Genomic DNA, 72089 nt, shown 5'->3' with positions numbered 1-72089 from the left:
TCTAAGCAATTCATACAACATTTCCAACAATCCAAAAATTTTCCCTTCCTTTCCACATAATGTAACTCTTCCATTCTAAATTCACACCACCCAACTAATATCAACATTTTTCCATATTCATTAACTAACTCAAGATTACCCAAACATATTTCAATAACATTTTAAACAATATCCAAGGATTCAAACCATTCCGCCCATTTCCATATTCCATTCGAAACTTCTACAATTGCAACGAAACTACCAAATCGCATTGTTTTCTTCCAAATTCATTAATAACAACCATAGTTCACATTTAGCATCTTACTTTCATAATTGCATAAAAATTATATAAAAATCACATAATTTCTCATAACAACATACAACCAATTTCAACACCAACTCAACTCGTTAACCCTTTATCTACGTCATCAATGTCATAACGACACCTCTAACAAGCTAAATAAATTTTAATTCACCATTCTCTTTCATTACTATGGCTCACGGCCACACTCCTCTTCACACATCCACACGATCTCTATAAAGTTTCTAACCATTAATTTCCTTCATTCTCATCACATAACCCATGATAACAACAACAATAATCATATGAACATAATCATACCCTCAATCCTTTCAATTTAGCAAGGATAACAATATGTCCATAACACAACTTTAAATTTAACCATTTAATTCCTACATAATGCTACTAAAATCAATTCGTCATTCTTACTCAAAACACCCCCCTTACACGGCTCAATTTATAATTCAACATCAACATACATAACCCGTTTGTATTCAACACACATCTACCAAGCTATACAAGTCTAAACTACCTCCAAAACATGTAGAAAAGAATTAAATCTTACCTTAGAGACAAGCTCTAATTTTTCACCATGAAATGTCTTCAAGAAAGCCATGGCCGTGAGTTGCCATGGCTACCATGAGCTCCATCTTTTTCCTCCTCTTGATCTTCAAATCTCTCCAATTAATTGTGTAGAAGGGGGCAAAAATGGGCTGGCCGTGAACAGTGCCCGTGAAAATTAAAAGCTCTTATTTCATGTCCGAAAATAATTCCGCCTTTAACTTGAGTCGATTTGCTTGCGGATAATTCGTCGCATAAATGTACGGGGTATAACACCGCTGTTCACCCGGGGCCCGCTATTCACCCAGGGCCCGCTGATAGATCAGTATTGTCTTTGCAAGACAACCATAGGTCAGAGTTATTATGGGCTGGTACTATAGGGATATCTACTAGGCTCCGTCCCCGTAGGCTGCAAAGAGCGTTGACTCTTTTACGCGAGCACCCCCCACACCCTCGCGTGTTGGAGATATTGTTTCGGGGCGACATCTACCGTTGCGTGTCCGTTGGTCGGGTACAACATGATTGGGCGCTCATCACGGCCATGGTTGAGCGGTGGAGGCCAGAGACACATACCTTCCATCTTCGCACTGGTGAGGCCACGATTACACTTGAGGATGTAGAGGTCCTCTTTGGATTGCGGGTTGATGGAGAGCCACTGTACACTCGGTACGAGCCTCCTCCTGGTCGGACGTGGGTGACAGAGTTGACTAGGCTCACCCACTTCGTGCCTGATGCCGCGGCCCAGATATCCGGACAGAGTCGGGTTCAGCTTAGTGCACTCTGCACTTATTTGGAGGGTCTGGATCCGGTTAGCGACTGCACCCCGCAGGACAATGTTGATCGTTATGCCCGTTTGTACCTGCTTATTATATTCGGGGGCATCTTGTTCCCGAATTCATCGGGTGCCTTTGTCAGTTTACGTTACTTGGTTTTTTTGGAGCATCTGGACCGCTTGGGAGACTACAGCTGGGTGTTGACACCCAATTTTGTCCCGTCTCTCTGCCGAAATACCTATTTTTGCGCTTCTAATATTTTTTGGAAAAAATAAAAATATATATATATATATATTATGTGTTTACTATAATTATTAGCCTCTTATCAATACCGCTATTGCATTATTCTATTAATTATTCTTATTACTATTACCGCATTTTATTATTATTATTATTATTATTATTATTATTATTATTATTATTATTATTATTATTATTATCATTATTATATATTACCATTATTATAATTCATAATTTTTTATCATTTCGGCATTTTACCAGCTTACGCACACACATCACATTTATCTTTGCATAATTAAATAATAGTATTTATCTTACTGCGGATTTTCGAAATATTATTGCACGGCCATTACAACGCCATTTTTTACCCGAGCATTGATGATTGCGTATTTTGTATTGAGCAATATTTAACACAAGTTGTTTAAACAGGTCTTTTATTTAAATTTAGAAGCCAAACTATTTCTTGCACTCAGTCCGTATTTTGATTTATCGGATCCCAAATCAAATCCTAATCAACTCATAAATATTTCCTGACTAGCCCATATTTTGATCTCAATTTTTTGGAATAGTCCGTGTTTTAATTCGCTAGCTCATTCTTTTAATACCCGGTCCAAAAATTGACCCGGTCCATTTTATGGACCGGGTCCAGCCCATTTTTGTTTAGGATAAGGGAAACCCTTTAGGGTTTCCTTATCATTTTTTTCCTCCACCGCCGCACCTCCTCTCCCTTCCCTCTCTCCTTCTCCACCTCTACCATCCTCCGCCTCTCCACCTCTCCACCTTCCCGTCAATTATCACCACCATCACCACCATCGTCACCTCTACACCACCATCTCCCCATCGTTCTCTTCCTCCCCTTCATCCTAAAACCTAGCCGCCGCACACCCTTCCCACTGATTCTCTCTCCCACGCCTCCACTACACCCCTGACACCCCACTTCCCTCTGCTCCCTTCGTCTCCCATCTCCCCCACGTTACCTTCTGTCACCCCACCTCGTTTTGTCCCTCACGCTCCTCTCTCTTCTTCACGCAAAAATACTGACCATCTCCTATAAATAATCGTTTTCCAGTCTATCTAGAGGATGTGATTTTGGATCTGAAAAACCCCCCGTAAAGAAATCGAGACAGTCCTGGAAAAAGGGCCTTTTTCGGATTCACAAAGCTTTCCAAAGAATAAATTTCGTTTCGCTGTGAAAAAAAACCCCAAAAAGTTTCGAGCTTCTTTTAATCGCTTCAAATTCCCGTCTAAAATTATCAAATCTTCATCAGTTTTTAATATTTGGGATATTCGTTCGAAAACAAAGGATTATTCTGATTCTTTTGTTTCCCGCAATTGATTCGAGTCCGTATAAATTTAAAAACCGGAGTCTCAAATCGTCGAGGTAAATCTGAAAAACCTTCACCTTGTTCGCTGCGCTCGAAGAAGGTAAAAATATTCCTTCTTATTTATGTATCTGTATTTTATCTCGATTTTATTATGTTTTAGTGTGTGTATTAAGCAGATATGTGTTTGTTTAATTTATGTTTAAAATCATGTTTATTTAACTAAGCATATCCATATGCATGTTTAGCTTGGTTCAAATGCTGGTATTAGTTGTTTATTGTCACTGTTTTGATCAGCCTAATGTTAGCACGTGTTTATGCATAGTTGGTTGTTGGATTAGTTAGATAGGTTAACATATTAGCAATTTCAAATCATATTGAAGACCCCGCTTGCTTTAGTTTAAATATGGAGTTCATACATTAGCTAAATGGCTAATTAGTTTAAGTTGGTTTGCTGGCTGTTGGTATTATTAAAAGTTGTCTTGTTTGATTTGCTTCCAAATATATTCCCATCCTGTTCAAATATGTTTGTCCAGATAGCTTTAGACTATTAATATTTTCATATATGTTTCTTTGCCTTATTAGTTTTTGATTCCTGTTCGTCAGGGCATCAACATTTGTGTAGTTCGACTGCTGCTTAATGAAGTAGCTTGACTTAATAATCATTTTTTCTGGGATTTCTAATAGACTATAGAGTTTAGTTCGGCCATGTTCCATGTGTAGGAGATGTTCTTCCAGCTCAGTACTTAAGATGGGGCAAAACATGTTTTAAAACTAGTTCCTTCCTTTTCCTTAAACTAGAATCCTCCTCTTCTCCCTCATATCTTGGGTGATTTCTTTCGAGACTTTGTCTGAACATTATGAACTTGTATAGATGCTTTGTTTTCTGGTTGTCCAAAGATGAGTGAAAGGTGAACTTGCAGGTATATTGACCAATCTAGTTTGTTTATGTCATTAAAAACTGCCTATGTTCATTTAGCTTTTGTAAAGTAGCATGAGTGGTTTTTTGCTGGATCTGTCCAGGTGCAGTGCTTATCTTAACTTAGGCTTGTTTGTATATTGCCTATACCTGTGCCTTGTCATTTTATTGAATTTGTGAAAGTGTAATTTTTGAGATGGGTTACAAAGCTTCTGCAAAAGGCATGCTGTAGTATTAGACTCAATTTCTTCTTGACTGGATTTGAGATTCAAAAACTCACATCAATGTTGATATTGAAAAGCTTATTAGAAAAACTTGAATTCGACTTCTGTTAGAAACTAAGAGGCTTCTTAATTTAGTTTTAATGATGTTCTTCTCATGCTTGTGACCAATAAAATATCTTGTTCGTAGTAAAATGTGCTTTTGATATAAAAGATGAATATAAGGAAAATGAATATCTAGCAGAACACTTCGAGAACGAGTTTGGTTCAGAAGTGTATATTTGTTATCTTTGACGATGTGATGCTTACTTTATCTTCTTTTACTTATTCTGTTCTAGATGAGGGTTCCTTATTCTAATCCCCCTTTTGGTTTCTTTGTTTTTGCATGTCGTGGAGTTACAACGGGTCTCAAATGAGACTCAGCATCACCTATAGTCATGAAAATCTGCATTTTACGTTCCATCCATCTGCGTTGTCCCCTTGCCGCACCATCAAGCAGAACAAGAGGCGATGAAGCCTCTATCCCTCATTACTCGTTTCTTCTCTCTCTCCTATCTGAATAAAAAATGAAATGAGAGCAAGGAAGCTACATCCATCATAGTTTTCCTTTATATAGTTCTGTTACAATCTTACTATTTTTACTTGTGATTGTCCCTTGAATATGTTGATTCTCTTAGAAGGATATAGCCTAGAATACTATCAACTTAGAAAGGGTAGATTATGAGGCCTATAACGTTGATGTTCTGGAACTGAAATATTTGTAATCTTTTTTCTTCCTTTCTCTTAAAAAAAAAACAACACAAAAAAAAACCACTAATTGTTAAACGAGTACAGGCTGATGTTTTCCTCAAACGTGAATATATAGCCTCTGTTTAGAATTGGGGCTTTAAGGAAAGCTAACTAGAGGAAGTATCCGGTACCTTTTTGCATCACTGGAGTATTTTAGACTTTACACCCCTCTTACCATGTTTTGAAATAACTTCAGGTTTTAAGATCATGGAACATTTGCATACGATATATTCCAATCAAAAGATTAGTTGTCCAGTTCCATTTTGAAAAAAATAAAGGATGCCAACACATTTGGTTTACAAAAATGAATTTTAAAAGCAATCCCACGTGTTGGGGAGCCTTTGCATCTCTGTTATTTTATTTTATTTAAAAAAAGAAAAAAGAAAATCATCACGTCATTTGTTTGCAAAAAAAAAAATTGTTTACTTCTCATACAATATTAAATACTATAGTTTTGTCATTATTTCTTATAATTAACCTACGTTTGGTCGGATAACCGTAAATTAACGGATTCTAAAGGATGCCTAACCCCTTCCCTTTAGGATAATATAGAGCCCTTACCTAGAATCACACTGGTTAAGCAGACTATTAATTGAGGTTTAGTTTTAACTTTGCCTTAGTTAACATTTAGGTGTCCTAATTCACCGTTAAATTAATTAGGTGGCGACTCCTTAAAACAAATAAATAGGAATCACCAATACGTCATACCCCTAAATCCAACCCGGTTAAAATGGGGTGTGACAGCTTGGCGACTCTGCTGGGGACTTTAGGCTCTTAACCATAACAACTTAGGTTAATAAATCATTTGTTGGATGCTTTGTTTATTTTGCTTTATTTTGTCTATATTGTTGCTTTATATGGTTTTAAGTATTTTTATTCCTTATATGTATTTTCTGTGTAATATGTTATTACTGCTTTCCTTAAACTGGCATTCCGTTCATATTTCCTCCACTTTTGGAAAATTCACACTATCACACGTACACGCGAGGTGTGCTTAGCGCACCCGCAAATTTCTTCATAGAATCCAAATTTTAAGGGAGTTGGCGCATGCGCGGGGGTGCCCGAATAACGGGGACCGCGTAGCCTTCTCACTCGAGCAGTCCGCTCGGGAACCTTGTGTCTAGCAAACCCATTCTTAGTCTACTTAGGGTAGAGCGAAGCCAAAACCTTGTAAGAACATGCATCATTTTAAACCTAGGAGGCTTAATACCCTTGGTGTATTAAGTTCATTAGTCAACCTTACCAAATGTCCAAAAGAGTCCATGACTCTAAATGACACTACTCACTATCTATGTGCATTATTTGAAGGACAAATATGTGGAATATGTAGACCTAGTACTCTATAGATAAGTATTTCAAGAAAAACTGACCTTTTGTTGCAGGTTGACGTGGAGCATCTAAAATTAATGTCGGAGGTTGAAGACAATTAAAAGAAATTAGTGGAGATAAAGCGTTAGATATCCTAGATCAACTTTAAATTGTATTATTAAACTGGCATGTAATAAATTTTATTTTCTTGTAAATTAGTTGTAAGAAGAGTTATGGAATGATACATAAAAGACATGTTTGTCCTTCAATGTTCGTTAGGCCTACCTCTGGCATAAAGAGGCCCCTTGCATTATAAAACGCGATGTATTATTGCAATAATGTGTTTATATGCAATAATATTATCCTTACCGTATACTGACTCATTTTCCTTTTCTTTTTCTTGTTTTTATCTTTTTTCTTTTTAAACTTATTTTCAAAACGAAAAAGGTTGACTTGTGCTAAAAGGGAACTGGCGGAGCATCCATATTTCACACGGTCTAAAGCCAAGAAATCAGATTCTGACTCATCACTAATCACCTGGTTAACTAAAAGGACTCGTTCTAAAATGGAGCAAAGTTTGATCAATGCAACCACTTCATCTGAGCCATCTCTTAGTTTACCAATCACGAGTGATCCCACATCCTCTAATGAACCAGAAACACATTTGGAGACCATTGCTCGTCTGGAGCGACGAGTTGCCGAACTAAGTCATATGGTACTTCATAACCGGTCATTTTCTCAAACACCGCCACATATGACTCCGTCCCAGGGAGTTCGTCAAACTTTGCCTGTGCCACATCCATTCCCAAATTTGGACGAATTTAACCAAGCAAATTATTTCACCACTTCTCAGCCAGTTCGTTCCGAACACCTCACTCAAAATGCTCCCTTTTTATTTACAACCACCTCTTCAAAAGCTCAATTCATACCGCCAGCACATGACACACATCAAGTTCCGCCGGTGTATACTTATACCACAGCTCCACCCATGACACAGATTCAAGGACAATGTCGCACAGATGTTGATCATTATGTCGAAGTTGAAAATGAGGCACGGTCAGTTAATGATGAAATGATAAATAGAAAGCTCAAAAGTTTGGAAGATGCCATGAGAAGTTTGCGTGGACTTGGTAGTAACCAAAGCGTGAGATATGAAGAATTATGTGCATTTCCTGAGGTAGAATTGCCACCAGGTTACAAGATCCCAAAATTTGAGAAGTTTGATGGGTCGGGGAACCCTTTCTTCCATTTGAAGGTCTATTGTGAAAAGTTGATTGGTGTGGGGAAGAATGAAGGGATAAGAGTCAAACTATTCAATCAGAGTTTGAGTGGAAAAGCCTTGGAGTGGTATTCTAAGCAAGATACAACCAAATGGCGTACTTGGGATGATTTGGCAAATGCTTTTGTGGATCACTACAAGTTTCATGTTGAGATCGCTCCTGACAGAATCTCAATTACAAAGTTGAAGAAGAAGTTCACCGAATCATTTCGAGAATATGCTATACGGTGGAGGGAAGAAGCATCTAGGGTACACCCACCCATGGAGGAGACAGAAATGGTTACTTTCTTCATTCAAGCACTAGAACCGGAATACTATGAACGTTTGGTGACAATGAGTGGAAAAACTTTTGCAGAAGTGATCAAAGCTGGGGACATGATCGAAGATGGCATTAAGACAGGGAGAATAACAAGTCTAGCAGCTTTGCAGTCTACCAGTAGGGCTATACAAACTGGTACTCTCGGAAATGGAAAGAAAAAAGAGAAAGAAGCAGCATCGGTGATGGCCTTGGGAAACACATCATACCGCCATCAACGACCACCGCGATACCAGCCTAACGCTCACCACTCACAATATTTCCAATATTCTCCACATCCCTACGACCAAGCTTTGTCATCTTACCAACCTCAATCACCACAAATATCCTACCCTGTTTACAACACACAACCAGCATATCGAGCTCCACGACCACCAACATATCCAGCTCCACCATCACAAACTCATCATCCAAACAATGCATCCGCACCTCGCCCAAATAAACCGTTCCGCAATTTCACACCATTAGGAGAGCCACTGAGCGTTGTTTTTGAAAGGCTGCAAGCTTCAGGCTTAGTATATCCTGTGGAAGGTAGAATTCCAGATCCATTACCCAGAAGCTTTGATCCCACTAAAACATGTGCATATCATTCGGGGGTAAAAGGCCATTCCACTGATCGTTGTTACGCATTGAAGCATAAGGTTGAGGATCTTATTGAAGCAAAACAGATCACGGTCAAACCACCAACACCAAATGTGGTTAACAATCCACTCCCGACCCATGATGGGGCCACGATAAATATGATTGGAATAGATGAAAATGTTGACGACCCAGCGGAATTTATAGTGCCTGTGGATCGTGTGGAGGATCATGATTTTGTAGCCGTTGCTTCTCCGGCTGTAGTGATAAGGGGTTGTGTGCCTGTCGAGATATTAGGAGCTTCATCAACGCCTGTGGAAGTAGTTCAAGCACCAAATCAGTTACCAGTGCTCGATACAAAAGCCGTACCATGGAATTATCAACAAACTGTGATGGAATGTCGAGGAAAGGACACGATCACTGACAAGGTTAAGACATCAGGAATGACAAGGTCTGGAAGATGCTATTCTCCAGAAGAGCTAGTTAGATTGGGGCAAGTTAAGGAAGCCAATGTACCTCCCAAAAGGGTCGTGACTGAAACCGAAGCAGAAGAATTTTTGAGGAAGATCAAGGCTAGTGAGTACTCAGTTGTGGATCAGTTGAAAAAGACCAATGCTCAAATTCCTATTCTCTCTTTGCTTTTGAGTTCAGATATGCACAGGAATGCATTGTTGAAGATCTTGAATGAAGCGTATGTTCCAAGCGAAACAACTAGTGAGGCGTTAGCTGGGATGATTGAGCGCGTACTTGACAGCCATCGAATCAGCTTCGATAATGAAGAACTGCCGCCAGAAGGATGTATGCATAACAAAGCACTCTATATAACTGTCAAGTGTCGTAACATGTTTGTGGCTAAAGTATTGATTGATGGGGGTTCTGGACTCAATATCTGTCCATTAGCAAGTCTGAAGAAGATCGGATATAATGTTAGTGAGCTCAAGACCAGTGATATGAATATTCGAGCATTTGATGGGGCTCAAAGGCGCCCTATTGGGGAAATAGAGTTGAAAGTGTTGATTGGCCCTGTTGAATTCATTATGGATTTTCAAGTACTTGATATTTCCACGACATACAACATGCTGTTAGGTAGACCGTGGATCCATTTGGCTGGGGCCGTACCATCTACTTTGCACCAAACTGTCAAATTCGAGTGGGATCAGCAACAAATATGTATACACGGAGAAGGAGACACGTCTTTCTATCTAGAGCAATCCACCCCATTCGTCGAGGCAGAAGGAGGGTTCGACGGAGCAGCTTACCACGCTTGGGAGGTTGTGAATGTCACTAAGGAGAGTGAAGTATGTCAAACTCAAGAGTTCAAAAGATCATGTGCCGCAATTATGGTTGCAAAAGAAATGGTGAGAAATGGGTACCAACCTGGATTTGGGCTAGGGAAAACACTAAATGGGCGGGTTGAGCCAGTCGTTCTCCCTACGCAACAGTTTACATTCGGTTTGGGATATGAGCCAACTGAGGAAGAAGTGAAGAAAGCACGAAAAAATAAAATGAAGGAGATTGCATTGCCAAAACCTATTCCTACCATTGATCAAACTTTCTCAAAACCTTCAGATCTGATTGTTGAAGTTGCCTATGATGATATCGTGGAAGGAGTCAAAAACCTGTTCGTGGAAGATGAAGATGATCATGCTATGATAATCAAAGACTTTGCTGAAATATTGACTTTATAGGCTGGTGAGCCAGGACCTGAGTTGCAAAATTGGACTTCTATCTTAGCCCCGGTTCGCCGGGAGTTTCAGTATTTTAAGTTTAAATTTCCTTTTGTAGTAGGCCGGAGGCATCAACTAGAACATTTAGTTCTTTTTGTCATGTTGCCTCTATGTTTTGTTACGGCCTTTTTTAAATTAAGATTCTGTCATTTTGTTTGTAACGAACTACGTTTGGCCTGACTTCCTGTTGGATACGTAGGCAGCCCATATCGGGTTCGGCCACTCTTTTCAAATCATTCCAGTATCTTTGTTTGTGGTTGGAACTACGTTTGGCCTGACTTCCTGTTGGATACGTAGGCAGCCCACATCGGGTTCGGCCACTTTTTCAAAATATTTCAGTGTTTTGTTGTATGAACGAACTACGTTTGGCCTGACTTCCTGTTGGATACGTAGGCAGCCCACATCGGGTTCGGCCACTTTTTCAAAATATTTCAGTGTTTTGTTGTATGGGTGGAACTACGTGTGGCCTGATTTCCCTTTGGATACGTAGGCAACCCATATCGGGTTCGGCCCCCCCTTTATTAAAAAACAAAACAAACTCAAAAATCTTTATGTTCATCACGAACTACGTCTGGCCTGATTCCTTTGGGATACGTAGGCAACCCGAGGCGGGTTCGGCCCTTCTATTTTGAAATTTTTATCTTCGGTTTGGCCAAACATTTTTGGTTCGTATAAAATACATAAGGATTTTTAACAAGATTTTGGTCTTCCCACCGTTTAAATTCATGTGTTTTAGTATCTTGAAACCGGGACAAATTTTTGGAATCGGTCAAATCACTTTCAAAATTTTTTTTCATTACAACTTTCTCACTTTTCGATCGTTTAGAACCAAGCGTTTCCAGGACTTGAAACTGGGACAAATTTCGAAGTCGGTCAAATCACTTTCGAAAACTTTCATTATAAGTTCTTATTTTTCAATTGTCCAGAATCAAGCATCTCTAAGACTGAAACTGGGACAAATTTTTAGAAGTAGCATAAAAGTGGTCTTAAACAAAAGTCCATCCATATTTCTAAAATGTGAGTAAATTCAAAAATCGAGTCTTCTTAATCATGTTACATATTAGAGCCACTAAGTATTTCCTTTCAAAGTCATCCAAATCTCATTACTTTTATTTTCAAAATACATTTTTTTTTATAACTGAAACTCCCCGGCAAAGCAAGATATGTGGTGAGACATCGAAGAACGTGGACGCGACCGAGACAAGATCAATTCAAGGGCCAAGTTCCCCGACACGCACAAGTCAACTAATTTTTCTTTTAAACTCACGATTTTTCTTTGATGAGGCAGGTCCAATTAACATGAACATGGTGCATATATTAAATCATGAGCGTGATCAAAGAGTTAACTTTCTTCAAAATGTAAATATTCTTCAACGTGGATGCAAAGGTGCTTATGCCGAACGGCGGACGTCGTTCCACTCATCACGAAATTTCAATTGCAACAGTGGACACAAGTTCATCTTCTCAACCAAGGGCTGTAAGTATAATTCTTTCAGACCCAACTATTTATTCTTATCACTAACAATTGTTTTAGCTCGTGACATTCATCGATGGATCGAATACATATAATCATGGACACTGACCTTGATCACCTGTTATCGGTTACAATTCCTCAATTTCGACATCATTTCATACATATTCAAATCATTATCAAATTCTTTTAAAATGAGGTATTTTAATAAGATAGCAAGATCTAAATATTGCATCGTATATCAAATTGTGGGGTTAATTATAGATTTAATTTCCGTCACAACGGGACAGGGATTAAGATGTGGATATCTTTTTACAATACTATTTGTAAAGTGGACGTGGATTTACATTTACATTGTGGATGCGAGCATGGAAGTGAAAATAGAATTATATTACGGAAAATATACCTACAATTGTAGAAAGTGGATACAGATTTACGTTTTCGAAAGTAAAGTGGATTTATTTTGCGCCGTATAATACGGATGTGAAAGTAGATATAGGTTTGTTTTGCACCGTATAATACAGGCGTGAAAGTCGACGTGGATTTATATTTTGTACCGTGAAAAATGGGCATGGAAGTGGACATGATTAGGCGCCCACCTTAGAATGCGGGTATGTCAATTTTCAATATAGGCGCCCACCTTAGAATGCGGGTATTTCGATTTTTAATTTAGGCGCCCACCTTAGAATGCGGGTATGTCAATTTTCAATATAGGCGCCCACCTTAGAATGCGGGTATTTCGATTTTTAATTTAGGCGCCCACCTTAGAATGCGGGTATTTCGATTTTTAATTTAGGCACCCACCTTAGAATGCGGGTATTTCAAAATTTAATTTAGGCACCCACCTTAGAATGCGGGTATGTCAATGTTCAATTCAGGCACCCACCTTAGAATGCGGGTATTTCAATGTTCAATTCAGGCACCCACCTTAGAATGCGGGTATTTCAATGTTCAAATTAGGCACCCACCTTAGAATGCGGGTATGTCAATTTCAATCCAGGCACCCACCTTAGAATGCGGGTATTTCAATGTTCAATTTAGGCACCCACCTTAGAATGCGGGTATTTCAAAATTTAATTTGGGCACCCACCTTAGAATGCGGGTATGTCAATTTTCAATTTAGGCACCCACCTTAGAATGCGGGTATTCCAAAATTTAATTTAGGCACCCACCTTAGAATGCGGGTATGTCAATTTCAATCCAGGCACCCACCTTAGAATGCGGGTATTTCAATGTTCAATTCAGGCACCCACCTTAGAATGCGGGTATGTCAATTTTCAATTTAGGCGCCCACCTTAGAATGCGGGTATTTCAATGTTCAGTTCAGGCACCCACCTCCGAATGCGGGTATCTTATATTTCAAGTTCAGGCACCCACCTCCGAATGCGGGAATTTTATATTTCAGTTCAGGCGCCCACCTCCGAATGCGGATATCTTATATTTCAGTTCAGGCACCCACCTCCGAATGCGGGTATTTTATATTCAAGTTCAGGCACCCACCTCCGAATGCGGGAATCTTATATTTCAGTTCAGGCGCCACCTCCGAATGCGGGTATCTTATATTTCAAGTTCAGGCACCCACCTCCGAATGCGGGTATTTTATATTCAAGTTCAGGCACCCACCTCCGAATGCGGGAATCTTATATTTCAGTTCCGGCATCCACCTCCGAATGTGGATTCAACTTTCGAAGCAGGGGTTGCAAGTGTAACTTCTCCAACCCTGCCTTATTTACATATATTTCTTTATTGCTAACATTTGTTTTTAGCTGATGGCTTTTGGCAATATCAAAGTTGGCATCACACATCAAATCGTGGAACTATTTCTTCGGCAGCGAACTGGGGCAATTTGTCAGGAAGGATAGTCAAACTTCCCGACACGGGTCAAAGATCTACCTCGAACACTCGTCTCTAATTGCAAGTATTCTCTTGCGTTCCAGCAATTCAATTTTCAGAATTCTAAAGTTTCTATCACAATACCCAGTGTTATCATAATTCAGCACTGGGACAATATTTTGCAAGTTTTGCGCCAATTGGGGTTCAAGTGTCGTAATTGTCCCAGAACTACACTCGACCTGATTCTCGTATAGCCCGAGATATGTAGGCAACTCAGAGACCGGAGTCCAGTCATAATCCTCTCAAGTTTCCTTTAGCCGGGACAAAATAGGCTACTAAGTCAACGTCTTTGCCCGACAACTCTTTTCATCATTACCGGGCAAAGAGGGACAAGTTGTTGACACCCAATTTTGTCCCGTCTCTCTGCCGAAATACCTATTTTTGCGCTTCTAATATTTTTTGGAAAAAATAAAAATATATATATATATTATGTGTTTACTATAATTATTAGCCTCTTATCAATACCGCTATTGCATTATTCTATTAATTATTCTTATTACTATTACCGCATTTTTTTTTTATTATTATTATTATTATTATTATTATTATTATTATTATTATTATCATTATTATATATTACCATTATTATAATTCATAATTTTTTATCATTTCGGCATTTTACCAGCTTACGCACACACATCACATTTATCTTTGCATAATTAAATAATAGTATTTATCTTACTGCGGATTTTCGAAATATTATTGCACGGCCATTACAACGCCATTTTTTACCCGAGCATTGATGATTGCGTATTTTGTATTGAGCAATATTTAACACAAGTTGTTTAAACAGGTCTTTTATTTAAATTTAGAAGCCAAACTATTTCTTGCACTCAGTCCGTATTTTGATTTATCGGATCCCAAATCAAATCCTAATCAACTCATAAATATTTCCTGACTAGCCCATATTTTGATCTCAATTTTTTGGAATAGTCCGTGTTTTAATTCGCTAGCTCATTCTTTTAATACCCGGTCCAAAAATTGACCCGGTCCATTTTATGGACCGGGTCCAGCCCATTTTTGTTTAGGATAAGGGAAACCCTTTAGGGTTTCCTTATCATTTTTTTCCTCCACCGCCGCACCTCCTCTCCCTTCCCTCTCTCCTTCTCCACCTCTACCATCCTCCGCCTCTCCACCTCTCCACCTTCCCGTCAATTATCACCACCATCACCACCATCGTCACCTCTACACCACCATCTCCCCATCGTTCTCTTCCTCCCCTTCATCCTAAAACCTAGCCGCCGCACACCCTTCCCACTGATTCTCTCTCCCACGCCTCCACTACACCCCTGACACCCCACTTCCCTCTGCTCCCTTCGTCTCCCATCTCCCCCACGTTACCTTCTGTCACCCCACCTCGTTTTGTCCCTCACGCTCCTCTCTCTTCTTCACGCAAAAATACTGACCATCTCCTATAAATAATCGTTTTCCAGTCTATCTAGAGGATGTGATTTTGGATCTGAAAAACCCCCCGTAAAGAAATCGAGACAGTCCTGGAAAAAGGGCCTTTTTCGGATTCACAAAGCTTTCCAAAGAATAAATTTCGTTTCGCTGTGAAAAAAAACCCCAAAAAGTTTCGAGCTTCTTTTAATCGCTTCAAATTCCCGTCTAAAATTATCAAATCTTCATCAGTTTTTAATATTTGGGATATTCGTTCGAAAACAAAGGATTATTCTGATTCTTTTGTTTCCCGCAATTGATTCGAGTCCGTATAAATTTAAAAACCGGAGTCTCAAATCGTCGAGGTAAATCTGAAAAACCTTCACCTTGTTCGCTGCGCTCGAAGAAGGTAAAAATATTCCTTCTTATTTATGTATCTGTATTTTATCTCGATTTTATTATGTTTTAGTGTGTGTATTAAGCAGATATGTGTTTGTTTAATTTATGTTTAAAATCATGTTTATTTAACTAAGCATATCCATATGCATGTTTAGCTTGGTTCAAATGCTGGTATTAGTTGTTTATTGTCACTGTTTTGATCAGCCTAATGTTAGCACGTGTTTATGCATAGTTGGTTGTTGGATTAGTTAGATAGGTTAACATATTAGCAATTTCAAATCATATTGAAGACCCCGCTTGCTTTAGTTTAAATATGGAGTTCATACATTAGCTAAATGGCTAATTAGTTTAAGTTGGTTTGCTGGCTGTTGGTATTATTAAAAGTTGTCTTGTTTGATTTGCTTCCAAATATATTCCCATCCTGTTCAAATATGTTTGTCCAGATAGCTTTAGACTATTAATATTTTCATATATGTTTCTTTGCCTTATTAGTTTTTGATTCCTGTTCGTCAGGGCATCAACATTTGTGTAGTTCGACTGCTGCTTAATGAAGTAGCTTGACTTAATAATCATTTTTTCTGGGATTTCTAATAGACTATAGAGTTTAGTTCGGCCATGTTCCATGTGTAGGAGATGTTCTTCCAGCTCAGTACTTAAGATGGGGCAAAACATGTTTTAAAACTAGTTCCTTCCTTTTCCTTAAACTAGAATCCTCCTCTTCTCCCTCATATCTTGGGTGATTTCTTTCGAGACTTTGTCTGAACATTATGAACTTGTATAGATGCTTTGTTTTCTGGTTGTCCAAAGATGAGTGAAAGGTGAACTTGCAGGTATATTGACCAATCTAGTTTGTTTATGTCATTAAAAACTGCCTATGTTCATTTAGCTTTTGTAAAGTAGCATGAGTGGTTTTTTGCTGGATCTGTCCAGGTGCAGTGCTTATCTTAACTTAGGCTTGTTTGTATATTGCCTATACCTGTGCCTTGTCATTTTATTGAATTTGTGAAAGTGTAATTTTTGAGATGGGTTACAAAGCTTCTGCAAAAGGCATGCTGTAGTATTAGACTCAATTTCTTCTTGACTGGATTTGAGATTAAAAAACTCACATCAATGTTGATATTGAAAAGCTTATTAGAAAAACTTGAATTCGACTTCTGTTAGAAACTAAGAGGCTTCTTAATTTAGTTTTAATGATGTTCTTCTCATGCTTGTGACCAATAAAATATCTTGTTCGTAGTAAAATGTGCTTTTGATATAAAAGATGAATATAAGGAAAATGAATATCTAGCAGAACACTTCGAGAACGAGTTTGGTTCAGAAGTGTATATTTGTTATCTTTGACGATGTGATGCTTACTTTATCTTCTTTTACTTATTCTGTTCTAGATGAGGGTTCCTTATTCTAATCCCCCTTTTGGTTTCTTTGTTTTTGCATGTCGTGGAGTTACAACGGGTCTCAAATGAGACTCAGCATCACCTATAGTCATGAAAATCTGCATTTTACGTTCCATCCATCTGCGTTGTCCCCTTGCCGCACCATCAAGCAGAACAAGAGGCGATGAAGCCTCTATCCCTCATTACTCGTTTCTTCTCTCTCTCCTATCTGAATAAAAAATGAAATGAGAGCAAGGAAGCTACATCCATCATAGTTTTCCTTTATATAGTTCTGTTACAATCTTACTATTTTTACTTGTGATTGTCCCTTGAATATGTTGATTCTCTTAGAAGGATATAGCCTAGAATACTATCAACTTAGAAAGGGTAGATTATGAGGCCTATAACGTTGATGTTCTGGAACTGAAATATTTGTAATCTTTTTTCTTCCTTTCTCTTAAAAAAAAACAACACAAAAAAAAACCACTAATTGTTAAACGAGTACAGGCTGATGTTTTCCTCAAACGTGAATATATAGCCTCTGTTTAGAATTGGGGCTTTAAGGAAAGCTAACTAGAGGAAGTATCCGGTACCTTTTTGCATCACTGGAGTATTTTAGACTTTACACCCCTCTTACCATGTTTTGAAATAACTTCAGGTTTTAAGATCATGGAACATTTGCATACGATATATTCCAATCAAAAGATTAGTTGTCCAGTTCCATTTTGAAAAAAATAAAGGATGCCAACACATTTGGTTTACAAAAATGAATTTTAAAAGCAATCCCACGTGTTGGGGAGCCTTTGCATCTCTGTTATTTTATTTTATTTAAAAAAAAAAAAAAGAAAATCATCACGTCATTTGTTTGCAAAAAAAAAAATTGTTTACTTCTCATACAATATTAAATACTATAGTTTTGTCACTATTTCTTATAATTAACCTACGTTTGGTCGGATAACCGTAAATTAACGGATTCTAAAGGATGCCTAACCCCTTCCCTTTAGGATAATATAGAGCCCTTACCTAGAATCACACTGGTTAAGCAGACTATTAATTGAGGTTTAGTTTTAACTTTGCCTTAGTTAACATTTAGGTGTCCTAATTCACCGTTAAATTAATTAGGTGGCGACTCCTTAAAACAAATAAATAGGAATCACCAATACGTCATACCCCTAAATCCAACCCGGTTAAAATGGGGTGTGACACTGGGGCGGTGCTGTTTTGGCGTATCTTTACAGATGCCTGTGCCTAGCGTCTATTGGTGCTGTCAGAGATGTTTGTGGATTTTTTGCTCTTCTCCAGGTAATATTTAAGTGTGCGTTCCTGTAATGTCAACAAACCTCTTGAAAGGGCGACTAAAAAAATCGTATTTTCTAATATCGCTTACAGTTATGGGCGTGGGAGAGGATGATGCCTTTTCAACCCGTACCTAGGCATCACCTCGAGATTGACTTGCCTTATGCGAGGAGGTGGACATCGGGTTTTGACCGGGATGTCGATACGCACCACAGTATTCTTGCATTCCGGGACCAGCTTGATCACATGACGGATGATGCGGTAAAACTATTTAAATTTACATTAATAATTTAATTAAACGTCTTTTCTACATGGTGATCACTGATTTGTATTTATATGTTATGCAGCTATTTATATGGACGCCGTACGCTACTATATTAGATGGTTTGCCCCTCTTCTGTAGGGCAGGTCAGGGGGTTTGGAGGTCGCGGTGTCCATTGATACACCTGGACATCGTAGAGGATCACATGCCCGAGCGTGTCTTACGACAGTTTGGGCATACACAGAGTATACCCCCTGATGTCCGTCATGAGCTCCGACACTACCAGCGGGACGATCGGGCTGCCATTGATGATAATTTTTTGGCTTTCATGGATGTCCAACTTCACCATTGGGAGAACAGGTTGGGCACTTTAGCGGTGGTCGGCCATTTGACTCCCATTGAGCATTACATGCGCTGGTATCATCAGATCACAGGCCGATTGATCGGCAACCCATCTTTGCGTTCCCCTAGGGATGTAGGATATTCAGCACTCGCGGGGCAGTACGAGACATTGGTAAGTTTATCGTATTTAGATTTATCTAATTTCATTAATTGTTACGCTTTAAAAATAAACTTTTTTTGTTTCTGTTAAACACAAATGCAGCTGGTGGCCGTACAACGTTTACGCATCTTGGGGTTAGAGCATATGCCTTACCCTGGGCTTGCGGGGCTTGCCGCGGAGATGGTTAGGATTTCCGAGGATGGTATCCGCCAGGCAGACGAGATTAGGCGCATGGCGGAGCCTGTTCCGGAGGATGAGTACCAGGCAGCACCGGGGGCTCCCAGAGGAGGAGGTCGTGCTGGCAGAGGACGCCGTGCGCGTGGAGCACGCGGCGCTGCTGCTAGAGCACCTGGTGGTGGAGGACTAGTAGATGAGGCGGATGAGGCCGATCCCATTCCAGAGGGCGTTCAGGGTCTAGTTCATCCGCAGCCCTTCCAGGCCGGTGGCAGCTCACCTGGAGACTCACCTACGTTAACGCCGGCGCTCTTACTTGCTGAGATACCCGGGTCTTCATCACAGCCGAGCCATAATGCATACATGGAGGAGCGTGATAACGTTGATTGGGCGGTGTTACGCGCTTCATTAGCTGATGAGCGGCCTGTGAGGAATTTACAGGGAGCCCGGATTCTTGACTTTGATGAGTTTTTGATCCCGGTTAGTATTTAAAATACTTATTTGTTCATTTAAATTATTTATTTTAAATATATATATATATATATATGTTATTCATTATTTAGTAATATTTTATATTTTAGGATTCGGCGCCAGCGGGTCCATCAGAGCCACCCACTCAGCCTGCCGAGGCAGATGTGTCTTCTCATGAGACTACCGAGGCGCATGTAAGTTTTTTTACTTAAAACTAATTTTATTCAATATAAGGTCAATATTTAATATACATATTTGATCATTTAAAGTACTTATTATTTCATTTTTTTTTTTTTCATATTTTAGGATTCGGCGCCAGCGGGTCCATCAGAACCACCCACTCAGGCATTTTCTCATGGGTCTTCCGAGCCAGTAGTGTCTTCCCATATGACTACCGAGCCACATGTAAGCTTTTTATTAAAATTTATTTTATTCAATATAAGTTCAATATTTAATATACATATTTGATCATTTAAAGTACTTATTATTTTTTTTTCATATTTTAGGATTCGGCGCCAGTGGGTCCACAGGAGCTGCCCATTCCGGAGCATTCTCATCAGCCTGCCAAGGCAGATGTGTCTTCTCATGAGACTACCAAGGCGCATGTAAGTTTTTTACTTAAAACTAATTTTATTCAATATAAGGTAAATGATTATTTAATTTTTATAACCTTTACTTGGACTTCGAGCAGCATCTCGTCCAGGAGACTACCTCATATTCACCATCATACTCATTTCAGGAGGCTACAGACCCATCTCAGGAGCCTTCTCAGGCGCCCGTTGACACACAAATTTGATTAAATAAATAACGTTAATGTATTCAACATAAATAAGAAATGTTACTAATATTTATATATTTTTCAGGTTCATCCTTCGGCGCCATGCGGTGGCGACTCCCGACGAGGAAGAGGTTGAGTTTCCAGACCCAGCTCAGCCTGAGGTTCTGAGCGTGCCAGCGGGACAAGATCCCAAGAAGAAGCACGTTCTAGTTAAGGGCGCAAGGGCTAGGGAAAGAGGAGATGATCATGACTTGGAGCGCCCGGTTATTAAGAGGAAAAAGGGCGACGGAGACGATGGCGTGGGCGGTGGGGATGGTATGAGCCTTAGGCCTAGGGATAGTCTCCGGCATACTACATGTGGGACCCATCCTCGATAGTGTGTATACATTAGTATTGTACAAGTTATCGTAAATATTATATATTTTTTGCATGTTTATAAATATTATCATTAGTCTTTATTATTGATAATAAAAAAAACGTGACACATTCGAAATAACGTTAAGCATTAATTTAAAAATAAGACGAAACCCTAAAAGATAAATAACTTAAAGCTAATGACTACAAGTCTTCAAACAAAAAAGGACTTCGAGCACTTTTCAACTATTAAAACGACAATTCAAAGTATCACGTATTCTTGATGTGTTGAGCCTATTTTATTAATTGTACAAATATAACTAGAGTTCTATATAAAATATTGAAGTTTCGGAGTCTTAAAGCATGATTAATATACGGCTAAACTACGTAAAAAAGATGAATTAGGTAGGTATGGAAATGGGAACTCCTATAACGCATGATTTTACTGCGTTATAGGAGAGAGACAAACTCCTATAACGCAGTAAAATCATGCGTTATAGGCCAGACCGTATTTCGTATAGCGCAGTATTTTACTGCGTTATAGGACTTAATGGGGCCGTCTCCGTTAGTGCTATAGCGCAGTAAAATACTGCGCTATAGGTACTTTAGTAACTTTTTTGTTTGTTTGTTGGGGTATTTTGGTTCAAAATATTTTTTTTGGAGCCATTTTGGTTCCGGACTCGGGATGAGGGATTGTGGTGGTATAGAAAACCAAAAAAAGAAAATTTAAAACTTCAAAAAAAAAAATGAGGGGTGGGGGGTGGAGCAGTGGAAGGGATGTGGTGGTTTAGAAAATTCAGAACAAAATAAAAAACTTCCAAAAATAAAATAAAATTGGGGGTGGGGGTAAGGGTGTCAAGTGGGCCAGGACAGTCAGAACCCGACCCACCACCGGCCCTGTCCAGACCCACTAAGAGGTGTAAGGGGCTGGGCTAGGTGGGTTTTATTAGGGGGATGGGCCGGACAAGGTGGAAAGACCACCAGCCCAGCCCACCAGTAGCCCGGGTGATGGCCCACCTAGGCACCGGCCCGGCCCGACCCACTTCAAATTAAAAAAAAAAATCAAGATAAGTACTACATTTATTACTAATAATAAGTATTTTAAAAACATTGTATCCCAATAAATTAGGAGTCTCTTTTTACGGAGCACTTTAGTTTTCTTTAAAATTGTATTTTAAAGCTAGACAATCTTGTTTTCTCAACAAATATACCTTTGATACATTTTCAGTATATAGTATATATTAGATTGTGATAGTACTTATCTCAACAAATATACCTTTGATAAATCATTCAGTTCAATTTCATGCCTTTTTACAAGTGTCTACGCAACACACCGGTACCCCCCTCCACCCCCACCCCCCTAATAGGCTAATACCCGACGCTCCGGACTTGTGGAGATATATGTCACCACAATGTTGACATTTAACATGTTCCTCATTTACTCGTTCAAAATGCATCCACACCGCACTTGAAGTTGATCTTCGAACTCGAGGAGAAGGTGGAGCTGAAGTAATGCACACTAGTTGAATAACAAATTTAGATAAAGAGAGAATTGTGGAAGAATTGTGTGAAAATGAAGAAGAATGGAGGGGTATTTATAGTTTGAAAATATGACCAAAGTGAAGTTATTCATAAATTTAGGAGTTCAAATAAAATTAGCAACGACTAGTTTTTTAAATTTACAACGTTTAGCTTTTTGAATTTGACGACGACTAAACTTTTTTTAATTTAGCAATTTTATCATTATATGTAAATGTTAATTTTATTATTATTAATAAATGTAAATGTCTATTTGTGTATTAGAATTTTTTTTTTTTTTAAAAAAAAACCCGACCCACTAACTATAACCCGACCCGACCCGATTAGCCCAAGGTGTAGCCCTATCCTGGATGGGCTGGGCCGGACACCCTTTTCCTTCTCCAAGCCCGGCCCGGCCCGACCCCTTGTGTCCCACGTTTAAATGGCCCGGCCCGACCCACTTGACACCCTTAGGTGGGGGTGGCGGGTTGGTGTGGTATGGGGTGGTGGGGTTGGGGTGGAGCTGTGGGGGTTGGATGGGTATTTTCCTGAAAATGTTTTCTACCAACCAAACGAACATGAGAAAATAAATAAGAAATTCACTTCTTTTCCGCTATCCAAACGAACATGAGAAAATAATTAGAAATTCACTTATTTTTCAAAAACACATTTTCCTCCCTACCGAACACACCCTATGTCGTTTTCCGCAACAGATTGTTAATTAGTAGTACACATTAGTTTTTATAGGTATTTGGTGACGAGGTGCTAACCGGCTCATTAAAAGTGTCTTAGAGCCTGTTTGGATGGACTTAAAAAAAGCAGCTTATGAGCTGTTTTCAGCTTATAAGCTGCTTTAGATAGGTTAAGCCAAACAAACCCAATTAATTTTTTGGGCTTATTTTAAGCACAAAATGACTTTAAGCTGGCCAGCCAAACACTCAAAAAAGCTGAAAACAGCTTATAGGCAACTTATAAGGCAATCCAAACGGGCTCTTAAATGCTAATCTATGGAAAATGTGAACACAATCAGGTTACCCATTGATAAACACCTGATTTACTATCAAATATTCAAACTAACTAATGTTAAAGCCACTTAATTGTGAAGATAGAAACATATGAATTCAGCATATGCCAATGCCAAGAAGAAGAGTCCATGCTTTATTTTCCTCTTACTAGCTAAAGGCTTGAGAATGACAAGAAATTGGGCTTTTTCTTTTTTAATGGGTGGGGTTTCACATTTTCTTGCGCGGATTGCCCTTCTTTTGGGGTGGTCTTTAAATTTTGCCCCTCATATTTGTGGTCTTTAAATTTTGCCCCCCATATTGCTGGTCTTTAATTTTTTCCATTCGCATTGCAATCCTGAGCTTCGCACAGAAATCATGAGGTTTTGGGTTCGAACCCCCGCTGAAGCATAAATTAAAAAAAAAATCGCAAGGTAAGGTTTGGATCGCATGTATACCGGACCTGACATACACTTGTTAAGGAATAACCAAAGTTATGCCGGACCCATCATACTCATGCCTTATGGGCAGACTTGGCATAAGTATGCCGGGTTCGGCATAACTTTGGTTATTCCTTAACAAGTGTATGCCGGGTCCGGCATACTTATGGGCAGACTTTTAGTTAAGCTTTGACTAAAAGTCTCTTCCTAGTTATGCCTTATGGGGCAGACTTTTAGTTAAGGCATAACTAAAAGTATGCCCCATAAGGCATAACTTTTCCTTAAGACATAGACTTTGCCTTATAAGACAAATTTTTAGTTATGCCTTAAGGTAAAGTTCCGCCTTATGGGGCAAACTTTTAGTTAAAGCATAACTAAAAGTATGCCCCTAAGGCAGAACTTTTCCTTAAGGCATAAACTTTATCTTATAAGGCGAAACTTATAGTTATGCCGGGTCCGGCATAACTTTAGTTATTCCTTAAGGAAAAGTTCCGCTTTATGGGTCATACTTTTAGTTATGTCTTATGGGGCATACTTATAGTTAAGGCATAACTAAAAGTTTACCTTGAAAAGTAAAAATAAAATAAAATATATATGGCTCAAGGCAAAGTCTGCCCCCATCAACGGACTTTTGGTTAAACATAACTAAAATTCTGCAGGTAGGTGCATAGCGAAATTCAAACTCTGTCTTGCGATTTTCTTTTTTAATTTTTGACTGAGTGGGGGTTCGAACCTGTAACCCATGAATTTTAGCCGAAGGGCAAAATTTAAAGATTACAAATATGAGGGGTAAAATTTAAATACCACCCAAAAAATGGGCGATTCGCAGAATTGCACGGGATTTCATGATCTAAGAATATAGATGTTCGATTAAGATGCATCTTTTGATCTCAATTCTCAAATTTTAATCTTCTTTTTTACATGAAACGAAAATGCGCAGACATTGTATTATTATACTAAGATATTAAAGCAAGAACGTTCAAAGTGACAACAAGCGTTATTGTAATATCAACCTTTGAATCAGATTAACATCAAAGCAAAGTGCACTATTTCCTGACTAGGATGTAGGCTGCGTCCGGTTTGCAGCAAAACGTTTCTGGAAAATATTATTCGATATTTTCACGCTGGATTAGTAAAAATATTTTGAAAAATATTTTTTCTAGGAAAATAAATTTTTGAAAATTAAGATAATTACATCGCTGATGGAAGTACAAGTTTCATAAGTAGTAATCTACCGTAATTGTCCCCTACCATTCCCAAAACATCCAACCCCACTCGACCACAATCCCTACTATTTGCCCTATATATATATATATATATATAAGTACTCTTTAGTCAATATATTCTACTTACCACCAAACAACAGAAAACAAGTAAGAAAATCACTTGCTCGCCAAAAACAACCATAATTATATTCAACACATTCCCAAAAGAGTAATTATAAAGCAAGAGGGAGAAGATGGTGTGTGAAATGTTCCAATCATTGATGGAGAAAAGCATATACTCCTAATTCATGCATGAGATATGTAGTGGTTGTTGAAGTTGGGAGAACACTATCCATAAAACCTTAAACTTTAATTCGTCGTTGTCTACCATGCACGATTATTGTTTTCTGGGACAAAGAAAATGTATCTCATCCAATAAAAAACAAGAAAAAAGGAAACGTCAAGGTATATGGAAAAGTTGCTGTTCCGGTTATATCGATAAACTCTTGTTAAACGTGTCACCGGCAATTGCAGATAAACAGAGAAACTGGAATCCATCTTTTTTTTTTTTTAATTGGAATCCATCTAATTTCATCATATATACAGTTTACAGATAAATGACAAGTCACCAGGACAAGACAAGTCTAATAAAGCAATGCAAAGCAAAGCATATCCTGCTTTTCATCAGCCATTGCAGCAAGTTGATCTCCTCAATAGCCACAACTACATGTAACTCTATTATTGATGCCAAATGGCAAGCAATAATTGGTTCCTTCGTCATTTCTGTTTTTAAAGCTGATTAATAGTTCGTTTTGTACACTAATAAAATAGAACAAAGCCCCTCCATAAATTTAAAGCATGAGTTCTAATCCTTACTCCTTAGTAGTGTTCCTAAGGATTGTGTAATGACATAATAAAAGGGAGTCAGGGGACCCTTGAAATTGATATTGCCATTGAATCTTTACTACTCAGTGTGCTTTTTTGCACTTTCTTTAATAGAATATTTGTCCAAATACAATAGAGAACAAAAGAGAAAATAACAATAATCATCCCCTATTTTTTAGATTCAACATACGCAGTCCCTTGATTATACACTACAAGAAAGTATAAATATAGCAACAAAAAGTTTTATATTTGGCAACAATTTAGTTTTATTGTTGGCAAATGATTTTTTTGTTGCCAAAGAATTTAATTTTGTTGCCATAGTATTGATTATTGTTGGAAAAGTACTTTTAGCAAAAAAAAAAAAAAGTTATTGAACCCCCTTATCATTCAGTCCCTTTTTTCTTGAATCCCTTATCAAATATTCTGGCTCCGCCCCTGATCTTTAGTAGTGTTCCTAAGGATTGTGTAATGACATAATAAAAGGGAGTCAGGGGACCCTTGAAATTGATATTGCCATTGAATCTTTACTACTCAGTGTGCTTTTTTGCACTTTCTTTAATAGAATATTTGTCCAAATACAATAGAGAACAAAAGAGAAAATAACAATAATCATCCCCTATTTTTTAGATTCAACATACGCAGTCCCTTGATTATATATATTCCTGGACAGTTTTGATTCTTTAAGTTGGTAAAAACCGAACATTTTTACTCTTCGTCAGATAGTTAACACACTCTGTCTATTAAATTTGGAGGAAGTGTAGAAAAAAAAATCATTACGTTTATCCAAGTAAAAATGAAAATTGACTTCAAAATTTTGAACCAAAACACTTAAAAGTTCACGAAGTACGATATACGCTGAAACTGTTTTTCCTTTTTTTTTGAACCGAAGAGTCATGCATATATACATCATATTTAAGAAAAAACATATATTTGAGAAAATCATACTTCAAAGTTCTAACAGTAAACAATTTCAACCACTCAAGTGTCAAACTGAATTAAAATAATATAACATTCAGTTTATTTCATTTAATGACTTAGATTTGCCTCTTCCCTTGGTTATATTGTCATTATTTTGTTTTGCATTTAACTTATATATATACTACACTAATGCTGAAAATAAAAAAATATTTTGTTGATTCTAAAATATATTCTGACAAAGTATATAAAAGAAGTAATGAGAAAAAAAAAAAAAAAAGATAATCTAGCCAAGAGCTAATTGGTGAATCTCTATTTGTCTTTCTCTTTTATGGTCATTTGATTAAAAGAAATAAGTAAAAAGATGGGAAAAACACATTGGAGGTTATATTTTCCGACTGCTGTGACCAAATATCTGTTAGAAAAATATTATTTTCTATTTAACATCTCAAAAATAAATTACCATATTCTTTATTATTTACTAGCCACCATTAATCACCTCACTTTTATTAGACATTATTAAGGATATAATTATTCTTGGATTCCTTTCCTAACGCTGCAAAACGGTTTTATAAATTAAATCTGATCATTTGACCAATTGCCTTTATGATCTTTTTATGGCATTTATTATTCTTAAATCTTTGTACAGCAGAAGATTATTATTCTTAAATCTTTGTACAACAAGAAGATTAGAAGTTAGCTCTCTGTATATATATAACATTATGGGTTCATCTTTGGTAGAAGGAAAAAATATAGAAAGATATACTTCTTATAATTTTGTATTGCTGGGTTTATATAAGATAAATCTTTGTTAGATTCTGGCTCCTAGTTTTGTACTAGAAGAGCTTGTTGAATCCTGGGGGATACACCCATACCGGGTGAAATATCCTTAAGGACAGTGCCATTGGCATGCCTCAAGCTACGAAGAATTCTCTACAATTGTTCGTGATCAAGTATTTTTCGTAAGATTTCCAACAATATCAAGGTGATAAAACTTTTAAGTGACAAATTCTCACCTATAGTTAAGTGAGAATTTGTAAAATTTACCCATGTTTAATGGCAGGCATTTAAAGGCCCTTCCATCATTTCATGTATTGCTTTATAGCTGATTAAGAGTTCATTCTGTACACAAATAAAATAGAATCACATCCCTCCAAAATATTAAAGCATGAGAAAATAGTAAGCATTACTACGCAGTGCCCCTAAAGATTGTGTAATGACATAATGAAAGAGAGTCTTGGGACCCTTAAAATTGATATTGCCATTTCACCTTTAATACTGATCAGAGTGCTTGTCTGCACTTTTTTTTTTTTTTTTTTTAAAATAGAATATTTGTCCAAATAGAATAGAGAAAAAAGAGACATGGATATGCCTCTTGCACCTACTTTCCCACCCCTTGCCTATATATAAATGTGTCAACCAAGCCTTCCTCATTTCACTATCAAGTAGAACTACCTAATCATTTGCAACTCTTGGTCTCTTGCAATTCATTTGGCCGAGAGATTTGCAATTCTTTGGTTAACAAAAACAAAAAAGACATATGGCTGGTATTTCTGGTCACTGGGCTTTTGCTTTTGGTGTCCTAGGTAAATATAGTACTACCTCTTTTTCGTTCTTGCTCCTAATTGTTACTAGTAAAACTTATTGGATTCATTAATGAATATCAAAGAAATGCAATATGTTATCGTCATTACGTAAAACCGGCATGTACAAATTTAGTGGAACTCATTAATTAACTTTGGTCCAAATCCACTGAATATGTACATATAATAAACTTCAAATCTCAAATCTGCCTCTAATTCCAACACATTCTCAATAATTTACACGACCCATGTTTTTAATTTGCATGGTGCCATTTTCCCAGTCATATGTTCAAAGTTTTTGAGTTTAAACTCGTTGTGTATTTCCTTTTTCTTTTATTTGCAATTTGCAGGTAACATCGTCTCGTTCATTGTATTCCTTTCTCCACTGTGAGTCTCCATCTGCTTGTATTTTTTTTCAAAACATGTTTAATATTTTATTTTGCTTATAATCTCACTAACATTATATTTTCATACTTACAGGCCCACGTTTTATAGGATTTACAAGAAGAAATCAACAGAAGGATATCAGTCAATTCCATACGTGGTTGCTCTCTTTAGTTCCATGCTTTGGATTTACTATGCATTTCTCAAAACCAACACCACCCTTCTCATCACTATTAACTCATTTGGCTGCTTCATTGAAACTATTTACGTTGGTTTCTACATTTTCTACGCACCAAAGAAAGCCAGGGTAAGCTTTTCTACTTTTACTTTTAAGTTACGTTCTTTCCTTTTCTTTTCCTAAAGGGAGAAAACTATAACTTTGATCTTCTTGACATTTTTAACCAGCAGGTTAAAAAAAAATTACCCTCCTAGTCGTAACAATTTGTAGTGGTCGTTGGTGTACAACAAGTACGTAATAAGTGTATAATCAGTATATAATATGTATACAACTACATTAATTATGCACTGCATACTGGTTAAAATTTATTTTAAAATAAGGCTAGCTAGAGTTATTTTGTAATGGACTGTTGTGTAAAAATCCCTTTATTTAATGCAGGTTCAAACTATAAAGATGCTCTTGTTATCAGTGGTGGGTGGATTTGGTGCAATTATCCTCGTTACTCAATTTCTATTCAAAGGGGCAGTTCGTGGACAAGTAGTTGGATGGATTTGCCTTATATTTTCCCTGTGTGTGTTTGTAGCACCCTTAGGCATTGTGGTGAGCTTTTTACCTGCAAAAATTTCAGAACTTCATAGCAAAGTCATCTTTTGTGATTTTCTCTAATTAATTTAATTTTTTCTCATTTTATGCAGAGACAAGTAATCAAAACAAAGAGTGTGGAATACATGCCACTTCTCCTATCAGTTTTTCTCACATTAAGTGCTGTCATGTGGTTCTTCTATGGTCTTCTACTAAAAGACGTTAACATTGCTGTAAGTACTATGGGTTCGTCTGTCCATATAAAATTTTCACTTTTTTTCCAAAGAAAAAATTAAAATTTTCGAAACAATGTTTGGTTATATATTGGCTAGCTGAAAGTTTGAAAAAAAAACATTGAAGATGAGTTTTCAAGTGAATTTCTTTTTCACTAATAAAATTTCATCTGTTTTTCAAATTAAAATGTCCATACACAATATTTTCAAATACTCATTTTTAACTTTTTTTTTTTTTTCAAATATCAAAATTTTATGTCCAAATATCTACTAGTATATATGTTCAAGCTAGTCGTACCACTTCTTTAATTGCATCTATCATCTTACATACTTTCCAACTTGTCTTATAGGCTCCAAACGTATTGGGATTCATCTTTGGTATTCTCCAAATGGTGCTCTATGCAATATACAGCAAAAAAGAGAAGGCTATCATAAAGGAGCAAAAACTTCCGGAGATTCAAAAACCTGCAGTCATTGTGGTGGATGAGAACATGAATACTAGTAATAAGAAGCTTCCAGAACTCACACAAGAGCAGATTATTGACATTGTAAAGCTTGGTTTACTGGTTTGCTCAGACAAAGTAAACGTAGCATCATGCCCGAATGATAATAATACATGTGCAGCTAAAGTTGACAACATGCCCAAGCTGCGAACTGTGGAAGCCTAAGACATGAGTAGAACTTCGCGCTGAACTGTTTGTTTGTCATAACGTAATCATACTGTATTTTTCAGTATCATGTTTGGTTGTATAAGTGTAATTATATAATTTGATCTTTTTTAGTTTATATAGAAGCTAATTGTAAATAAAAAAATAAACTTTCTTCAAAATGAATGTGTACATTTATTTTAATGTGTGACAATACATGTGTACATATGGGATATAATTTGAAAAGTCATTTTATAATTGCACTATATAATTACCACCAATTCTTTATCTCCCCTCGAGAATTGAATAGTATAGTTATTCCCCTCAATTACCCTCAATTCAATAGTTTGATTGTAGCTAGTCATCAACATGTGATAATACATGTGTATATAAGGGATATAATTTGAAAAGTCATTTGATAATTGCATTATATAATTACCGCCAATTCTTTATCTCCCCTTGAGAATTGAACCGTATAGTTGTTCTCCTCAATAACCCCCAATTCAATTGTTTGATTGTAGTCATCAACTATCCACATTCTATCTTGGGATGGATGAGATATGTAAAGTTCTCATCAACCTTCCATTTGCAGAGCAATTGGAACTCCTTAAATATGAAAACAAAATCTAGCTCTAGCTACCATTTTGATACTCTCACTTCCCTACAAGAACCCATAGCAAGTAAAAACACAGTTTTTCTTAATTTGTTCTCTGTTCACAAGAAAAGAATGAAGCTTTCAAACCAAAATCCATGACACATAAAAAGGTGTGGGTAAAAAGTTTCCTAGGTACATGAACAAGATGGAAGTAATTTATTTTAAAATAATCCAACAGCAATTTCTGAAAAAGGACAGAGAAGCTATGTTGCTCGGACTAATAAAAAATGTCGATGGGTGCTTGTCGGATTCTCCAAAAGTAATGCATTTTTAGAGGATCCGACACGGGTGCTGCAACATTTTTGAAGAGTCCGAGCAACATAGCAAAGAAGAGAAGGGAAAGCAACTATAGTTGAACTCTCACTTCTTGTTCTTGGACTTCTGTAGACAAAGGTGTGTTCCCTTCAACACCACTACCCAAAGTTATTGGTGATCCTTTTTCACTATGCTCCCTCACATGTCCAGCAGCTTTAGCACCTGCACCCAACGTTATTGGTGATCCTTTTTCACTATGCTCTCTCACATGTCCAGCAGCTTTAGCTCCTGCAAAGTTACTGATATTCCCAAAAATGAGGATAATTTTCCCTAGAATTGCAGCACAAAATGCTATTCCAAATGATTTGCTGATGTTTCCAGGGAAAGCTGATGCAAGTGCAAAACCAGCACAAGTACCTAAAGCTCTCATCCATGAGAACCACACTGAGAAAGCACCTTCTTTTCCTGCTGGTGAGCAATCCAACCAAAGCACTCTTCCAAATGCATGCAAAAGCCCTGTTGCACTACTCTGAACTGCAGCAAAGATAAGTATATGAACCTTATTCCAATTATGATGGTGATAATAAAATCCGAATCCAGAAACAGCTGCTGATAACAAGAACCCAAGAAGCTGCATTTTCACAGCATCAGCCCTCATGATTAGCTGCAGTGGATGAGCCAATGGAAGAGAAATCAAAGGGAATATGAAATAGGTCAGCCAAATATACAAAATGTTCACCGGCGTTACACATAGGGCTCCGATTGAATACAAAGTTCCTCCTGTGAATATGCACATTGTTGTGAAAGACGAAAGGAACACTCCAGCAAGGCTTCCAGTTGCATGAGGGTACTTGAAAATGGACAAGACATGAGTTTTCGAAACAGAATTTGGTGGAAAATTTGCATTAGGACCAGGTCTATTTGTGCTTATAATATGAACAATTCCAATGAACCATGTTAGGCCACTAAATATCGCGACAACCCACAAGCTAGTGAAGCTGTCATCAGATTTCCCGAGCATATGGTAAGTAAAAGCAGAGATTAGAGCAGCACCTAAGCAGCCTGCAGCAGTGGAATGAAGAGAAAGCCAACTAGCCACAGCTCTTCTATCCGGGAATTGGCTTTTTCGGATATGTGAACCAACAAGTCCGCGAACCATTAAGCCAAGGTGACGGGCATGGCAGGCTCCGGCTATTGTGTTGGCTGCAACAACAGCCGCGATATAAGGTGGAAAAATCCATCTAGTCTTGAAAAATCCAGCAGGAAGGCAGAACACAGCTCCAACGGCTGTTACTGCAGCAGAAATGAACCGTTGCTTCCTGCCGTAGTCTAGGTGGATGGATAGAACTCCAAGAACTGGTGCAGCCAGAATTAGGCCTATAAGCCAAGAAACTGAAGTCCACTCCAGTGCTGAAAATTCAACAACGGAGACCTTCATTTTATGATTCGTTAACATTTCATACCTGGAATTGGACAGATTGAATTAATCATAGTTATTTCCCAATCAAATTCTTGTTATAGAAAAGGTATTGCACAAACTAAGTGCTATTTAAAATCAATAAAACATGAGAAATTTCATAGCCTGAGTATGCACCAATTGCGACCCAATTAGTTTGCAGCTAATATAATAAGATCATTCTTCACTACCTACAACAACATCATCACTGAAGGACAAATATCAAAAAATTCCCTCAATTAGGCAGATATCCCCTTTAACATAGGTAGTGTCATTGCAAGTTAACCAACTATCTAATTATATATTTCGATGAGATACTAGATTAGTATATAACTAGCTATAGAATTTCCAATCTAGCAAGAACTATAGCCTATGTGACCTTTCTTTTGCACTGAAATGATCAAAACATTATTTTAACTGAATTAGACTTGCACATGGTACAATGAAATGTTAGAATACATATTAATTAATCATGAGCAAGTAATAGAAGTGTATGTACAAAACATATGTAATACATTAATTTATTTGGGGTAAACACAGGATGTGTATCAGATTTTTTCGCGTGATATATAGCGTCACGGCGGAGTTACAATTTTGCTTACAGATTCGGCAGAATTCTATAGCTTTGATCCAAGCCTTGTATTCTTTTTTAAGAAATTTACCTAATATGCGTTAAATAATTTACCCCTGAGTTCTCTAGAATCTAGAATCTTTTAACTCAAAATTCTAATTCCGCCTTTGTTCGTATCACTTAAGATGTGTCTTAATTAATTGGTGCACTTACAGCTGTAACTCCCTCGGTCTGCACTCGAGGCCCCTGGCATTCTTGACAAGACTTTGTTGCGGCTGTGATGGCCAGGACACAGTTTGGCTGAGGATGAGAGGAAAAACAATGGGAATCAAAACTGTGTGAATAAAATAAGAGCACATTCCATACAAATACCAACCAAGAACTTCAGTTTTAGTTGGTTTCTCTTCATGATTCCCTGTATACAATCTATATGCCTCCTCTTCTTCCTTCTGGATTTTCAATGTTGGTTCTTGTTCCACCTGATCACAAGTGTTTTCTCCATTTTCTTCCATTCTCGAGCTTTCGATTAATGGACAAAATTAACACAACGTTTTTTCGCATTTGGTTCGAGAGGTATGGAAGTGAGTTTTTACAGTATTTGTAGAGACTAAAGGGTCTTTAAGGGATGATTTTTCTTTAATGTGTAGGGAACAGCTGGTTGTGGAGTTTTCAAGGATTTAGAGAACCTTGTTTGGATTCTGTAAATATGGATTGTCTCAATTTGAAAAATTAGCCTTGGTTTGATCATTAATGACATTTAAAGAAAAAGCATCTAGAGATTACAACTGTTTTTCTAGTACTATTCGTTTCTTGTTATAATTAATATTTGTATTTTGGGAGCCTGAGAGGACAAAGGCATCAAATGATTTCATAATGGAAACAAATAATTAATCGGCAGATAATTGTTTTCGTGGAAACCATGCTCGATGGAGGATATTAAATAGAAGTTTTTTTCTTTTATCTTTTTTTGAATTAAATAAAAATTTATCTGATAACAATATGTTCACCTAAGTGATCAAAGATTTTCTCCATTATCCTATGAATGCAGTCAACTTCAGTAGAAAGTGTTTTACCTCCAAAGTGAAATTTCTAAATGCTATTCTCGATTAGTCGTAACCCCAAACAAATATCAAATGCCGGCTAAAAAAATCAAAATACAGTAATTATTTACCTAAAAAAAAGTAAAGATCGATTAACTATTAAATAAAAATCAGTTTAAATTTAGCTATATGAATCCTCAATATATATTCCTTTCATTTGGATCTATTGATCAATTTTATACTGATTGTCAACCTATCACAACTTGAGAAGCAACCTCGGTAATCTTAGAGAAAAAAGAAACAAAATTAATTTGATCATACTATTACATACTACACAAAACGACGGAACAGATTCTTCGGTAATCTAACCTTTTGAACAAAAACTGTAAAACCAACTGTGGAGCTTATTCTTTGCTCATTTTGAGGGTAAACTTCAAAAGACAAAAGGAGACATAAATATAAACACCAAAGTAAAAGGAGATGAAAGAATAACAAATTTTGGAGCTTATTGTTTGCTCATTTTAATCATTTAAAGTCCAAACTTTGATCCGTATTGGCAATTAAGTAGAGATCTTTCTCTTTCGCTGCGCTTAATCCACTTTTCTCACTCATATCCAAATCTTTTGGACTAGTTCCATTTGGAAGCCCCCAATTAAAGTGGTAAAGGAGTCGGGCTAGAGGTTGTTTAACATTAGTTAAACCAAACTGCATTCATGGACAAATCCTTTTTCCTGCACCAAATGGAAGATACCCTTCTTTATTTTCAGACCAAGAGCAGGGAAGAGTGAATTCAGAAAAAAGAACGCAATTTGTAAAATTTGTATTCAATGCAATTGACTCATAGTTATTTCCCAATAATCGATTGGAGAATTTTCAAATCTCTCTGGTATAAAACTTTCAGGTTCGTCCCAAATTTCTGGATCTCTTCCCATTGCCTATGTGTTGACTAGTATTGTGGCCTTAGCAGGTATTGTGTATCCATTAACAATTGTTTCTTCTCTAAATTCTCTGTGCACTATACTTGGAGCGTGTAGCCTGAGTGTTTCTTGAATCACTAACTTTAGGTAGGGCAAATTATCAAGATCTTCTTCATCAAAATTTGTTTTCTCTTTGAAGGCTTGTCTCACTTAGCTTTGCGCCTTGGACATAATATTCGGGTGTTTCATCAATTCTGACAATGCCCAGATAATAGTTGTAGTTGTAGATGAAGTTTCCGTCCCAGCAGTAAGCATGTCCTGCATAATAGTTGTGTTGTTAGGACCATACAAGATTAAAACAGGTCAACGTTACTAGTTATAAGGTGATTATGGATAAACCAACATAAATCTTTAATTAGTCCTCATTGTGCTTGCTTTATGGAGTATAAAACAAAAGTTAAAGAGAATGGAAATGCAAGGGAAGCAAAGATTAAGAGATGGGGGGAAACTACTTACCAAGATCGCAGCTTTTATGTGGTCGTTGGTGATTGGAAATTGAAGTTTTTCATTCTCGTTAATTCTTGGGAAAACATCAACCAAATCTTCACCTCCATACGCACCATTTCCACTGCTCCCGGTTGCTCGATTCTTAATTTGCTCATTACCGATGCTCTCCAGAACTGAATCAATCTTTTGATGCATCTTTACCAATTTAGACTTTTCCCCACTCATCTTGTAAAGTAACTTCCATGAGGGGAATAAATCACCCACATCAAATCCTCCCACTAAAAACAATGCATCGTTCATCAAATTTATCAACTCGATCTCTGCATCAATTTCCCAAACACTAACCGACATGTCACAGAGCTCGTAAACCAAACAATTTTTTCCATCATGTTCACTTCACATGTACCCCCAACGGAATCAATCGATGAAAGCACACTCGAAAGCTCAGCTTTTCTAATCAAGCTAAATGACTTGACCATCTTTGCACTTAGAAGTTCCATTATGCAAATTTTCCGCATTTGTTTCCAGTAGTCACCATATTCCACGAACGCAATGCTTTTGTTACTGTACATGACAATATCTGAGGATGTAAACTGCGGCCTACTAGCAAAGGCGAGATCGTGAGTTTTTAAAACTTCTTTTGACATAGAAGATGATGATATGATCACTGTAGGAACTTCCCCAAGTTCCAAGTACATGACAGGGCCATACTTTCGAGCTAGATCTCTAAAAATGCTATGTGGATTTTCTCCACTAACCAAGTGATGCAAACTCCCAATGAGTGGGAGTCTCCACGGACCTGGAGGCAACTTTTGTTTTTGGCTTTTCCATTTTCTAACAATAATAAAAATGGAGAAGAAGAGGAGAAATGAAACTAAGTTGTAAATCTCCATTGATAGATAAGCAGCAAGCAGGAAGGAAATTAGAAAGCTATTGGTGATGGATGTCTTTAATTTCAAGTAATTCTAGCTGCCTTTTATAATGTCACAAATGACTTCTAGAAGCCTTCAATATTAGTAGTACTACAGTAATAAATAGTAGTCCCATGTAGTACTAAATTAATAAGTTGTTATTTCCTCGTATTGTGTCGGCCAATATTAGATCTTTCTTCATGCGTGCTCAAGCAGTAATTAAAAAAAGAGTACTTTAACCACGTGGGTCAACTTTGCACATCACCTCTCATACATTGCACAGTACTTTAGGAGCGGTTTTCAGCCATCTGCATTATTTTGACTGCACTTCAAGTAGTAATTAAAAAAGCTGAAAAGGGCCTAAAATATCCTTGAACTATTAAATTTAATGTAAAAATACTCTCCATCCACCTTTGGGGCCTAAAATATCCTTATTTTTAACAGACCCATTTCAAAACCCAATTAGCAATTTCATTTATTACGTGGTAGCTTCTCGTTGGTTAATAAAATAATTAACTTAAACTAATTAATCTCTCATTTAACCCGATCTAACTACTAAGCCATACCAGCCCAATTAAATCCCCTTTTATCCATCATCAATGGCCACCATGGCCATTGGTCAGTCTTCCGGAGTGGCTGACCAGCAAGATACTACAACAATTCCTCAAGAGGAAGGGATATTACAACCAAGAGAGAACAAATTACAGTATGCTGAACTTTTGAAACCTACTACTTTGAATGCTACTACACAAAATCAGAAATATACAGTTCCACCAATTGAAATGAAGAAAATCTCTTATCTTCATGGTAAGCCTTATCTCAAATGGACAGAGGAAGAGGTGTCCCGGATGAACGTGATTGAGAAGCTACAACATGCTGTTGTTGGCAAATTCTCATATGGATGGCCAGATATGGATCAACTCCGCACAATTATCCCTGCACAATGTGGAATAAAGGGTGAGTGCCAAATTGGGTTTTTCAAGAGTTGACATGTACTCATAAGATTATCACTTATAGAAGACTTTATCAATTTATCCTCTAAGCCATCATGTTATATCAGTGATAAAGAGGGATATGAATATCAAATGAGGTCACTTATATATGATTCAAAATTTAAAATAGATGAGGAGACTACTAAAGCTATGGCATGGATATCCTTCCCTAATCTACTGCCTACCTATTTTGTGAAGGAAACTTTATTATCAATTACATCTGCAGTTGGCAAACCACTTCATCTTGATATGGCTACTATCAACAAAACAAGACCTAGTTGTGCTAGGGTTAAAGTTCTAGTAGATTTATTGTCAGATCTACCCAGTTCTGTAAGGATGGATATTGAGGATGAAAGTTCAGGGGCAATAAGGACAGTAAATGTGAAGATTCATTATGACTATCTTCCTAAATACTGTAGAGAATGTAAATTACAAGGGCATAATGAATATGACTGTAGAATAATCAATCCAGAACTGGCAAAAAGAAGGGAGGAGGAGAAGAACAAAGAAGCAGTGTTATATGAAAACAGTGAAGGCAATCTAAAAAGTTATGAGGAGAAATCAGGAGCATCCCAAAAACAGCAGAGAAAAGAACAAAAGGGCAACAGAGAAGAACAACTAACGGGGAAGGTAAATCAAAAAGAAAAGGAAGCAGGTAAATACAAGAATTTTGAAAAGCCAATGCATAGGGGTTATCATAATTCTGCAAGAATATTGTCTAGTGGAAGATTAATAGGCAATCCTGGACAATGGAATCCTGTTAAGGACAATAGAAAGCACAACCATGCAGAAGGGAACGGGAGCCAAAATATGCAAGGTGGTGCAGGGAAGAAGGCAGAAACTAGTGAGGTGAAGACCAACAACCAGTTTGCTGCTCTTTCAGAACAAGACCATTTAGAAGAAATTGTGACAAAACAGGCAGCAAAACATCGTTGTTTAGAGAAAGAAATAGCAGAGAATTTACCTGAAGAGGGGAACAAGCAGCAAAGCCAACATGCTGAAGGAAACCTGAATGGACAAACACAAGAAAATGAGGACACTAATATAAGCAACAATTCACAAAATGCAGCAGATAATGAAAACATTCAGTCTCCAAAGGGAAAAAAGGAACAAGACAAAACTGTGCAAGAAAGTTCTAAAGATTGGGTGGAAGCCTCCTTTGGGAAAATCAATGTTGACAATGGAAAACATGTGACATCACAACAGGGACAGCAAGAGCAAAATAGAGGTGATAATCAGGTAGTGGATCAGGTGGTGGACGTGGATTAGACACCAAATGTTCATGAAGCAGATAAAACAAAAAGGTGGAGGGAAAGAGTAGGAGTAACAGAGAATGCAGAAGAAGAAATCATGAGCCAAGAGTCAGCAGTGCAGTTAGAAAACAACTCCTATGATACAACAAAGACACATCATGGTGGGGAGTCTTATGGGGATTCTTTGATCTCTGATGGGGCAAAAAAACAAGAGGAAAGTGGGCCTAGTGATACTGCAGATAGCTTGACGGTTGGGGATCTACTTCAGCAATCAAAACCAGATGAGATAGGGATAAAACACAATCCACCAGATGGGCAAGCAATTGACATAGAAAAGGAAGCAGAAGAGAATTTAACTGATATGATGCCACATTCAATAGGTTTTGTAATATGTTCAGAGGGAGCAAGCCAACAACAAATGATCCAGCAAGGAAAACATAGTCCACCAAATGCTAAGTTGCAAGAAGTAGTGGCCCATAGAGTTACAGAAAATGAAGTCCTGCAGGCTATAGAGGAAGAGCAGCAGCTAGAAGGGGATCAAGGAATAGGGATCAGTTCCAAAATAATAAAAAAGGTGTCCATAGAAGCATATATATATATATATATATATATATATATATATATATATATATATATCCAAAGGCCATAACAAAAAGTGGAAAAAAAATAAAGGTGCAAGATGTTATACCACCCAAGAGGGTGAATCCAAAAAGAGTGGCAACTTCCAAAAGTAAATAATGATTAAGTCTCTAATATGGAATATTAGGTCCGTTAACACTCAACAGGCTTTTCAAAGGTTGATCATGTTACAAAGGCAATATAAGTGTTCTATTGTGGCTTTAATGGAACCATTTCAAAACTGTAGACATCTGCAGAATTGTAATGGTAAGATATGGGTTTTTGTCGATAATGCAGTACAATGTGATGTGTTAATGGACACAGACCAACAAATTACTTTGAAGTTGTGTCACCAAGATACTGGCAAAGACATTATCGCAACTTTTGTCTATGCTAAGTGTGATGAAGGGGAGAGATTAGAGCTATGGGACAGTCTTTACCAACTTGCAAGTGACATGAATTTTCCCTGGATGGTTGGGGGGGATTTCAATGTAATATTGTCTGAGGAAGAAAAACTTGGTGGGCTTCCTGTCGCATTATCTGAGTGTGAGGACTTTGCTTTCTGTATCAACTCTTGTGGGTTATTGGACATGAGATTTAAAGGAAGTCCGTTTACATGGTGGAATGGGAGATCAGCAGAAGATTGCATTTTCAAAAGGTTAGACAGAATAGTGGTTAATTGTCAGTTCCAGATCATGTTCCTGCAAATAGAAGTTGAGCATCTCTAAAAAACAGGGTCAGATCATGCCCCTTTGATTCTATCATATGGAGAAGAAGCTGTTCACTCTATAAAACCTTTTAGGTTTCTGAATTTCTGGACTCAGCATGAAACTTTCAGGGAGGTGGTGGTGCAGAATTGGAGGACTCCATATGCAGATTCCCCTTTCTTAGCATTTAAACAAAAGCTCAAAAGCTTAAAAGGTGCTATTTCTAGGTGGAGTAGGGAAACTTATGGAGACATTTTCAAACAGCTAGCAATCAGAGAGGAAGTGGTGAAAATAAAGGAAGATTTATTTGAAGAGGAACCCATCATTGAAAACAGAATTGTGCTTCAAAAGGCTCAGGCTGAATTGAAAAAATACTTAAGCCTAGAAGAACAATACTGGAAACAAAAGGCAGGATTTAATTGGTCTACAGAAGGAGACAGGAATACTAGTTTTTTCCACAATTATATGAATGGAAGGAGGAAGAGATTACAGGTGAGGGGAAAACATAATGGAGAAGGAGTATGGTTAGAAGAGATGGAGAATATCAAGGCAGAAGCAGTAAATTTCTTTCAAAATCAATTTACCCAGGAGGGGGATGCATCAGATTTTGATATATTAAGACATGTTCCTTCTATGATATCTCATGAGCAGAATATGATGTTATGTGCATATCCAACAAAAGAAGAAGTCAAGCAGGCAATTTTTGCTTTAAGTGGGGACAGTGCTGGTGGACCAGATGGGTTTACAGGTATTTTTTATCAGCAATGTTGGGAGATTGTGGGGAATGATGTGCATGCTGTAGTTTATCTTTTTTCGATGGTGCCGAACTCCCTAAATCAATCACACATACTAATCTGGTACTCATACCTAAAAAACAAACTGTTCAGACTTTTTCAGATATGAGACCAATCAGCTTGTCTAACTTCATCAATAAGGTGATATCAAGAGTAGTGCATGGAAGGATAGAGAGGATTTTTCCTTCATTAATATCAGCAAATCAATCAGGTTTTGTAAAAGGGAGAAGTATTTTTGAGAACATTCTCTTAACACAAGAGATTGTCTCAGATATTAGAATTAGGGGAAAACCTGCAAATGTTGTGATAAAACTGGATATGGCCAAAGCTTATGATAGGGTTTCATGGAAATATCTTTTGCATGTGTTACGATCAATGGGTTTTGCAGAGCATTTCATAGGCCTAATTTGGAGGTTGATTTCGAATAATTGGTATTCAGTTCTTCTAAATGGACAGGCAACTGGATTTTTTCATTCTACTAGGGGAGTGAAACAGGGTGATTCCCTATCACCTACTTTATTTCTTCTAACAGCAGAGGTTTTGTCCAGGGCTCTAAATTCACTATTTGAAGAATCCAATTATATTGGGTATGGGATGCCAAAGTGGTCTTATCCTTTAAATCACTTGGCATATGCTGATGATACAATTATTTTCACTTCAGCTCATCCGGAATCACTTAAGAGTATCATGAGAGTGCTGAATCAATATGAGCAGGCATCAGGTCAATTGATTAATAAGGAGAAAAGTTCTTACTATATGTACTCGAAAGTAGGAAATACTCTTATTCAGTCATTTGCTGATAATATTGGTATTTCAAGAGGACAGTTTCCTTTTATATATCTGGGGTGCACTATCTTTCATTCAAGGAAGAAGAAGGTGTACTATGCTGAATTGATCAAAAAGATTAAAGGAAGATTGCATTCTTGGAAGGGCAAGCTCTTGTCATTTGGAGGTAAGGTTGTACTAATTAAAAGTGTTCTCCAAGCAATGCCTTTGCATCTACTTTCAGTATTAGCTCCTCCAAAGTGTGTGTTGAATGAAATACACAAGATATTTGCTAGATACTTTTGGATTAATAAGGAAGAAGGGAGGAATAGACATTGGGTAGCATGGCAGAATGTATGTTTACCTACTCAGGAAGGAGGTTTAGGCTTTAAATCTTTATTTGATATTTCAAATGCTCTTTTTGCCAAATTATGGTGGATATTCAGGACTTCTAATACATTGTGGGCAAATTACATGTGGAATAAATATTGCAAGAAACAAATGCCTATTCTAGTCCAGTGGAAGGGGGGGTCACAGGTGTGGAAGAAAATGCTAGAAGCAAGAGAAGCTATAGAACATGAAATTTGGTGGGAAATAAAAGGTGGAACTATTAATGTTTGGTATAAGAACTGGACTAAGCTGGGAGCTTTGCACCATGTGGTGCCCACTGATTTTCCTATTAATGAAGCACTAGAGGATGTTGCAGATCCGATAGAGGGAGGGAGATGGAAGGATCAAATGTTGCAGCAAAACTTTCCAACAGGTATAGTGGATCACATTAAGTCTGAAATTCACATAGAACAGCTTCAAGGTGTATGGGATAGACCCTGGTGGATGCCAACAAGTACAGGAAAGTTTACAATCAACACTGCTTGGGATATTATGAGGCATAAGAGTCACATACAGGAGGACTTCAAACAATTGTGGATTAAGGGAGTTCCTTTTAAAATTTCTTTCTTTCTGTGGAAGTTATGGAAATGGATAATCCCTACTGATGATAATTTGATGAGGATTAATATTGTCGTGGTCTCTAGATGTTACTGTTGCAGAGTTCCTCAACAAGAAACTATGCAACATTTATTTTTAACAAGCAATTTTGCAGAAGGGGTATGGAAGGTGTTTTTAGAAGCAGCAGGACTACATGTAAACAGAGTCCAACTACACCAAACAATCAGAGCTGTATGGTCAGTAGCTTGCGGTGACATGATCAAACCTATTGTTCAAGCAATACCAGCAATGATTACATGGGAACTGTGGAAAAGGAGAAATACCACAAGACATGGAGGTAAGGTGAGTTTTAGAAAGGTGGTGCATGAAGTGAACAATAATCTATACTATCTTACCAGGATGAGATACCCATCGTTACAAAATGTACCTTTTCTATGGCCTGACCTAGTTAATTGTCTGGAAAGAATACAACCTCGAATAATTACTAAAGTTGTACATTGGAAGCTTCCATATGCTAGGTGGTTTAAGTGTAATACAAATGGGGCTTCAAGAGGGAATCCGGGACCTAGTTCTTATGGTTTTTGTGTGAGAAATTGGCAAGGGGACTTGGTATATGCTCAGTGTGCTGAAATAGGGGATTCTACAATTGTAGTAGCTGAAGCTAAAGCTATACTGCAAGGCTTGACCTACTGTGTGGAACATGAACTCCATCCATTAATTATGGAAACAGATTCATTGCTTTTGAAGAAAGTGGTGGAAGAACAATGGCAGATATTATGGTGCATTATCACTGAAGTGGAGAGAATTAAGAAGATGATGGAAGGATTGAATGTGATAATACAACACGTCTATAGGGAGGGGAACAGCCTGGCAGATTTTTTAGCTAACATCGCTTTTGATTTTGCAGGTATATCAAAGTTTAATTTATTTTCAAAACTGCCTAGTGCAGGGAGGAAGATACTAAAGTTGGATAAGCAACAAGTTCCTAATCTCAGGATTAGAAATGCAAGGAATAAGCAGACCTAATGAGTACATGTGTGATTGTGTAACTTAACTATTGAAAATTCTTCAATGTGTTGTATTAGCTTCGGCTCATCCTATTGAAGAGTTAGCAATAGCTGAGAAGCAGTATCCACTGTATTTCATAGGTTTTGATTGTCTACTGGAAATTAGAAATCCTAACTGGATATCTATCCTGTTGATTAAAGAGAAAGTAAGTCTTGTTTATTTAGTTCAATTGTAAAGCCTAGAGATAATCTTAGTGTGGTTGATAACCATGTCTCTGGTGAGAGCTTGAGGGACATATTAATGGGGCCAATCACGGGCTTAAGAATGCTACTTACTCAAGACAAAATACTTAAGTTATCAAATCAATTTGAGAACTGGGTAAAGGTTAGAGATTTCAAAGCACATCAACAATGGAGGAGAGGAACAGACAAAGCTCAAAAGAATTGATTCAACACAACACATTTTCAGTTGGAAGAATACCATGTACTTTTCTTCAGCTCAGTTCATACAAAAATAAACATGAATGAAAATGGGTGAGAATCATACCTGATTGCTAAGCTAGGAGTCTGAGTTGCTGTGAGAAGAGATTTGTTCTCTGTTCTTAGTTCTTGGATCTAGCTAGATTTTTGAGCTTTTGCTTTTGTTTTGTTTGTTCCAGATGTTTCTGTCGAAACATTTTGCAAAGAGGCTCTTTTATTTAGTAATTAAATAAAGCCACTAGGCATTGCTTAGTGGTTGCTTAATAAAAATAAAAAAAGACCCTCGAACCCATTCAACTAATAAGCCCGACCCTCGAACGGTGCAAAAATTTGGGTGGTGATTCAACCGATACATGAAATATTGAAAGAAACAGTGTGTTTCTGTTTCATGGTTTGTTTCTTATGGTGTTTCATGGTCGTAATTTCTGCTGAAAATGACGTATTTAATTTCCTTTAACAAGAAATCTCCTGTAGTCAAATTCTGGTAAGTCTTCAAGTGTTTGAACGTAAAGGTTTATCAATTTAACTGATCCTTTTTATGTTGAGTTATTTATTGGTGAATCATGAATGTATGAAGCAAAACATATATAGCAATGCAAAAAAGAAAATAGAAAAGAATATTACTTTTACAGGGTGGTGTTTGACTAATTCTACTAGGGTGGTGTTTGACTAATTCTACTTTGAAAGTTTGAACTAAAATAAAATAGAAACAGTGTATTTCTGTTTCATGGTTCGTTTTTTTCGGTGTTTCATGTATTGATTGAATCACCATCCAAATATCGACACCGTTTGAGGGTCGGTCTTATTAGTTGAATGGGTTCGAGGGTTTCTTTTGATATGGATAAAAGAGGATTTAATTGGGCGGGTAGGGCTTATTAGTTGGATCGGGTTAAATGGGAGATTAATTAGTTTAAGTTAATTATTTTATTAACCAATGAGAAGCTGTCACATAATAAATGAAATTGTTAATTGAGTCTTGAAATGAGTCCGTTAAAAATAAGGGTATTTTGGGCCCCAAAAGTTAACCCCAGGGGTACTTTAGGCCCAAAGGCTAACGTCAAGGGTATTTTAGGCCCCAAAGGTGGATGGAGGGTATTTTTGCACTAAATCTAATAGTTCAAGGGTATTTTAGGCTCTTTTCCGTTAAAAAAGAGAATAAAAAACTTTTAGCCATCGACATTATTTTTGCAATAAAACGTGGATCCAAACAATAAAAGTAAAATGAAAGGAAAGAAAATCCAAGAACGCTTGGAACGAACACTCAAACAAACAATAATATATTATTTCAAGATTTGATTGAAATGGCAATAGATTATTACCTAAAAATAATCAATCCATTTTTATTTTTTTCAAAGGAAAAATTGAAAAGATAATTCAACTCCATGTCGATCACGGATGTCATGAATAGAGTTGTCAACACGGGCTGGTTCAGCCCAACCCAACTCATCCCTCGTAGGGGTGCATATTCATTTTTTCAGTTTGGTTTTGCATTATTTGGTTTTGGTTTTGAAAAAATGTCACCCAATCCGAACCAAAATAAATTTGGTTTGATTCGGTTTTTCTTTTTTGATTCAACTTTTCCGGTTTTATTTTTTGGTTTTAGGGTTTTGTCATTCAAGAAAATGGATCTAATATAATCAAATAGTTATATTTTAACGACGAAAAAAGAATAACTATTACAAAGAAGTGGAAATGTCAAATCTCTTAAATACTTTTATCAAATTCAATTTCACATATTGAAATAATAGACACCCCTGATAAGATAGCAATAATGGAACAAGTCAACAAAAATAAACTTGCACGCCTGATATCATAATCAAAACAGAATGTTGGTATTATTTAATGCTAGTTTATTTCTTTACGAACCATGTTCCAAGAAAAAAAGGAAATCTGTTATATATAAACATAATGTATATTAGATAATCTTTTTTTTTATATAAAACCCGAAACCAAACCAAAAACTAAAATTTGAAATTTGAATCAAACCGAAAACCGCAAAATCAAACTAAATAACAAAAGAATTTGGTTTGATTTGGTTTCTCGGTTTCACCAGAATAATGCACATCCCTACTCACAGGCTTTGAATTTCCACGGGCTAGGACGGGTTAACCTGTTAAAAAACCTTAAAAGTGCTCGCCCTTTTCCCTTTTACTTTCATGCCTCTAAAACTATTTGCCCGAAATGCCTCCAAAACTATGATACCAACATGCTATATAGATATACTGAGATGGTATCATACTCATTATACAAAAGACACACTTTTCAAAAAACCCTCTATGATACCATCATCTTATATACATACACTGTGATGGTATCATGGAGGACTGCTTCAGTACTTCGATGAGACACTCCTCAGTCCTCCGTGATACCATCATGGTACATAAATATACGGAGACGATATCATGGAGGACTATTTTAGCCCTTCTCTTAGTCCTCCATGATATCATCATGATATATAAATATATTACGACTGTATCATGGAGGAAGGGTTTTAGGAGAGGGGGTATTCGGGTAAATATTTTCGGCCGGTTGGGTAAGAAGTGAAATTAGTTTAGGAGGGAGCATGGGCGGGTAAATATTTTACATTTTAGGGGTATTTTGTGTTGTTTTCCTTGATTTAGGGTCATTCGCACAAATGCCCTTATTCGAGGGTAGTCTTTAATTTTTGCCCCTCAAATTGCTGGTTTTTAATTTTTTCCCTTCGGCACTTTAAGTGGCCAAAAATACCCCTAAGATTTTGGATTCGAACCCCAGCAGAGTAGAAAAAAAATTGGCAAGGCAGAATTTCGTAGCAAATTAGGCCTTAAGGCCTAACTTCTATAGAATCATAGCAGAGTTAAAAAAAAAAAAAAACTATCTTGAAAATTTCGCAAGACTAACTTTTGCCTTAAGGCATAACTAAATTCTGCCTTATGTTATACCCCATTTTAACCCGGGAGTTGAAGCGGAGTACAACATATTGGAGATTCCTAAATATGCTTTGTTTATTTTAAGGAGTCGCCACCTAATTGATTTTTACGGTGAATTAGGACACCTAATTATTAACTAAGGTAAAGTTAAAACTAAACCTCTGTTAATGGTCTGCTTAACCAGTGTGATTCTAGGTAAGGGTTCTATATCATCCTAAAGGGAAGGGGTTAGGCATCCTTTAGAATCCGTTAAACACGGTTATCCGGCCAAACTTAGGTTAATTAATCAATGTTGGATATAGTATCAAATTTTAAGAAAACATTGTTTATGCAGATAAGACTTGTAAAATATAGCAATTTATGCAAAAGAGAATTTTAATTGTCATTTTATAAAAAAAAGACTTCAAGTAATAAGGTTGTCAAAATGGGACTAGTAATTCGCATAAGATGGAATTTTAGAATGCTATTTGAAATAGAAGTTTATAAATATTGTTAAGATTTAAAATAAAATACTAAATGAACTTATGAAAAAGAATATAATAATTTGTATAAAAGGAGGCTTCAAATGCCATATAATTTGTAAATATTATTAATGTTGAAATATAAGAAAAAATGATGTTTAAAATGAAATTTGTAGAAAATGTAATAATTCACGTAAAAGAAATTGCAAATGTCATACGAAAATAGCTTATAAATGTTGCAAAGATTTTAATTAATGATGCTAATAGAACTCGCATGAAATGTATAAGCAAAAAAAGAAAACGCGGATTTGCGTAATGCTTTAACAAATATTTGAAACAAACTAAACGATGATGTACTGATTGACTCTCGCGTTTTGGAAGTTCAAAATGTTCTTCAATTCCTATTTACGTGTTAATGACGTTTCGAAAAAAACGTGAATCCTTTGACTCAAAAATATGAAATTAGGCCATTTGCAAATTAGTTATTCTAAATAAGATAAATATTAGATGCTTATAAATAGTTTCGACATAAAAGAGAAGAACACGACTTATGGGATTGACCATTAGTCTTTTTATCTAACTACCCCTTTACTAAACTATCTCTACTAATCCTCAATAGTTCAACTAAGCTAAGGAAGAGCAGAAAATACGAAAGTGTTAGTCAAATAATACATACAAGTTAAAGGCATAAAATAAAACAAAGGCATAAATAAAATTAAGTGGGCTCGGCCCATTTTTTGATGTGGCGTTCAAAGGGCTGATGTTGGGCTTCGGCCCAATAACAAACTTTCATGGCTGTTGTGGGGTGGACACGAGAGGAGTCATGTTGGGCTTTCAGCCCAACGCCAAATGCGGGAGAAGAACGAGTCTTTGGAACTCATATGCGACGGTCATGCATAAACAAAAGAAAAGACAGATTAGTATACAATCAATACGGCTTAAACATGTAAAGATACAAATTCAAAGCAAATTCCATGGATTACATATGTGCTATGTATATTTAGGTATATTTCGTACATGCACAGTCATGTGGATAGGGATGTATTAAATACACTAACACATATGAATTCAAATAAACCCAAATTTCACACAGATCTGATCCTTACCCTCTTGAACCTTTCTCGAGACAGTTTGAGGGCAAGAAAACATCAAACCAATATTCCAAAGTATACTTACTAAATATAACAATCTACGAGCAATTTAATGACTTTAATTAAACGCTATGGACTACTTCTAATTAATATATCAACAGCTTCCAAGCAAGCAAAAAAAAAAATGAGTTGACAGGTATGAAGCTGGACAAGATTAAGTAACACTCTTAACATGCAACTAATATTCCAACACATTAGACAGCACAACCACAAACCCTTGAATTCATATTCACTGCCATAGATAAGGTTAACATGATTTTAGCATAGACTTCTATAACTCTGACTCCTACGTTCATTGATCAAACCGATAAGATTATACTTCTTACAGTCTTAAATTAACTCTGTCAAAACTACATTCTCAATGACAGATTTGGAAAAAAGGGTCTCTTAGTACAGCTCTTCTTTAGTCAGCATACAAAAGAGGAAAGAAAAGGCATTGAATGGAGCCTCAGACCAGAAAACCAAACAAAAGGGAGACATACCAACTTTCTAATATATCATGGTGAGCATTACTTTCAAACTTACAAACCAATGACTTAAACTGATTGCAAATACCAAGTCAAGGAAGGGGCACAAATTATGACTTCCAACTTCAAAGAAAAAAAGAAAAAAAATACAACAGCAGGAGCAAAATTATAATACCTGATCATGCAAACTAGAAACATAAACAAACCAATATTGGAACCAAAGCTACCCCTTTAAAACTGTCATCAGTTTGGAGTCTCAGCAGTAGATCTGAACTCTTTTAAGGCCAAACTATATGCTAATATCTTAACTAGATACAGATTATAACAGTAACCAAATTGAAAATGGCAAAAGGGGAAAAACAATGCACCTCCAATCCACATGGAACAATCAAGATGAAACACTAATATTCATAGAAAGGGAAAAAGACATGCTCAAGTGTAAAGAACACCACCCAAACAGGTATTCAGCCAAAGATGACATATTCAAACATATGTGAGATTACCAGAGAACATGGGGTATTAGCAACTATCAGGCTTAAAACTTAACTTGACACAGACCATTTCATGAGAATACATACAGGATTGACACAACAGTCAACATGATAATCAAACACAGGGAGTTTAAATGCATCAACGTGTCCAGCAAACTTCTGAACCAAAAACTAAGCACAACACTTATCAAATAGCATAACAATGAATCATATAAACTCGTTTTTTAAGTAATAGGCAAAACTAAATAGGATTCTTGATACCTAGAATTGAAACATATGGGTACAACATCAGTTCTCATTTAACTGAAAATGTTCAATTTGCAAAACATGGGACAGAAAATTAAACAATGATCAACTCAACTGGGGCAGAACAACATGAAAATAGGCTAAACACTTACATTTAAGCCATTCATAGCATTACTACCCCCCATTCAATCACAGTAAGGGATCAATAACACCAGTATATTGAAAAGGTAGACTTTGAAATTATGTACGTACAGTATATTTGGGCATACCTCCTATATACTTAAACAGAAAATCGACATTTTTTCCAATCTCAAATAAAGACATGCTTGTATAATAAATTATGGTTAAATGTATTGGCAGGATATTTTCAAGACATTCGTAGGCAAGCGAACAACATATTTGACTAACAAATGAATGTAATCAATTTCAACACATGCAATCCCATTTTTAAAACTATCGAACCAACAAAATTAGACTAACGAATTTCAGCATGCTCAATCAAAACCTGGAGACCCTTATTCTTTAACTAATACCAGAACTGAAACAAATTCATGTCAGCATAGGAAGTTAACTCATGCAAACATTACCCCAAGAAATAAAATGAGTTTCGAAGAAAAGGAAAATTGCTAACCTTTTGCGAGCGCAGCGAAATGGGGTGCGGAGGCTCAGATCTACAAGAACACAGTCGAATCCGAACTTGCGATGCTCGGATTCGTAACAAATACCAAGGCAAACGAATAATTGATTCGTTATTTTTACCGATAACAAACGAGATTAAACTGCCAATAGAACGTCTTTTTAGGGATTTTTGCAACTGGAAGCTTTGATTATTTTTTTAGGGGATTTTCAATCACTGGAAATTTGGGTTCTGCTCAGAGGAATTTTTTGATCTGTTTCTTTTCGTGTTGTGCTCGTTTTTCTCTCCGTCGTTCTCCTTCTGCTCGTTCCCCCCGTCCCTCGATTCAACTCCGCCCCTTTTATAGGTTTTTTTTTTGTTGTTTTTGTGCTGAAAAAGGGGAAGGAGGAGCGGGAGAGAGAGAAAAGTGGGGGACAAGGGTGAGTGGGGAGCGGAGAAGAAGGAGGGAACAAGGGAGAGTGGGGGGCGGCGTGAGGCGAAAGAAAAAGAGAGGGGCGGCTAGGGTTTTGGGAGGAGAAGAGACAGAGGAGAAAGGAAGAAGAAGAGGCGGAAGTTCGAAAAAAATGAGGGGAAACCCTTATTTTGATGAAAATGTATCGGACCCGATCCATCCGTGGACCGGGTCAATTTTAGACTGGGTTCTAAAAGGATGGACTAGTGAATTAAAACATGTACTGGTCTAAAAAAATGGGATAAAAACGTGGTCTAGTCCAACAAATATTAGGAGTTAATCGGACTTTGATTTGGGGTCCGGTAAGTCAAAATACGGACTGAGTGCAAGAAATAGTTTGGCCTCTAAATTTGAATAAAAGACCCATTTTGATTAACGATGTACCAAGGGTACCAGAATATCACCTAGTACGAAAAATGTGTAATTGTAAAAGACCCGGGTAAAAATTATATGATGTCGCAAATGACCGTGCAATAATATTTAATAACAAACGCTATCATTAAAATGTGCGAAGTAAATGCGATGCGTATGCGGAAGTTGGTAGAAACGTTGAGAAATGCAAGTTTGAATAATACTAAATAATAGCAGCAAATAAATAGCGGTAGTAACACTGCTAATAACAATAATGATAATGGTAATAATGATAATATTGATGATAATGGTGATAAAAAATAATAATAGATATAATAATAATAGTAATAACAAATATTGATAATTAAAAATGATAATAATTAATAATAATAAAGATGATAATAATTAATAATAAAATAATAATAATAAATAACAATTATTGATAGTGGCAAAATGTTAATAAAATAATAATAACAATAATAGTGATAATAATAAGATAATAATGATAATAATAATAATAAATAACAATTATTGATAAAACAATGATAATAATTAATAATAAAAAAACGATGATAATGATGATTAATAATTGATAACAAAATAACGCTGATAATAATGATTAGTAATTAATAATAATAATAATAATAATAATAATAATAATGGAAATAACAAGAAATAATAATTAATGACAATTAGTAATAAAATGATAATTTAAGAATAATAATAACAATAATAATAATAATAATAATAATAATAATAATAATAATTATTATTATTATTATTATAATAATAATAACTGCAGCGGAATAATAAAACGTGGGTGTTGATAAAAGACTAATAGTTATAGTAAAATTTAAATGCATATTTTTTAATTTCTCAAAACACTAGAAGTATTAATAGGTATTTCGGGGGAGAGGCGGGACAAAATTGGGTGTCAACACCTTATATAAGGCAGAATTTTTGCAAAGCCTTGCCTTGAGAAATTGTGTTTTTGTAACTGAGCAGGGTTCTACCTAGAACCTCGGGGTATTTTCGGTGACTTTTTAAGTGAAGGGAAAAAAATTAAAGATCAGCAATTTGAGGCGCAAAAATTAAAGACCAGCTCCTTTGACGGGAAATCTATGCAAAAAAATGATTAATTTACGGACAACGCAAAATCTTTACACCTTTAGCTATTAATATAGTGTTTTGTACTATTATTTTTTTTTTTAAATGGATTAATATGTATAAACAATTTATCCAGAATAGTAAGCTATCTATTTTAAAATTAGAATCCATAAACTCAAAATTCTAGCTCCGCCTCAAACTGTCAGTGTCTATAACTTAAATCATACTAATTGAAAATGCACTCACTATTTTGTGAGTGATTGTATGTAGTGTTTGGCTGAACCAAGGGGAGTTGACTATGGAGGAATTGCTCTAAATCCAGAATTGTACAATGGATTAGATGGTGTATGTAGTCATGAAGTTGAAGGTTATATATATGCCTCCATATTTAAAACACAATGTACATAATAATCATATTAATTCAAGATAGTTGCTATATATGCTTTGAGTTTTGCTCTATAATCTTCCTTAAAACATAAATAATTACATTCCTTATGACCTTATATTAGTCTCATTTGAATAAATAATATTTGCATCTTATTTTTTCACACATGAAAGATCTTAAGGTGTATATATTGTGGTAATCTCGAATAGTAGTTTTAAACTATTAGATGATAAATAATTGGTTATGTAAAATTTGTTGTGTAAAGTAACATTTGAATTAAAAAGTAAAGAATTGCAAGAAAGTAAATAATTCATCTCAAATTTGATAAATTAGATTGATTAGTGGAATTAGAAATTGCCTGTCGCTAAAGCCCTGTCTGTCTGATTGTGCTTGTGGGCCGGGGTGAATATTGTAGACTAGCAGATCTGGTGATCAACAATTGTTCGGACTTGGTAAAGGTTGTCGCAACACCTATAGTAGGATAAAGGACTTATCGCGATGCCCGCAGACCAATTTACGATATCTTTGTCGCTGAGGTTCGTCAAGCATACCACGTGGATTGGCCAGGGTCTTCTTGCCTGTTAGATTCATTAGGTTCCCATCCCTTTGGGAAGTTTTGTAAATCTTCATACTTTATACAATTATGTGTTAACACAGAATTTTTTTTCTTGATGATTTAATAATTATACATGCTTTTAGCAAAATCAAGAGGACGATTATAGTATTTCATTAAAAAAATTGGAGTATTTCTTTTGTTCTTTTACACTCCACATATGAGTAAACATTTATTTATTGTATTAAATAAGAAAACATAGACATCCTCTTAGAGTTATCTTTATAACACTTACCTTCCTGTTGTTTTTAAAATTATACTTAAACTCTTTTATTTTGATTTTTCGATAACATTTATTTAAATTCACTCCCTCCGTCCTAATTTAAGTGTCTTATTTTCCCTTTTGGTTTGTCCCAATTTAGTAAGTTGACAATTCAAACATCTTACATGGCAAATTTATAACCACAAGATTAATGGACATTTTAGTACATTATACACATCTTTAATTTAGGACCAGAAAATTCAAAAGTCTTTCTTTATTTCTTAAACTCTGTACCTAGTCAAATTAAGACACTTAAATTGGGATGCATGGAGTATTTATTATTTCTAGAAAAGAAATTAAAGTCTGACTGATTTTAACTCCCTACAATTATGCTCTTTTGATGAAATATTAATCTTGTTTAAAAAAGTTCATTTAGGAAAATTAAAATGAAACGGAAGTTAATCCTGAAGGAGTAGAAAAACACAGGAAAAAAGAACAAAGAATAGTGTAGAAGGTAAAAAAAGGAAACAACCCTGTAAACATAATTAAAATAGGAATAGTGTAGAAGGTAAAAAATAGGAATAGGCTACCGCAAATATAGGTTTAGTGTAAAAGGTAAAAAATACATACGTATAAAAACTGTAGTACTAAGCAGCATCACTCACCAACAACATCCAGTGTTCCTTTACAATGGCAGAATTATTGTGGAAGAGAGGCAGAGTTCTGGCAAAGGTGGTTTCGGTATTTGTCTCATTAGCTTCTACGTCCAATACACAACTTGATGGCGTTACTCTTCCGTGTCTGATTGCCATCAAATCTTGCATGCACACTTCTTCTCAATCGTTGAAAGAAGAAGCGGAATTCCTACGTATATTCAAAGACTCTCCATACATTGTTCCTTGCTTCGGAGATAATCTCACATTAAAAGATGATGTCATCCTTTACAACTTAATGCTCGAGTATGCATCCAGTGGAAGCCTTGCTGATCGTATTCAGAACTCCGATTTAGCGGAAGGACTGACTGAGTTTGAAGTCCAGAAACACACAAAGAATGTTCTTTTAGGGCTCAGTCACGTTAACGGAAAAGAAATGTTCACTGCGAAATCAAGCCTGGCAATATTCTCCTTGTGGGCACCAATGAAACTGCCAAGATTGCTAATTTCGGGCTCGCCGTGACATTGGAACAGGGCATGAACGAGAAACAGGGACTGATCAGAGGAATGGAATGTTATATGGCACCTGAATCCATGCTTAATAGCGAGTATGGGACACAGGTTGATATTCGGGCTCTTGGCTGTACCGTTTATGAATTACTCATAGGGACACTGCTGTGGGAATAAGATTGAGGGAGCAAAGAAGACGCAGATGATGGTGTGTTGAACAAAATCGGGTTTGAGGAACCAAAGTTTCAGAATTCAAAGTTGTCGAAAGAAGCTCCAGATTTTCTGAAAATGTGCCTAGTCAAGAATCCTAGCACGCGTTGGCGCAAACATGCTACTGAACCATCCTTTTCTGCTGAATTCATCCAATGTAGTCGTTACTGCAAAGACAAGGAAGAATCAAAGTGTTTACACATCTGTTCTACGCAGACCGAACGAAAACTTAGTATTCAAGAAGCAGCCGCACCAGAAGAATACAGCAATCTTGCACTGCCTCAAATACGTGATTCGATTGAAATATTGATGCAAGCTCTGAAGAAAGTGGAGAAGGAAACTCGTGGAAGACTACTAGATAATGACAAAAGATAGATGATTCATAATAGAAAAATTGATTTGTTGTATACGTAAAAGAACTACATATGTCACGCCCCGAACCTGGGTCTAGACGTAACACGGCACTCGGTGCCTGACTGCATGTGACCGAGCGAACCAACTGGCTGACTGAATCAACATGTGATATCAAAACATAACTGAATGTGGAAACAACTAAACACATGATGATATACTAAAGGTCTAACTGAAATCATAATGCGAAAATACTTAGACAATCTGAAATATATTTGACAGTAGCCAACATGGCTAAACAAAACGATTGAACAACTGACAACAAGGCTAACATAATAAATATTTGACTGTCTGGACTGTGTCTATGAAGCCTCTAAGAGTACTAAATAATAGAGCTGTCTATAAACTGAAATAACTGGATAGCTGACAACGCCCCAAAGGAATTTGGGGCTCACCAGTAGCTGATACGTGCACTCCTAAATAGTTGAGTCGTCAACCTGTATATCATTACCTGCATCGCGAGATGCAGGCCCCCAAGCAATAAAAAGGGACATCAGTACATTTGAATTGTACTGGTATGTAAAGCAACTGAAGCAATAAAGTACTGAAACTAAAACTGAAACTGAAACTGAACTAAACAGGAAAGCAAGAAGCTGAAGTACTCCCTGTTCTAGATGAAGAATCACCTGTAAAACTGTAAATATAACTGTGGCCTGGGGCCCAAATAATGTGCACAAAAACTGTGGTCTCTGGCCCAAGCAATACGTATGCATAAACTGTGGCCTAGGGCCCAAAAATACAGATACAGGTATTCAACATTAACAATTTACGAGACTGAGACTAGCTATAGCTAATAGCATGATAACTGTTTCTGATTATAGGACTTATGCAAATAACTGGTTATACACTGACTGAGACTCATGTGATAACAATGCATAAGTCTATAAAGATTACGTGCTGAGTTCATGATGTTCAAAGTGACAACCATGAACGAATTCTCTAACTGCAACCCTAGAAGATAACAGTTCTATATCATATCATGAAACTAGGGCTAAACTATATTCTGAGTCAAATTGCGGACAAGTATGAAGAATGAGGCGTAGGGAGAATCATGAATATTCCTTAACGTAGATAGTTAGCCTCACATACCTTAATTCCAGACTTTGAGCGTAATACAATGTTCGTCACCCCTTTCCACTTTGATCTATATCAATACAAGCCAAAGGGATTCTATATTAGCAATAATATTCATGCTTTGGTCATCTAAGCATTTTATCAAACACTTAGTGGGCATAAAGCTCCACAATCTCCATTAATGGTGTTTCTTTACCCAATTCCCATTTTATTACTTCTAGGTGATTCTACATTCTCAATTAGATGTAATTAACATCATTCTCCATCACCCATATCATTATAACAATCTCAAGTCAACAATCCAAAACACTAGCATAGTTCATATAATCTTCTTTATCAAACTCATTTACTATCCTCCCAAGAACTCATTAATTCACAATTATACATGATTAGAGAGTAGAAACATTACCTTTTTGAAGTCCAATCCTCTTGAATTCGGGTTCTAGGGTTTCCACATCCAACAAAAATGTTCCAATCCTAACTCTATGGATTAGAAGAGTTTACTCAAGTTAGAGAGGGATTAGGGACTTAAATTCACCCTAGAATCATGATAAAAACTTACCTTGGAAGATCTTGAGGTTTGGGACTTGTTCTCTATGAGTTTAGAGAATTTTCGTGAATGGAGGGGCTGGGGAAATAAACCCCAAATATAACTAAAAACGCGTAACCCGACTTTTTGACCCGAATCTGAGCCGATTCGCGATGGGTCCGCGATGCGGGACCATCGCGCAATGTTCTGCAGCTAAAAACTCAGACTTGCGCGATCGGCCCGCGATGTGGGGCCATCGCACGCGCCTCCACGCTCCTAAAATAGCGACGTGTGTTGATTCTGCACAGTATTCGGTAAAATGGACATAACGTCTTGTACATAGCTCCGTTCAAGACCCATAATATACCGTTAGAAAGCTATTTCAAAGGGATACAACTTTCATCAAAAACGTTTTCCCAAATTCCAAATTTATAGAGGGGTTATGGTCGTTGGAAGTAAGACCTTCCATAAACTCACTTGCAAACATGCCCCGTAAAGTGGCTTTCAACTTTTCTTTGCCCAAAGACATTTCTTATGACTTAATTGGTTTTCAAAACACTTCCTATAACCCTCATATTGGTTCCATTATATTATCTTCTTATGAGTCAAACTTTTGTCCGAAGTTACGAGGTGTTACAACATAGGTGTGGGCTATGGGGTCCATCCCCATGATTGCAAAGAAAGAATTTGGCTGGTACTTTTGTCAAAAATAGTTGCAAAGGGTTGAATTTGGCACCAGTCAAATTGCAACTTTTTTCAAAAATAGTTGCAAAAGGTTGAATTTGGCATCGGCCAAATTAAATGCAAGGATGAAAAATGGCACATTTCATCCCTATAAATAGCAAGCTCTCCATCATCTTTAAACACACCAGAAAAGAGAGAAAAAAAATTATAGAGAGAAAGGTATTCCATAGAGTGTAAGAAAATAGTCTGTGAAGAAAAATAGAGTGTGAAGGATATTGTAGTGAGGTGGGAAAAATCAAAAGAGTGTTTTTCTTTTTGAGTGTGTAGTGGTCTTTGGAGTATTTATACTCGTGACTACACAGTGTAAAATTCCTTACTATTGTGATATCAGCTGCTCCTCTTGGCCGTGATTTTTCCCTTATTCAGAAGAGTTTCCACGTAAAATCTTGGTGTCATTATTGCTTCATTTTATTCTTGCTGATTTAACCATAACTTAGTGTTCCGCGTTTATCACTAATACCGTGAATATTATTTTTGCGGGTCTATTTTATTCTCAACAAGTGGTATCAGAGCCAATGTTCTGTTTGAGTATGCTCTGTGATTGCAGCACAGTCTGAACTTCCACATCAGAAAAGAATTACTTTGGTCTCCGAATAAATAGTATTTGTATTTGTGATAAACGATGGAAGCCAACACTAGTAGAATGGTTACTTTGAGTGGCGTAAATTATGCCATTTGGAAGGGCAAAATGGAAGATTTGCTCTATGTCAAGAATTTTCATCAACCTGTCTTTGCCACTAAAAAGCCTGATAATAAATCAGATGAAGAGTGAAATTTGTTGCATCGGCAGGTTTGCGGCTTTATTAGACAGTGGGTTGACGATAATGTGTTGAACCATATTTCTGGGGAGACACATGCTCGGACTGTATGGGAGCATCTTGAAAGTTTGTATGCTCGGAAAACTGGTAACAACAAGATGTTTTTGATAAAGCAAATGCTGGGTTTAAAATACCACGATGGTTCCGCAATGACAGATCATCTGAATATTTTTCAGGGGATCATGAACCAGTTATCTGCTATGGGCATTAATTTTGATGAAGAAATTCAAGGCTTGTTTCTACTTGGTTCCCTACCAGATTCTTGGGAAATTATTAGAACTTCATTATCAAATTCTGCTCCGGATGGTGTGATCTCTATGGATCTTGCCAAGAGCAGTCTTTTAAATGAAGAGATGAGAAGAAAATCTCAAAGTTCCTCCTTATCAGATGTCTTGGTGACTGACACTAGGGGGAGAGGCAAGAATCGTGGTTCTCAAAATAGAAAACATCATAGAAGCAAATCTAGAAGCAGACTTAAAGATATTGAGTGCTATCATTGTGGGAAAAAAGGGCACACAAAGAAGTTCTGCCGGATTTTGAAAAATGAGAATAGAGATAAGGAGGAAAAGAAAGAACATGGCAATCGTGTGGCCACCGTCACTACAGAAGATCTTGTTACTGTCCTTGATGCGGATCTGATAAATATTGCTTGTGATGGGTCAAGCTGGGTTGTGGACAGTGGTGCCGCATCTCATGTGACATCAAGGAAGGAATTTTTCTCATCCTATACTCCGGGTGACTTTGGAACTTTGAGTATGGGTAATGAGACTGTATCTAGGGTGGCTGGTATTGGAACGATTTGTCTGGAAACTAGTATTGGAACTAAACTAGTTTTAAACAATGTAAAGCATACACCTAATGTTCGTTTGCACTTGATCTCTGTTGGTGTTTTGGATGATAAGGGATATGTCAGTACCAATGGTGATGGAAAGTGGAAGCTCACTAAGGGTTCCATGATTGTGGCTCGTGGCGAAAAGCGTCGTGGACTATACTAGACTACGGCATCTACCTGTGTTAATATGGTGAATGCAGTTGAGAGCAATAGCTCTTCAACGTTATGGCATAAGAGGCTTAGCCACATTAGCGAGAAAGGACTAAATGTTCTAGCCAAAAAGAAATTGTTGTCAAATTTCGAAAGTGCTAAATTAGAAAAGTGTGAGCACTGCTTGGCTGGAAAACAAAATAGAGTTTCTTTCAAGTCTCATCTTCCTTCAAGAAAGACAGAGTTGCTTGAGTTGGTGCATTCATATTTATGTTGTCCAATGAAGACAAGGACTCTGGGTGGTGCACTTTACTTTGCTACTTTTATTGATGATTGCTCAAGGAAAATTTGGGTCTACGTCTTGAAGACTAAAGACCAAGTGTTGGGTGTCTTTAAGCAGTTTCAGGCTTCAGTTGAAAGAGAAACTGGAAAGAAGCTGAAGTGTATTCGTACTGATAACGGTGGTAAATATTGTGGACCGTTTGACGAATACTGGAAGCAACAGGGTATCAGACACCAGAAGACTCCTCCTAAGACTCCTCAGCTTAATGGTTTAGTAGAGAGGATGAACAGGACCTTGAAGGAAAGAGTTAGATGTTTGCTTTCTGAAGCAAAGTTGCCGAATTCCTTTTGGGGTGAGGCATTGTTGACCGCCGCACATGTTATTAATCTATCCTCTGCGGTTGCTTTGCAAAGTGATGTTCCAAACAAAGTGTAAGGACCCCACCGCCTGGGTCGCCCAGGACCGGTGAGTAGACCCCTTGCGGGCCCCCTCCATGACATGCATGCTTGACATACTCAGGTATTGTATGGACAGGAAATCACACCAGTTCGCTGCGCCCTGCAGAGCTTCGAACTCGTGACCTCAAGCCTTTTGTTCTCCCAAAGGAGACGACTCTCACCAGTTGGCTGTGGTTTTTTCCTTATTCAGAAGGGTTTCCACGTAAAATCTTGGTGTCATTATTGCTTCATTTTATTCTTGCTGATTTAACCATAACTTAGTGTTCTGCGTTTATCACTAATACTATGAATATTATTTTTGCGGGTCTATTTTATTCCCAGCATGGGCTTATTCCCTCTTTAGAATTTGTTTGGGGGTACGTAGGCAGCTTGTGACCAAGATGATCTCAGGTGCTGCCCCTTTTTAGTTTTAATTAAAAAACTGTATAGTTGATCAACACTTTTTACAAAAAAAAGTAGCGACTGTATGTGTTTTGGCCATTGATGAGTGGCATCAGTTTGTAATACACGCCTCAATAAAATAATTGCAGAGTTTTTTTCTAATTCACTTATTAATATCTATACTGGGTGTGTTGTTGTTGTTGAGGTCATGATTTTCTTCTATTTATTTTATTTTATATTATTCATTTGCATCATTCTTCTCTAACTAGTGTGCTCTTCCTTGGAAAAAATGCAAATTGATTGCCATAGACATGCAAGCATTGTTAGATTTTTCATATGGGAAAAAACTGCAGTGAGATTTGTGTTAATAGAAACCAACTCATAGTTAGGATCTTGGAATGACTGTTATTCAAATTTCTGTCTCCATACAAATGTACATAACATTTTATCTGTAAAACTACCACAAGAAAGCACTCTTCTTGGGTTCAGACTTTAACTCCTTGTAACTAATCAACATTACAAGAGTAGTACCAAGATTCTAAGTTAAACAAATCTAATCTGTACAAAAGAGAGACACACTCGAGCTTATTTGCTCCAACCCTTGCAACCAGCTATCCGGAGCTGTCACTATATAGGACCTACAGAGACATCACCATTCATACTCTAAATTCATCAGCAAAAAAACTACTTATACACCTTCGTAAATCTTCACCATAATGAACATCTAGGTAGGTGATCAAGACGGAGCATGGTGCTTCGCGAGCTTTGCAAGGACACCAACGGCCAAAGAATTTGTATATGTTGTCGGCTCAGTCATGGATGAACTTGAACGACGATCTTCAAAGTTATCATATTTATCAGGACCACCAACAATGGCGCCTGTTAGCTCATTAGGATTGGGTTTTTCTGTGTTGTACCAGTAAACAAAACTCATGGAGCAGTCCACTGCTTTGTCTGGAGACATTTTTGGGACAGAGGCACCTCTATGATGAGCTTGAGTTGGAGGTTTGTTCCCAAAACCAACCATGTATGATTTTCCTCTCGGGTTTTTGCCTAGTAGATAGTCCATCTGCATTATTTAATCATTCATAAGTAACTTTGTGCTTTCATTTCACAATGACAATTTAAAGGTGTGCCCACATATATGATCAAATTTTGATAGTAATAGCTCTCAGTATGACAGAATTGTAAATCTTTATTCTGGCCTGGCCTATTGTTAAGATTATATTCTGAGAAGCATCAGAATGGTGCTAATATGAGCAAATTTATTACCTGTTGCTTGGCAAAGGCCATGAGATCAGCAGAATTGAACCGTTTGTTACCACAGCTGACCATTTGCTTGTACTTGGCTAGATAATCACTATAAGCACTAAACAGAAAAGCCGCGCCAGTAACATATTGAGAATTGGCTCCATCTCTAAGGTGAAGCAGACCCCCTGATGAATTAGACATTTGGCAGTTGAACTTGTCAACCAATGAAACAAGCTCAATCGATGAAAGACATGGAGTTTAAATGTAGAAACAAAGACTTACCTGGAGACAAATGAACCTGGTGATGGGGGCTATGAGGAAGGTTTGAGCAAACAAAACCATCAGCTTGTTGCTTAAAGTTCTCTAAATCTTTCTCCCCTTCAAAATAGAACTGCATTTTATGGACCAAATATCATCACTTTTTTCGACCACAAATTGTGCCACAGTGGTACTTGGCACTTCACGTCAATACAAAAAAGGATTTTAATTATTACCTTAGAGAGGAGTATTTGAGCTCCAGCATATTTAAGGTCCCAGCTAAACTCAGCTACCGTTGCAGTAGTAGCCTCTTCTTGGATGAATTCCATGTATGTTGGCCTCCTGGTTGCTCTATACAGCCATGTTGCTGCCCACAACAACTCATCCTATATTTTTCACATTTTAGAAATTCACTAAAAATAACCATATGGAATGAATATAATTAAGGGAGAGGGATGTTACATGATAGCCAGAAAAGGAGCAATAGAAAGGGCATTCCCCATCATAGGTTCCTTTATGACTTTTGGCAAACTGAAAAAGCTGAGCCACAAACCAAGAAAACACTATGAGCGTACATTTAGGAGTTTGCCAAATGAAATAAAGATCATACAATGAGGACAGAATAAATACCAGTTTGGCTTTGTTGAGAAGTTGACGGGAATAGGAACGATTAGTTCCACGAAACACAATAGAAGCAGCTGCCATTGCTGCAGAAGTCTCAGCAGCAATCTCTGTTCCTGGATTATTCTGGTCTATCATTAGTACAGTTCTTGGCGTTTTCATGTTTTCTGGCCTTGTCCAACATTCATGATCTTTCACTGGATCCCCGACCTTTAGAAAACAATGCACAATTTTAGATCTTGAACATTTAATAGCTATATATTTATGGAGAAATGTCACAGGTTAGAGCCGTGGAATCAACCATTGATGCTTGTGTCAGGGTAAGGTGCCTACATTAGACCCCTTGGGGAGCCGCCCTTCCCTTGTCATTGTGTGAATGTGGGGTGCTACGTGCACCGGGCTGCCCTTTTTATTCTGGATATTCACGTACAGAAAAAGATAGAGTAGTTTTACCTGGACGTAGAGGCGATTACGCTTGGAACTGGCTTTCAAGAAATAATCAGTGCCCCATTTGATGGCAGATTGAACATTTTCCAATTCTCCAGCAGCTTGGAGTTGGGAGTGATAAGCGATAGCAGCCCATGCTAGGGTTGTTACTGTAAAAGCCATAGGAAGCCCATATTTCACATTGTCTCCAGCATCATAGTATCCTCCTACAAGGTCCACCTATATATAAAAAGCAAAAAAATTAGCATTACACAATTTCAGTGCAAAGATTTATATGCTTTTTCTTCATCTTTAGCTGGTAGTAGTAGAAATTATTACTCCTTTTATCCAAATTATTGTTTCACGTTTTTCTTTTTAGATTGTACCAAAAATATGTCACCTTCTATATGTAGAAATAATTTGACTTTAAAATTCTTATTTTACTCTTAATGAGATGACTCATAGCTACACAAATGCTTTAAGTTTGTTTTAGACCACACGTTTCAAAAGTTTTCTTAAACTCTGAGGCCAATCCGAGTCTTCCAAGGTTAGCACACTTCGGATTCAAAGTACATAGGAAGTTAATTTAAGCTTTAAATTCAGTGGGTTCAGAATGAGCAGCACGCTATGCGTACACATTCTAACTTTATATTTGGATATGTATGCATAGTTCGGATCGAAAACAGACCCCGACCCAAATTCGAGGATCAAAAACAATAGTAAGGAGAGAAACAAACAAAAAAAGGGTTCGTCCCTCCTCAGTATCACTTGGTAAGAGGCCGTTGACTGGAAAAGAAAATTACGGAAGAATTAGGTTCGAATAAATTTCTCAGGATGGTCTTCCTTTCAAACAAAAAACATGGGAATCGTTGAAATAACTCTTACGTCTTTAAAAATGGGAATGGGAAAAGAGCCTACATTTGCAGATTTTCCATCTTGAAGGGCAGAATCTCCTCTCCATAAGGGCCTGTGTTTAGGAGGAAGTTTTCCTGATCGCTGTGCCTCGAGAAAAATAATTGATTTAGTAAGAGCATCTTGATAATTAAAATCTCCATGTACAACCACAATATGACCTTGAAAAATAATGAACCATGCAAGAACAAAGGTTCCAAATGCCTTAATTACAGAAATGTTGTTCATGACTAATAAAAATATTTAAGAAAGTAAAGAATAATGGGATGGATGAAGAATTAAGCACCAAAACTGATTATCAAATTAAAGTTTGTTCACTTGGAGAAGTAAAAGAGAGGAAATAAGGGAACAATAGATTCTGCCCACTCACTAGGAAGTTAGATAGTTTTTTTTTTTTTTATTTTTTTTTGTGGTGTTGTTTAAGATTTTTTCTTTTCTGAGGTGGAGGCTTTGTGAAGTTATAGTGGCGGGAAATAATATTATGTTAGTTATGGGCGTTTGGTGTAGAACTTGGTTTTTTGTTTTATGTACATGATTTTTTTTCTTTCTTGTGAGTGTGTGGAAAGAATCACACTAGAGAAATTAAAAGAGATCGCATATTCTTCATGTCACACAAATCATATTAAAATCTATATGTCTATATATATTATTAAAAGGAGGATAGTTTGCCTTAAGATTTTGACAAATATCAGCGTAGGATAATGACACGTGGTAGTTTTAGGACAAAAAATAGTTACTTAGTTAAAAATTAGTATTTGTTTTTTAATTTGAATTTAAAAATAAATAAATATATATGTTATTCAAATTTTGTATTTAATTATGAAAAAAAAAAGTAAAAAAATCCCCAAGATAGAGCCAAGCAACTTCCACGTTTTGGTGCTAACTTATAGCAATAATATTTACCCACAGAAATGTATTGTGGAGAATAATCTATTAGTATATACGTTAGTTTACTAATGTGTTTTTTTTTCTTAAAAAATAAATAAATCACCAATTAAAATAATGCAATTTGTAATAACTACCCATAACCCCCCACTTACCCAAAGAATAGCTTTCCTCAAACAACGTGTAGCCTCCCCACTTCCTTCACATACTTATCTTAAAGTCTTTAGTAACCGACACTATATTCATCCTCCATACTCAAATAAATCCTTATTAATCTTGCATTGTCGAACTTGAAAGGATAATAATGATTCACTTCTATGACTATCACATGCCATTATATTGTTGTTGCATTTCATAGTTCCAGTTTAAGAATAAAGAATGTTGAATTGTGTAACACCAGGTATGTTGAATTTTTATTTTGTACGAGAGCAAAATGTGATTACAGAAAATAATATTTTAGCATCAGTTTGCTTTCGGAAATCTTTATTTTTTATTTTATTTTTATTTTTTGCAGTGAGAAGCATTGTTTTATGTATCATGATTCTTGGTGATTGGTCCTTCACCGTATGGAATTTTAAGAGCATCGTACTTTTCTAAAAGACTTGGGGCTTAGAGCATCATGCTGTTGGATGGAGTATATACAAGTCTAATTTAAGCATTTTGTTAAATTTGTAATTTTAATGCTATTTCCTCATTACTATTTTTCTCAGGGAGTAACAGATATTCATAGGGAGAAAAAACTTTATTTGTCGATCTTGCAACTCTTCCCTAACCAGATGATTCAATAAATCCCAAAATAAGTACTTATCGGTTACAAAAAAAAATCTACTGTGAATTCCTAGACATTTACATGCAGGTTCTGAGAGAAATGCCTAAAAGTAGGGGTCGGCATTCGGTATTCGGTTCGGTATTTTTGAAGTTCGAGATCGGTAATTCGGTAATCGGTAATTGAAAATAGATATCAAATACCGAACTTTCAAACTTCGGTTCGGTAATTCGGTAATCGGTAAATCAAACTTCGGTTCGATACGGTATTCGGTAATACCATATTGAAGTCGAAGTTCACTGTATTACATCACAAGAACTTCACTGCTTAAGGTATCAAACAAGAAATTGATTAGGTTGAAGCCTTCATATACACACATTTTAGTCGAGAAAGTAATATGTCAATTTAGTTGTGCAAAAACATAATCAGCCTAATGAACTTAGTTTCTTTCATCAATATGATGTATTCAAGAAGTAAACTACTGATTTGCAATGAAACTCAAAAAGTAATAACATTATTACGAGTATCATTTTGCAGCAGGTAAGACGTGATTTAGAATTGCAGACTACATGCGGCAAATTTATCCAATATGCAACTGATATTGGTCTAGAGAAGGATTGCTAATTGCTAATTGCTAATTGTTAGTGACGCTGGGAGTAGGGAATGAAATATTAAGGATTTTAGGTAATGGACTGAACTGATGGCAATGGGTAATTGCTATTGCAATGGGATTAGGATTGGGCTGGACTAAATTAAAGGGCCTGTATTTAGTATGTATTTCGGTATTCGCTAATACCGAATGATATTTTTATTGCATACCGAATATCGAAACCGAATATCGAATTTTTTTAAGTTTATTACCGAAAACCGAACCGAAAATCGAAATACCGAATTACCGAAATCCCTGGTTCGGTTCGGTAATTTGGTTTTTGGTGTTTTATGCCCAACCCTACCTAAAAGAGAACTTATTAGGGGAAATACCAACTAGAATTTTCTCACATATTCATCCGAGGTATCGCTTCTTGCTTTGTTATTGATTTTTTTTGTTTTTTTGTTTTCTTTCTTAGCGTGTTGTTATTTTTGTAAGTTTCTCTTAAAGTCATCTTCTTATTTTTTTAAAATGAAACATAAAAAATAAAACGGCTTCTGTGAAAAATTAAAGTTAATTTTTTGGAAGAATAAATATCATAGATATTTAGAAGAGTTTCTAGAAAGCTATAATGAAATATCTTTAATATATATTGTATTTAGGAAATGTCTAGAAATTCTAGACACTTAGAAATTCGTAGTTGATGATAGAATTATATAGATCCTTTTGTATCCAGAATAATATCAAGATATTCTAGAGTAGTGGTAGGAGATAAAGATAACTAGATTTTTCTCATGGATGTATTTAGAAGAATTTCTAGAACCATCCCTACACAAGTACATATAGGGTGTCCTTAGTCATTTGTAATCAACCCATAAAAAGCCAATTGTAAGTCATTCAAGCCAATTCAAGAGAGTCTTCTTCCATTATAAAGTTCTCCTTTCCAAAGCTTCATCTTCTTTAGTTGAATCTTCCAATTTTAGTTAACGATCTTGGGCTAGCAGAAGGTTTCCCCAATTTACTTTTCTTCTGCTATATTTCTCTACAGCTTCTTTAACAAAATAAGAAGCCTAAATCATACTAATATAATTAAGTTCAGTAACCACAATAATTAAAGAGAAAGCATGAATATAATTAGATATGGAAGAATGTAAAAGCATGGGAAATAATATATAAAGAAAAATCATCAAAGGGTACAAATTGCTAGAGACACAATACTCTAAGCTTATTCAAAATATTTTCTTCGAAGAGTAATAAGTTATTGAGATTTAACATAAGCCCAACTTTCTTATATCTCATGTCATTGATTATACCTTTTTCAATATTATGTGCACTTATAAATTTACTGTCTTGGCGTAAGTTTTTTAATTGTTTATTGTATAGAAAAGTATCTGTGCATTATTGTTATGTAAGCACAAATATTTAAAAGGATATTAATCGACGAAGCTATACCAAAATGTTGATCAACTTTGTATCATTTAGGACCTTACTTGATATTTAGTGGCTTTAAATTAACTAAAATTATACTGACAACTTTATAATGGGATGTGGAGTTTCTTTTTGTTTGGTGATAAAGACTTTGGAGTAATAAAACAACAGTTTATAAATAAAAGAAATAATTATTTCAAAGGTAAATTTTCTTACATCTGTCTATATTAGTGGGTGAAGATATTAAATCAAATGGCAAGCTAATAAAATTCTGGTGTATGTAATTTCAATAATTAAAATTAAAGATCAGAATTTATGCTAAAACAAAAGAGAAGAAAAATTTAATTGCTTATTGCACATAATTTAAAGAAATGATTATTAAAAATATCAATAGTTCTTAGAACAAAATAATTAAAGAGCATATGCAGCTAGCTTTGTGACAACTTCGTCATGTAATTGTCACATCCTAACAATGGTAGGGCATGATGGGCACCCGACTCTCATCAGAGTCGAGTGAACCCTTAGACATTCGCTCTATCAAAACCTGTCATTTCAAAAACTTTTAAGAACATAAAACTTTTCCAAATAGAAATCATTATCTTTATAACGATTATGAAAACTTTCGATCAAATAAGTACTTTAAACCAATTGAAATCATCTAAAATACATACTCTTTTAAAATCCACAAATGACTCAACTGACATTACTTTGTCGACATCTCGATAAACATACCACAGGACACTGTCTGCAGAAGTCTCTAAGAAGTAAACTGGACATTATGAGTCAGGACGGGGCCCTGACATACCCATAATCATACATATCTATACATGATTCAGCACAGCTCCAGAATGAGGTGGAACTTGCCAATCCCAGCTGATGTCCAAACATCCTAACTATACACTTAACCCGCCAAACAATCTGGGGCTGCGAGCATGAACGCAGCGTCCCCAGGCAAAAGGACGTCCGTACGGACAATGTACTGAGTATGCAAGGTGGTAACAAGTCAAAATCATAATTTGACTTAAAAGATAAAAAATCACAATCTAACTCAATGCCTGCAGCCTTCGCTGGAAGAAACATAAATGTGCACACGAAGTATTAAAACAATTTTTAAGTAAATAATGCAATATAACACACATGCCGCTTCCGACATGTTAACAGAATGGTCCCTTCGGACAGCCGCTTCCGGCAAGTATCACAATAGTCCCTTCGGACGGCCGCTTCCGGCATAACAATGATGGCCCCTTCGAGCAGCCGCTTCCGGCTTAATAATGATGGCCCCTTCGGGCAGCCGCTTCCGGCTTAATAATGATGGCCCCTTCGATCAGCCGCTTCCGGCTTAATATCACCATCATATCAACACAAACTCAATCCACAAATATCAATTTCAATTCATATCATAAGTCACTAATCAAGTCATCACAATCCAGTTATTAGCCTTAGTCTTTCATAAGAAGTTATCAAATTTGTATCTCACTAGACTTAGGAGGACATACTTCCAAGTTTGAGGGTAGAATTGTTATGAAATTCTTACTACTTATATTCTACTCAATTACATCTTACTGCTCCACCCAAAGAATAAATGATCATATCAATACAAAGGGATGATACTATGGAATGTAAACATAAATCGTAAATGAAAGGAAGTAGTAAAATCTCGCACCCCCTTCAGATTGGTTTTGAAAATCAAATTTTATGTTTCATGTAGTATAAAACTCATTTCCTCGAAATCATTAGTAAAACCATATACACAACTTAACTTGGCATCTTAGGGGTGTTCCGTTCGGAACAGAATAGGAGTACAATATTAATCGGCCATCACAACAAACATTTAGACTTTACTCGTCTAAGAATGGAATCATGGGGAGTACATAAAGAATGAATAACAACAAGAATCATGCCGAAGGAAGAAAAGTTTGCCCTACATACCTTATTTACGCCTCAAGCTAATCCTCGAGTCCCCCCCCCCCCCCCTCCCGAGCTTAGTCAACTAGAACAGAATCAACAATATAGAGATTAAGACTAGGCCAACAAGATTATTTTAACCAATCATTTATTCTTTCGCCTAACGGGATTTGCGTATCATCTCCTCTATAATCCTACCAATCCAACAATTCCAAATTCAGGTAATATACCAATAATAACATCAGCAACAGATCAACAAAATACTACATCTATTCTAACACTATCGTCAACCAATCAAAGAGCGACGATCTCCCGAGGATATATACAATGGTGCAGTCCACACCCGACCATCTTTTTACCAACAAACAAGCTCTACACAAGCCACCAAACTCCCACCAATCTCCATACCATAAGGAAACAACCCATAATCTACTCATATACAATTACTATGACTTAAACTCGCGGCTTTCGATCACCATCCCGTGAGTTATACACAATATACATATCAATACAATCCCTGCGATCTTGTCTACCTACAATGTTAAGAAGCGTTTACATACCTTAAACATGAAGGGAACCAGCCAACTCTTTCCCGAACTTATAAGAAACACGCGACTACGACAACTTGAAAAGGAACACAACATTACTTCATAAGTAGCTACACGGTTTTGCTCCTTCAAACTAAGTTGTCCCAAAGTAAAATGTTGCAAGAAATACAATTCAAGATAAAATAAATGGTTGCTGGTCACGTTTTTGATATTCTAAGAAATTTCCCAAAGTCTAAACATGGTTGCTGGAAAGTTTTGTTAAGATAAAAAAAAGAATGGAAAAGATGTAAAATTGGAAAGTATCACTTTTGCCCTTACACGTGTGACCCTTCGGTCAATGCACTCAACACCTAACATTAATAATAGTCACCACCTTATGTATAGTCACCTATTAATTCTCTTTCACTGATGCCACGTGGACCTTTTTGTCCCCTAATATATACACCAAATATTTCTTTAATTAACCACTTTCTATAATACCATTCACTTTACTAATAAATCATAAATATAAAATTTAAACATATACTAATTCTTCATAAATATTAAAAGATCGAGAAAATGTATTTTATCAAATTCTAATTTTCCAATCTAATATCAAGAGTAAAAACTTTTTGTACTATAAATCGTCAAAACGGGAAAAGATAACTTTTCATAGGAGAAAGTGATTTCTATTCTTATGTTAAATAAAATATCATTTAAAAACTTCCTGATGTCATAGATACAATTTAAAGCTTACCCAAAAAGTAGTAATTTTAACAAAGATATAAAATTATATTTATAAATCCCTTTTCAATCTAACATAAAAGAAAATACTTATCATATCAGTTTCAAGGGTTCAAACTTACGGGATCTTACATAACACTTGTCTTAAACCATCACTATCTTACAAATGTCCTCAATCGTCCGAGTTCATCTCAATTTACTTACGACACATGCGAACGTAAAAAAAAATACGGGATATAACAGTAACTGCTGATAATTGAGGTACTTGAAAGCTCTAATGATGATAATTCAAATAAGTTGATCGATTTGTTTGATCTATTAATGTAGAGGCATACTTTCAGACCTTATGGGTTAATAGGAGATTTTTTTACAATAAAATTGACAGATTAAAGTTTAAAAAAAAAACTCTAAAAATATATGTACTACATCTCTCACAAATAAAAATCTGTCTAAAGTTTGGAGCTGTGTATATGAGACGTCATGTTGTGGATGAAGTTTTTTTTGGTCTCTCTTTAATTTCCTTTTTGTTGTCATGTTGGACGACTTTCTGTAAAAAGGAGTGGCAAGCCTTTGGATAGATTAGCAAGCTAAATGAGTCGGTTGGTTTTTTGCCTGATGAAGAAATTGAACTTTTTGATGTTAATTTCTCTTCTTCTCTTGCTGCCAGGTTTTTGACTCAAAATAAGTGATGTGTGATTTTTCAAGTTTTATTATTCGCATGAAATGAGATTTGAACCAAATGTGATGTGCGAACATATTGATAAGAAGCTGAGTTTTCATGGTTGTCGGGTATATGGAATCAATTGTCAGTAGCTATTTTGGGGGTTTGTATATATGCATTTTCTTGTGTAGTCGATTTCTTTCAATAGTTGTTCTTTGTGTTTCATTTGCTGGATGTTTTAGCAATAAAAAGTTTTATGCACTACTCTTCCTTTGCAGCTAGAAGAGGGATATTATTTTGCTTTCAGAAATCCCTTCGAAAGCAATACAATGAACAATATCACGTTCTAGAGGTTTCTTCATTTTTGGAGTACGTCCACAATAATTGTCACATTTGTGTTGCATGCTTTTAATGTGATATTATCCTCTGGAGTATAAATGATTGTATATTGTTTGAAAAAATAGTCAGTAATGAAACA

General features: G+C 36.4%; 4 protein-coding genes and 2 pseudogenes across 4 annotated transcripts; 3 read left to right on the top strand and 3 right to left on the bottom strand.

The window, feature by feature from the left end:
* The first annotated feature begins 28060 nt into the window (after positions 1 to 28060).
* Positions 28061 to 30512, top strand: LOC132639980 (bidirectional sugar transporter N3-like). Its single transcript, XM_060356366.1, has 6 exons — positions 28061 to 28217; positions 28565 to 28601; positions 28695 to 28905; positions 29215 to 29376; positions 29472 to 29591; positions 29942 to 30512. The coding sequence occupies exons 1-6, from the start codon at positions 28172 to 28174 to the stop codon at positions 30257 to 30259; spliced, it is 894 nt and encodes a 297-aa protein (XP_060212349.1). The 5' UTR covers positions 28061 to 28171; the 3' UTR covers positions 30260 to 30512.
* Positions 30513 to 30939: 427 nt separating this feature from the next.
* On the bottom strand, positions 30940 to 34288 carry LOC132608735 (uncharacterized). The gene is made up of 2 exons (XM_060322498.1): positions 33389 to 34288; positions 30940 to 32611 (listed from the first exon to the last, which is right to left on the bottom strand). The coding sequence occupies exons 1-2, from the start codon at positions 33685 to 33687 to the stop codon at positions 31240 to 31242; spliced, it is 1671 nt and encodes a 556-aa protein (XP_060178481.1). The 5' UTR covers positions 33688 to 34288; the 3' UTR covers positions 30940 to 31239.
* A 266-nt stretch (positions 34289 to 34554) lies between these two features.
* On the bottom strand, positions 34555 to 36564 carry LOC132608601 (cytochrome P450 71D7-like; annotated as a pseudogene).
* A 2328-nt stretch (positions 36565 to 38892) lies between these two features.
* On the top strand, positions 38893 to 44347 carry LOC132615077 (uncharacterized). Its single transcript, XM_060329633.1, has 6 exons — positions 38893 to 39349; positions 39711 to 40094; positions 40149 to 40868; positions 41018 to 43534; positions 43713 to 43840; positions 44294 to 44347. Exons 1-6 carry the CDS (start codon positions 38893 to 38895, stop codon positions 44345 to 44347), a joined length of 4260 nt encoding a protein of 1419 aa, XP_060185616.1.
* A 9928-nt stretch (positions 44348 to 54275) lies between these two features.
* On the top strand, positions 54276 to 55268 carry LOC132615066 (mitogen-activated protein kinase kinase kinase 20-like; annotated as a pseudogene).
* Positions 55269 to 61032: 5764 nt separating this feature from the next.
* On the bottom strand, positions 61033 to 64457 carry LOC132608441 (endoglucanase 16). The gene is made up of 8 exons (XM_060322419.1): positions 64113 to 64457; positions 63222 to 63434; positions 62778 to 62978; positions 62610 to 62687; positions 62384 to 62533; positions 62172 to 62280; positions 61911 to 62074; positions 61033 to 61707 (listed from the first exon to the last, which is right to left on the bottom strand). Exons 1-8 carry the CDS (start codon positions 64332 to 64334, stop codon positions 61375 to 61377), a joined length of 1470 nt encoding a protein of 489 aa, XP_060178402.1. The 5' UTR covers positions 64335 to 64457; the 3' UTR covers positions 61033 to 61374.
* Between the last annotated feature and the right edge of the window lie 7632 nt (positions 64458 to 72089).

The sequence above is a fragment of the Lycium barbarum genome, chromosome 1 (assembly GCF_019175385.1).
Source record: "Lycium barbarum isolate Lr01 chromosome 1, ASM1917538v2, whole genome shotgun sequence".
In the NCBI taxonomy this organism is placed as follows: Eukaryota; Viridiplantae; Streptophyta; class Magnoliopsida; order Solanales; family Solanaceae; genus Lycium; species Lycium barbarum.
This window is presented reverse-complemented; position numbering and strand designations above follow the sequence as displayed.

What these genes read in the sequence shown, in the direction of transcription:
- LOC132608735 (XM_060322498.1), bottom strand. Translation starts at nt 33,687, where the DNA reads ATGGAAGAAAATGGAGAAAACACTTGTGATCAGGTGGAACAAGAACCA. An exon ending in AGACCGAGGGAGTTACAGCT is followed by an intron (nt 32,612 to 33,388) that starts GTAAGTGCACCA and finishes GTCCAATTCCAG; the next exon opens with GTATGAAATGTTAACGAATC.
- LOC132608441 (XM_060322419.1), bottom strand. Translation starts at nt 64,334, where the DNA reads ATGAACAACATTTCTGTAATTAAGGCATTTGGAACCTTTGTTCTTGCA. An exon ending in CTCAAATACTCCTCTCTAAG is followed by an intron (nt 62,281 to 62,383) that starts GTAATAATTAAA and finishes CATAAAATGCAG; the next exon opens with TTCTATTTTGAAGGGGAGAA. An exon ending in CCAGGTTCATTTGTCTCCAG is followed by an intron (nt 62,075 to 62,171) that starts GTAAGTCTTTGT and finishes CTAATTCATCAG; the next exon opens with GGGGTCTGCTTCACCTTAGA.
- LOC132615077 (XM_060329633.1), top strand. Translation starts at nt 38,893, where the DNA reads ATGAGCCAAGAGTCAGCAGTGCAGTTAGAAAACAACTCCTATGATACA. An exon ending in AGACAGAATAGTGGTTAATT is followed by an intron (nt 40,095 to 40,148) that starts GTCAGTTCCAGA and finishes TCTAAAAAACAG; the next exon opens with GGTCAGATCATGCCCCTTTG. An exon ending in TGGACCAGATGGGTTTACAG is followed by an intron (nt 40,869 to 41,017) that starts GTATTTTTTATC and finishes AGACTTTTTCAG; the next exon opens with ATATGAGACCAATCAGCTTG.
- LOC132639980 (XM_060356366.1), top strand. Translation starts at nt 28,172, where the DNA reads ATGGCTGGTATTTCTGGTCACTGGGCTTTTGCTTTTGGTGTCCTAG. An exon ending in TTTTGCTTTTGGTGTCCTAG is followed by an intron (nt 28,218 to 28,564) that starts GTAAATATAGTA and finishes TGCAATTTGCAG; the next exon opens with GTAACATCGTCTCGTTCATT. An exon ending in TAAAAGACGTTAACATTGCT is followed by an intron (nt 29,592 to 29,941) that starts GTAAGTACTATG and finishes CTTGTCTTATAG; the next exon opens with GCTCCAAACGTATTGGGATT.